This window comes from Muntiacus reevesi, unplaced genomic scaffold, assembly GCF_963930625.1.
Source record: "Muntiacus reevesi unplaced genomic scaffold, mMunRee1.1 SCAFFOLD_33, whole genome shotgun sequence".
Lineage (NCBI taxonomy): Eukaryota > Metazoa > Chordata > Mammalia > Artiodactyla > Cervidae > Muntiacus > Muntiacus reevesi.
In genome coordinates this window covers 1,706,536-1,778,624 of record NW_027078014.1, presented here as the reverse complement: position 1 = coordinate 1,778,624, position 72,089 = coordinate 1,706,536, and positions in this window count along the sequence as shown.

Below are 72,089 nucleotides of genomic sequence, written 5' to 3'. Positions count from 1 at the left end.
GAGATGAGAGCTGATTTCCTGGCTTCAAATCATGAGGAATGCCAACTGTCTACAAGCACCAAAAGAGGAGGCTTCTCGCAGCTGTACATCTGGGAGAGGGAGGTTGAATTTGCAGCCTCCAGTGGAATCCACGCCGAGATGCCCTGACTCGAAATCAGGCCGGAATTCCTGCAGTGAATTGAGTGCAAGCTGGATTTAATCTCACAAGATGAAGGGATGCCTGAAGCCCCTGGGGAGACACTAGAGAAAGCCCTAGCTCCCTGGCCATTCTCGGCTGGCGTCCTCCCATCAATTGGGCATCTCGACAGCAGCACGGAGTTCAATGATTCCAAAGGAAACGATGCCTGACTCCTCTGGAAAATAGACAGGAATCCCAGGATCCCAGAGTGGCAACAGGAAACGGACCCTGGGTCTGCCGCCTCACCTCGAGAGGTGTTCCTATGGCCCTTTCAAGCCGCGAGGAGACTACAGAGGTGTCCCTCGCAACTAGACAGGAGTCCTGACGTCGCTGAACACACCCGTGTTTGGAAGGGTCATCCGCGTCGTAATTTGAGAATATACCCCAGGTTCACGCCGCAACTCGAGAAAAACCATGAGACTACTCCCTCGCCACGAGATGAGGCCCGATTCCCCTGCACTGCATGCAGAGAAATTCCGTGCTCCCCATCAAACACGAAATGAGCCTTGATTTCCTTGATGGCACTTCAGAGAAACTCCAGGAACACTGTTTCAAGTTTAGAGGGATCCTGAGGTCACTGCAGGAAAACGAAAGAGCTCCGTGTACCCCCAATCATCTCGAGGTGAGAGCTGATTTCCTGGCTTCATATCAAGAGGAATGCCAACTGTCCAATAGCACCACAAGAGGAGGCTCCTTACAGCTGTACATCTGGGAGAGGGACATTGAATTTGCGGCATCCAGTGGAATTGACCCCGAGATGTCCTGACTGGAAATCAGGCCGGAATTCCTGCAGTCAGTTGAGTGCAAGCTGGATTTCATCTCACAAGATAAAGGGTTGTCTGATGCCCCTGGGGAGACACTAGAGAAAGTCCTAGCTCCCTGGCTATTCTCGACAGAGCTCCTCCCATCCATTGGGCAGCGCGAGAGGAACACGGAGTTCAATGATTCCAAAGAGATGATGCCTGACTCCTCTGAAAAGTGGAGAGAAATCCCAGGATCCCAGTGGCAACAGGAAAGGGACCCTGGGTCTCCCGTCTCACCTCCAGAGGTGTTCCTATGGCCCTTTCAAGTCGCAAGGAGACTCCCGAGGGGTCCCTCGCAACTAGACAGGAAGCCCGAAGTCGCTGAAAACACCCGTGTTTGGAAGGGCCATCCCCGTTTTAACTCGAGAATATACCCTAGGTTCCCGCCACAACTGGAGAAAAACAATGAGAATCCCGCCTCGGCGTGAGATGAGGCCCGATTCCCCTGCACTGCATCAGAGCAATTCCATGCTTCCCATCAAACCCGAAAGGAGCCTAGATTTCCTTGATGGCACTCCAGAGAAACCCCTGGAACACTGTCTCAAGTCAAGAGGGATCCTGATGTCACTGCAGCAAGCAGAAAGTGCTCCGTGCACCCCCAATCACCTCGAGGTGAGAGCTGATTTCCTGGCTTCAAATCAAGAGGAATGCCAACTGTCCAAAAGCACCACAAGAGGAGGCTTCTCGTAGTTCTATATCTGGGAGAGAGAGGTTGAATGTGCGGCCTCCAGTGGAATCGACCCCGAGATGCCCTGAATCGAAATCAGGCCAGAAATCCTGCAGTGACTTGAGTGCAAGCTGGATTTCATCTCACATAATGATGGGATGTCTGAAGACCCTGGGGAGACACTAGAGAAAGCCCTAGCTCCCTGCCCTTTCTCGACAGGCGGGCTCCCATCCATTGGAAACCTCGAGAGGAACACGGATTTCAATGATTCCAAAGGAGACGATGCCTGACTCATCTGGAAAATGGACAGGAATCCCAGGATCCAAAGGGCAACAGTAAAGGGACACTGGGTCTGCCGCCTCACCTCGACAGGTGTTCCTATGGCGCTTTCAAGCCGCGAGGAAACTCCCGAGTGGTCCCTCGCAACTAGACAGGAGTCCTGACGTCGCTGAACACACCCGTGTTTGGAAGGGCCATCCCCGCCGTAACTCGAGAATATACGCCAGGTTCCCGCCGCAACTCGAGAAAAACCATGAGACTCCCCCCTCGCCAGGAGATGAGGCCCAATTCCCCTGCACTGCATGCAGAGCAATTCCGTGCTCCCCATCAAACACGAAACGAGCCTTGATTTCCTTGATGGCACTCCAGAGAAACTCAAGGAACACTTATTCAAGTCTAGAGGGATCCTGAGGTCACTGCAGGAAAACGAAAGAGCTCCGTGTATCCCCAATCATCTCGAGGTGAGAGCTGATTTCTAGGCTTCAAATCAAGAGGAATGCCAACTGTCCAAAAGCACCACAAGAGGAGGCTTCTCGTAGTTCTATATCTGGGAGAGAGAGGTTGAATGTGCGGCCTCCAGTGGAATCGACCCCGAGATGCCCTGAATCGAAATCAGGCCAGAAATCCTGCAGTGACTTGAGTGCAAGCTGGATTTCATCTCACATAATGATGGGATGTCTGAAGACCCTGGGGAGACACTAGAGAAAGCCCTAGCTCCCTGCCCTTTCTCGACAGGCGGGCTCCCATCCATTGGAAACCTCGAGAGGAACACGGATTTCAATGATTCCAAAGGAGACGATGCCTGACTCATCTGGAAAATGGACAGGAATCCCAGGATCCAAAGGGCAACAGTAAAGGGACACTGGGTCTGCCGCCTCACCTCGACAGGTGTTCCTATGGCGCTTTCAAGCCGCGAGGAAACTCCCGAGTGGTCCCTCGCAACTAGACAGGAGTCCTGACGTCGCTGAACACACCCGTGTTTGGAAGGGCCATCCCCGCCGTAACTCGAGAATATACGCCAGGTTCCCGCCGCAACTCGAGAAAAACCATGAGACTCCCCCCTCGCCAGGAGATGAGGCCCAATTCCCCTGCACTGCATGCAGAGCAATTCCGTGCTCCCCATCAAACACGAAACGAGCCTTGATTTCCTTGATGGCACTCCAGAGAAACTCAAGGAACACTTATTCAAGTCTAGAGGGATCCTGAGGTCACTGCAGGAAAACGAAAGAGCTCCGTGTATCCCCAATCATCTCGAGGTGAGAGCTGATTTCTAGGCTTCAAATCAAGAGGAATGCCAACTGTCCAATAGCACCACAAGAGGAGGCTTCTCTCAGCTGTTCATCTGGGAGAGGGACGTTGAATTTGCGGCATCCAGTGGAACTGACCCCGAGATGCCCTGACTCGAAATCAGGCTGGAAATCCTGCAGTGACTTGAGTGCAAGCTGGATTTCATCTCACAAGATAAAGGGATATCTGATGCCCCTGGGGAGAGACTAGAGAAAGCCCTAGCTCCCTGGCCATTCTCGACAGATGTCCTCCCATCCATTGGGCAGCGCGAGAGTAACACAGAGTTCAATGATTCCAAAGGAGACGATGCCTGACTCTTCTGGAAAATGGACAGGAATCCCAGGATCCCAGTGGCAACAGGACAGGGACCCTGGGTCTGCCGCCTCACCTCGAGAGGTGTTCCTATGGCTCATTCAAGCTGGGAGGAGACTCCCGAGGAGTCCCTCGCAATTAGACAGGAGTCCTGACGTCGCTGAACACACCCGTGTTTGGAAGGGCCCTGCATGTCGTAACTCGAGAATATAACCCATGTTCCTACCGCAACTCGAGAAAAACAATGAGACTCCCCCTCACCAGGAGATGAGGCCCGATTCAGCCGCACTGCGAGCAGAACAATTCCGTGCTCCCCGTCAAACCCGAAGGACTCTTGATTTCATTGATGGCACTCCAGGGAAGACCCAGGAACACTGTCTCAAGTCTAGAGGGATCCTAAAGTCACTGCACCAACCAGAAACAGCTCAGTGTATCCCCAATCATCTCTAGGTGAGAGCTGATTTCCTGGCTTCAAATCAAGAGGAATGCCAACTGTCTACAAGCACAACAAGAGGAGGCTTCTTGCAACTGTACATCTGGGAGAGGGAGGTTGAATTTGCGGCCCCCATTGGAATTGACCCCGAGAGGCCCTGACTCGAAATCAGGCCGGAATTCCTGCAGTGACTTGAGTGCAAGCTGGATTTCATCTCACAAGATGAAGAGATGTCTGAAGCCCCTGGGGAGACATTACAGATAGCCCTAGCTGCCTGCCCTTTCTCGACAGACGGCCTCCCATCCATTGGACAGCTCGAGAGGAACACGGAGGTCAATGATTCTAAAGGAGACGATGCCTGACTCCTCTGGAAAAGGGCAGGAATCCCAGGATCCCAGTGGCAACACGAAAGGGAAACTGGGTCTGCGGCCTCACCTCGAGAGGTGTTCCTATGGCCCTTTCAAGCCGCGAGGAGACTCGTGAGGGATCCCTCGCAACTATACAGGAGTCCTGACGTCGCTGAACACACCCGTGTTTGGAAGGGCCATCCCCGCCGTAACTCGAGAATATACCCCAGGTTCCCGCCGCAACTCGAGAAAAACCGTGAGACTCCCCCCCTTGCCGCGAGATGAAGCCCAATTCCCCTGCACTGCGTGCAGAGCAATTCTGAGCTCCCCGTCAAACCCGAAAGGAGCCTTGATTTCCTTGATGGCAATCCACGGAAACCCCAGGAACACCGTCTCAAGTCAAGAGGGATCCTGAGGTCACTGAAGGAACCAGAAAGAGCTCCGTGTACCCCCAATCATCTCGAGGTGAGAGCTGATTTCCTGGATTCAAATCAAGAGGAATGCCAACTGTCTACAGCACCACAAGAGGAGGCTGTTAGCAGCTTTACGTCTGGGAGAGGGAGGTTGAATTTGCGGCTTTCACTGGAATCAACCCGGAGATGCCCTGACACGAAATCTGGCCGGTATCCCTTAAGTGACTTGAGAGCAAGTTGGATTTCATCTTACAAGATGAAGGGATGTCTGAAGCCCCTGGGGAGACATTAGAGCAAGCCCTAGCTCACTGCCTTTTCTCGACAGGTGGCCTCCCATCCATTGGACAGCTCGAGAGGAACACGGAGTTCAGTGATTCCAAAGGAGATGATGCCTGACTCCTGTGGAAAATGGACAGGAATCCCAGGATCCCAGTGGCAACAGGAAAAGGACACTGGGTCTGCCGCCTCACCTCGAAAGGTGTTCCTATGGCCCCTTCAAGTCGCGAGGAGAATCCGGCGGGGTCCCTCGCAACTAGACAGAAGTCCTGACGTCGCTGAACACACCCGTGTTTGGAGGGGCCATCCCCGTCGTAACTCGAGAATATACCCCAGGTTCCCACCGCAACTAGAGAAAAATCATGAGACTCCCGATCGCCGCGAGATGAGGCCCGATTCCCCTGCACTGCACGCAGAGCAATTCCGTGCTCCCCATCAAACCCGAAAGGAGACTTGATTTCCTTGATGGCACTCCAGAGAAACCCCAGGAACACTGTCTCAAGTCTAGAGGGATTCTGAGGTCACTGCAAGAACCAGAAAGTGCTCCGTGTACCCCCAATTATCTCGAGGTGAGAGCTGATTTCCTGGCTTCAAATCAAGAGGAATGCCAACTGTCCACAAGCACCACAAGACGGGGCTTCTCTCAGCTGTACATCTGGGAGAGGGACTTTGAATTTGCGGCCCCCATTGGAGTCGACCCCGAGATGCCCTGGTTCGAAATCAGGCCTGAATTCCTGAGGTGACTTGAGTACAAACTGGATTTCATCTCACAAGATGAAGGGATGTCTGAAGCCCCTGGGGAGAAACGAGAGATAGCTCTAGCTGGCTGCCCCTTCGCAGCAGGCAGCCTCCGATCCTTTGGACAGCTCGAGAGGAACACGGAGTTAAATGATTCCAAAGGAGACGATGTGTGACTCCTCTGAAAAATGGACAGGAATCCCACGAACCCAGTGGCAACAGGAAAGGGAACCTGGGTCTGCTGCCTCACATCGAGAGGTGTTCCTATGGCCCTTTCAAGTCACGAAGAGACTCCCGAGGGGTCCCTCGCAACTAGACAGGAGTCCTGCCGTCGCTGAACACACCCGTGTTTGGAAGGGCCATCCCCGTCCTAACTCGAGAATATACCCCAGGTTCCCACTGCATCTCGAGGAAAACCATGAGACTGCCCCCTCGCCGCAAGATGAGTCTGGATTCCACTGCACTGTGTGCAGAGCAATTCCGTGCTCCCGATCAAACCGGAAATGAGCCTTGATTTCCTTGATGGCACTCCAGAGAAACACGAGGAAAACTGTCTGAAGTCTAGAGGGATCCTAAAGTCACTGCACCAACCAGAAACAGATCCGTGTATCCCCAATCATCTCGAGGTGAGCGTTGACTGCCTGGCTTCAAATCAAGAAGAATGCCAACTGTCTGCCAGCACCACAATGGAGGCTTCTCGCAGCAGTACGTCTGGGAGAGGGAGGTTGAATTTGCGGCCTCCAGTGGAATTGACCCCAAGATGCCCTGACACGAAATCAGGCCGGAATTCTTGCAGTGACTTGAGTGCAAATGGATTTTATCTCACAAGATGAAGGGATGACTGAAGCCGCTGGCGTGAAAATAGAGAAAGCCCTAGCTGCCTGCCCTTTACAGACAGGCGGCCTTCCATACATTGGAGAGCTCGAGAGGACCACGGAGTTCAATGATTCCAAAGGAGACGATGCCTGACTCCTCTGGAAAATGGACAGGAATCCCAGGATCCCAGTGGCAACAGGAAAGGGACCCTGGGTCTGCCGCCTCCCCTCGAGAGGTATTCCTAGGGCCCTTTCAAGCCGCGAGGAGACTCTCGAAGGGTCCCTCACAACTAGACAGGAGTCCTGACGTCGCTGAACACACCCGTGTTTGGAAAGGCCATCCCCGTCGTAACTCGAGAATATACCCCAGGTTCCCGCCACAACACGAGAAAAATCATGAGACCCCCCCCATGCCTTAGATTAGGCCCGATTCCCATGCTCTGCATGCAGAGCAATTCCGGGCTCCCCATCAAGCCCGAAAGGAGCCTTGATTTCCTTGATGGCAATCCACGGAAACCCCAGGAACACCGTCTCAAGTCAAGAGGGATCCTGAGGTCACTGAAGGAACCAGAAAGAGCTCCGTGTACCCCCAATCATCTCGAGGTGAGAGCTGATTTCCTGGATTCAAATCAAGAGGAATGCCAACTGTCTACAGCACCACAAGAGGAGGCTGTTAGCAGCTTTACGTCTGGGAGAGGGAGGTTGAATTTGCGGCTTTCACTGGAATCAACCCGGAGATGCCCTGACACGAAATCTGGCCGGTATCCCTTAAGTGACTTGAGAGCAAGTTGGATTTCATCTTACAAGATGAAGGGATGTCTGAAGCCCCTGGGGAGACATTAGAGCAAGCCCTAGCTCACTGCCTTTTCTCGACAGGTGGCCTCCCATCCATTGGACAGCTCGAGAGGAACACGGAGTTCAGTGATTCCAAAGGAGATGATGCCTGACTCCTGTGGAAAATGGACAGGAATCCCAGGATCCCAGTGGCAACAGGAAAAGGACACTGGGTCTGCCGCCTCACCTCGAAAGGTGTTCCTATGGCCCCTTCAAGTCGCGAGGAGAATCCGGCGGGGTCCCTCGCAACTAGACAGAAGTCCTGACGTCGCTGAACACACCCGTGTTTGGAAGGGCCATCCCCGTCGTAACTCGAGAATATACCCCAGGTTCCCACCGCAACTAGAGAAAAATCATGAGACTCCCGATCGCCGCAAGATGAGGCCCGATTCCCCTGCACTGCACGCAGAGCAATTCCGTGCTCCCCATCAAACCCGAAAGGAGACTTGATTTCCTTGATGGCACTCCAGAGAAACCCCAGGAACACTGTCTCAAGTCTAGAGGGATTCTGAGGTCACTGCAAGAACCAGAAAGTGCTCCGTGTACCCCCAATTATCTCGAGGTGAGAGCTGATTTCCTGGCTTCAAATCAAGAGGAATGCCAACTGTCCACAAGCACCACAAGACGGGGCTTCTCTCAGCTGTACATCTGGGAGAGGGACTTTGAATTTGCGGCCCCCATTGGAGTCGACCCCGAGATGCCCTGATTCGAAATCAGGCCTGAATTCCTGAGGTGACTTGAGTACAAACTGGATTTCATCTCACAAGATAAAGGGATGTCTGAAGCCCCTGGGGAGACACTAGAGAATACCGTAGCTCGCTGCCGCTTCTCGACAGGCGGCCTCGCATCCTTTGGACAGCTCTAGAGGAACATGGAGTTCAGTGATTCCAAAGGAGACGATGTCTGATTCCTCTGGAAAATGGACAGGAATGCCACGAACCCAGTGGCAACAGGAAAGGGACAATGGGTCTGCTGCCTCACATCGAGAGGTGTTCCTGTGGCCCTTTCAAGTCACGAAGACACTCCCGAGGGGTCCCTCGCAACTAGACAGAAGTCCTGACGTCGCTGAACACACCCGTGTTTGGAAGGGCCATCCCCGTCCTAACTCGAGAATATACCCCAGGTTTCCGCCGCATCTCGAGAAAAACCATTAGACTCCCCCCTCGCCGCGAGATGAGTCACGATTCCGCTGACTGGGTGCAGAGCAATTCTGTGCTCCACATCAAACCCGAAATGAGCCTTGATTTCCTTGATGGCACCTCAGAGAAACCCCAGGAACACTGTCTCAAGTCTAGAGGGATCCTGAATTTACTGCACCAACCAAAAAGACCTCCATGTTTCCCCAATCATCTCGAGGTGAGAGCTGATTGCCTGGCTTCAAATCAAGAGGAATTCCAACTGTCTGCCAGCACCACCGAGGAGGCTTCTCACAGCAGTACGTCTGGGAGAGGTACATTGAATTTGCAGCCTCCAGTGCAATCGACCCAGAGATGCCCTGACTCGAAATCAGGCCGGAATTCTTGCAGTGACTTGAGTGCAAGATTGATTTCATCTCACAAGATGAAGGAATATCTGAAGCCCCTGTCGAGACACTAGAGAAAGCCCTAGCTGCCTGCCCTTTACAGACAGGCGGCCTTCCATACATTGGAGAGCTCGAGAGGAACACGGAGTTCAATCATTCCAAAGGAGACGATGCCTGACTCCTCTGGAAAATGGACAGGAATCCCAGGATCCCAGGGGCAACAGGAAAGGGACACTGGGTCTGCCGCCTCCCCTCCAGAGGTGCTCCTATGGCCCTTTAAAGCTGCGAGGAGACTCCCGAGGGGTTCCTCACAGCTAGACAGGAGTCCTGATGTCAGTGAACACACCCGTGTTTGGAAGGGCCATCCCCGGCTTAACTCGATAATATACCCCATGTTCCGGCCACAATTCGAGAAAAATCATGAGACTCCCCCCTTGCCTTAGATGAGGCCCGATTCCCCTGCACTGCATGCAGAGCAATTCAGGGCTCCCCATCAAGCCGAGAAGGAGCCTTGATTTCCTTGATGGCACTCCAGAGAAACCCCTGGAACACTGTCTCAAGTCAAGAGGGATCCTGAGATCACTGCAAGAAGAAGAAAGAGCTCCGTGCACCCCCAATCATGTTGAGGTGAGAGCTGATTTCCTGGCTTCAAATCAAGAGGAATGCCAACTGTCTACAAGCACAACAAGAGGAGGCTTCTCACAACTGTACGTCTGGGAGAGGGAGGTTGAATTTGCGGCCTCCACTGGAATCGACCCCGAGATGCCCTGACTCGAAATCTGGCCGGAATGCGTGCAGTGAATTGAGAGCAAGCTGGATTTAATCTCACAAGTGGAAGGGATGTCTGAAGCCACTGGAGAGACATTAGAGCAAGCCCTAGCTCACTGTCCTTTCTCGACAGGCGGCCTCCCATCCATTGGACAGCTCGAGAGCAACACGGAGTTCAGTGATTCCAAAGGAGACGATGCCTGACTCCCCTGGAAAATGGACAGGAATCCCAGGATCCCATTGGCAACAGGAAAGGGACACTGGGTCTGCCGCCTCACCACGAGAGGTGTTCCTATGGCCCTTTCAAACGGTGAGGAGACTGCTGAGAGGTCCCTCGCAACTAAACAGGAGTCCTGACGTCGCTGAACACACCCGTGTTTGGAAGGGCCATCCCCGTCGTAACTCGAGAATATACCCCAGTTTCCCGCCTCAACTCGAGAAAAATCATGAGACTCCACCCTCGCCACGAGATGAGGCCCAATTCCCCTGCACTGAATGCAGAGCAATTCCGTGCTCCCCATCAAACCCGAAAGGAGACTTGATTTCCTTGATGGCACTCCAGAGAAACCCCAGGAACACTGTCACAAGACAAGAGGGATCCTGAGGTCACTGCTGCAACCAGAAAGCGCTCCGTGTACCCCCAAACATCTAAAGGTGAGAGCTGATTTCCTGGCTTCAAATCAAGAGGAATGCCAACTGTCCACAAGCACCACAAGAGGGGGCTTCTCTCAGCTGTACGTCTGGGAGAGGGACGGTGAATCTGCGGCCTCCATTGGAATCGACCCCGAAATGCCCTGACTCGAAATCAGGCCAGAATTCCTGCAGTGACTTGAGTGCAAGCTGAATTTCACCTCACAAGATGAAGGGATGTCTGAAGCCCCTGGGAAGACACGAGTGAAAGGCCTAGCTCGCTGGCGATTCTTGACAGAAGTCCTCCCATTCATTGGGCAGCTCAACAGCAACACAGACTTCAAAGATTCCAAAGGAGACGATGCCTGACTCCTCTGGAAAATGGACAGGCGTCCCAGAATCACAGTGGCAACAGGAAAGGGACAGGGGGACTGCCGCATCACGTCGAGAGGTGGTCCTATGGCCCTTTCAAGTCTCAAGGAGACTCCCGAGGAGTCCCTCGCAACTAGACAGGAGTCTTGACGTCACTGAACACACCCGTGTTTGGAAGGGCCTTCACCGTCGTAATTCGAGAATATACCCCAGGTTCCCGCCCCAACTCGAGAAAAACCATGAGACTCCCCCCTCGCCGCGAGTTGAGGCCCGATTCTGCTGCACTGCATGCAGAGCAATTCCGTGCTCCCCATACAACCCGAAAGGAGCCTTGATATCCTTGATTGCACTCCACAGAAACCCCAGGAACAGTGTCTTAAGTCTAGAGTGATCCTAAAGTCACTGCACCAACCAGAGACAGCTCAGTGTATCCCCAATCATCTCGAGGTGAGAGCTGATTTCCTGGCTTGAAATCAAGAGTAATGCCATCTGTCCACAAGCACCACAAGAGGAGTCTTCTCTCAGCTGTACGTCTGGGAGAGGGACGTTGAATTTGCGGTCTAAAATTGAATCGACCCCGAGATGCCCTGATTCGAAATCAGGCCGGAATTCATGAAGTGACTTGAGTGCAAGCTGCATTTCATCTCACAAGGTGAAGGGATGTCTGAAGCCCCTGGGGAGACACGAGAGAAAGCACTAGCTCGCGGCCCCTTCTCGACAGGCGTCCTCCCATCCATTGGGCAGCTTGAGAGAATCATGGATATCAATGATTCAAAAGGAGACGATGCCTGACTCCTCTGGAAAATGAACAGGAATCCCAGGATCCCAGTGGCAACAGGAAAGGGAAACTTAGTCTGCGGCCTCACCTCGAGAGGTGTTCCTATGGCCCTTTCAAGCCGCGAGGAGACTCCCGAGGCGTCCCTCGCAACTAGACAGGAGCCCTGACGTCACTGAACACACCGGTGTTTGGAAGGGCCATACCCGCCGTAAATCGAGAATATACCCCAGGTTCCCTCCGTAACTCGAGAAGAACCATGAGACACCCCCCTCACCAATAGATGAGCCCCGATTCCCCTGCACTGCATGCAGAGCAATTCCGTGCTCCCGATCAAGCCCAAAATGAGCCTTGATTTCCTAGATGGCACTCCAGAGAATCTCCACGAACACTCTCTCTATTCTAGAGGGATCCTGACGTCACTGCAGGAACGACAAAGAGCTCCGTGTACCCCCAATTATCTCGCGGTGAGAGCTGATTTCCTGGCTTCAAATCAAGAGGAATGCCAACTGTCTACAAGCACCACAAGAGGAGGCTTCTCGCAGCTGTACGTCTGGGAGAGGGAGGTTGAATTTGCGGCCTCCAGTGGAATCGACCACGAGATGCCCTGACTCGAAATCAGGCCGGAATCCCTGCACTGACTTGAGTGCAAGCTGGATTTCATCTCACAAGATGAAGGGATGTCTGAAGCCCCTGGGGAGAAACGGGAGAAAGCCCTATCTCGCTGCCCTTCTCAACAGGTGGCCTCTCATCCATTGGACAGTTGGAGAGGAACACGGAGTTGAATGATTCCAAGTAGACGATGCCTGCTCCTCTGGAAAATGGACAGGAATCCCAGGATCCCAGTGGCAACAGGAAAGGTAAACTGTGTCTGCCGCCTCACCTCGAGAGGTGTTCCTATGGCCCTTTCAAGCCGCGAGGAGACTTCCGAGGGCTCTCTCCCAACTAGACAGGAGTTCTGACGTCGCTGAACACACCCGTGTTTGGAAGGGCCATCCCCGTCGTAACTTGAGAATGTAACCCAGGTTCCCGCCGAAACTCCAGAAAAGCAATGAGACTCCCCCCTCGCCACGAGTTGAGGCCCGATTCCCCTGCACTGCATGCAGAGCAATTCCGTGCTCCCCATCAAACACGAAATGAGCCTTGATTTCCTTGATGGCACTTCAGAGAAACTCCAGGAACACTGTTTCAAGTTTAGAGGGATCCTGAGGTCACTGCAGGAAAACGAAAGAGCTCCGTGTACCCCCAATCATCTCGAGGTGAGAGCTGATTTCCTGGCTTCATATCAAGAGGAATGCCAACTGTCCAATAGCACCACAAGAGGAGGCTCCTTACAGCTGTACATCTGGGAGAGGGACATTGAATTTGCGGCATCCAGTGGAATTGACCCCGAGATGTCCTGACTGGAAATCAGGCCGGAATTCCTGCAGTCAGTTGAGTGCAAGCTGGATTTCATCTCACAAGATAAAGGGTTGTCTGATGCCCCTGGGGAGACACTAGAGAAAGTCCTAGCTCCCTGGCTATTCTCGACAGAGCTCCTCCCATCCATTGGGCAGCGCGAGAGGAACACGGAGTTCAATGATTCCAAAGAGATGATGCCTGACTCCTCTGAAAAGTGGAGAGAAATCCCAGGATCCCAGTGGCAACAGGAAAGGGACCCTGGGTCTCCCGTCTCACCTCCAGAGGTGTTCCTATGGCCCTTTCAAGTCGCAAGGAGACTCCCGAGGGGTCCCTCGCAACTAGACAGGAAGCCCGAAGTCGCTGAAAACACCCGTGTTTGGAAGGGCCATCCCCATTTTAACTCGAGAATATACCCTAGGTTCCCGCCACAACTGGAGAAAAACAATGAGAATCCCGCCTCGGCGTGAGATGAGGCCCGATTCCCCTGCACTGCATCAGAGCAATTCCATGCTTCCCATCAAACCCGAAAGGAGCCTAGATTTCCTTGATGGCACTCCAGAGAAACCCCTGGAACACTGTCTCAAGTCAAGAGGGATCCTGATGTCACTGCAGCAAGCAGAAAGTGCTCCGTGCACCCCCAATCACCTCGAGGTGAGAGCTGATTTCCTGGCTTCAAATCAAGAGGAATGCCAACTGTCCAAAAGCACCACAAGAGGAGGCTTCTCGTAGTTCTATATCTGGGAGAGAGAGGTTGAATGTGCGGCCTCCAGTGGAATCGACCCCGAGATGCCCTGAATCGAAATCAGGCCAGAAATCCTGCAGTGACTTGAGTGCAAGCTGGATTTCATCTCACATAATGATGGGATGTCTGAAGACCCTGGGGAGACACTAGAGAAAGCCCTAGCTCCCTGCCCTTTCTCGACAGGCGGGCTCCCATCCATTGGAAATCTCCAGAGGAACACGGACTTCAATGATTCCAAAGGAGACGATGCCTGACTCATCTGGAAAATGGACAGGAATCCCAGGATCCAAAGGGCAACAGTAAAGGGACACTGGGTCTGCCGCCTCACCTCGACAGGTGTTCCTATGGCGCTTTCAAGCCGCGAGGAAACTCCCGAGTGGTCCCTCGCAACTAGACAGGAGTCCTGACGTCGCTGAACACACCCGTGTTTGGAAGGGCCATCCCCGCCGTAACTCGAGAATATACGCCAGGTTCCCGCCGCAACTCGAGAAAAACCATGAGACTCCCCCCTCGCCAGGAGATGAGGCCCAATTCCCCTGCACTGCATGCAGAGCAATTCCGTGCTCCCCATCAAACACGAAACGAGCCTTGATTTCCTTGATGGCACTCCAGAGAAACTCAAGGAACACTTATTCAAGTCTAGAGGGATCCTGAGGTCACTGCAGGAAAACGAAAGAGCTCCGTGTATCCCCAATCATCTCGAGGTGAGAGCTGATTTCTAGGCTTCAAATCAAGAGGAATGCCAACTGTCCAATAGCACCACAAGAGGAGGCTTCTCTCAGCTGTTCATCTGGGAGAGGGACGTTGAATTTGCGGCATCCAGTGGAACTGACCCCGAGATGCCCTGACTCGAAATCAGGCTGGAAATCCTGCAGTGACTTGAGTGCAAGCTGGATTTCATCTCACAAGATAAAGGGATATCTGATGCCCCTGGGGAGAGACTAGAGAAAGCCCTAGCTCCCTGGCCATTCTCGACAGATGTCCTCCCATCCATTGGGCAGCGCGAGAGTAACACAGAGTTCAATGATTCCAAAGGAGACGATGCCTGACTCTTCTGGAAAATGGACAGGAATCCCAGGATCCCAGTGGCAACAGGACAGGGACCCTGGGTCTGCCGCCTCACCTCGAGAGGTGTTCCTATGGCTCATTCAAGCTGGGAGGAGACTCCCGAGGAGTCCCTCGCAATTAGACAGGAGTCCTGACGTCGCTGAACACACCCGTGTTTGGAAGGGCCCTGCATGTCGTAACTCGAGAATATAACCCATGTTCCTACCGCAACTCGAGAAAAACAATGAGACTCCCCCTCACCAGGAGATGAGGCCCGATTCAGCCGCACTGCGAGCAGAACAATTCCGTGCTCCCCGTCAAACCCGAAGGACTCTTGATTTCATTGATGGCACTCCAGGGAAGACCCAGGAACACTGTCTCAAGTCTAGAGGGATCCTAAAGTCACTGCACCAACCAGAAACAGCTCAGTGTATCCCCAATCATCTCTAGGTGAGAGCTGATTTCCTGGCTTCAAATCAAGAGGAATGCCAACTGTCTACAAGCACAACAAGAGGAGGCTTCTTGCAACTGTACATCTGGGAGAGGGAGGTTGAATTTGCGGCCCCCATTGGAATTGACCCCGAGAGGCCCTGACTCGAAATCAGGCCGGAATTCCTGCAGTGACTTGAGTGCAAGCTGGATTTCATCTCACAAGATGAAGAGATGTCTGAAGCCCCTGGGGAGACATTACAGATAGCCCTAGCTGCCTGCCCTTTCTCGACAGACGGCCTCCCATCCATTGGACAGCTCGAGAGGAACACGGAGGTCAATGATTCTAAAGGAGACGATGCCTGACTCCTCTGGAAAAGGGCAGGAATCCCAGGATCCCAGTGGCAACACGAAAGGGAAACTGGGTCTGCGGCCTCACCTCGAGAGGTGTTCCTATGGCCCTTTCAAGCCGCGAGGAGACTCGTGAGGGATCCCTCGCAACTATACAGGAGTCCTGACGTCGCTGAACACACCCGTGTTTGGAAGGGCCATCCCCGCCGTAACTCGAGAATATACCCCAGGTTCCCGCCGCAACTCGAGAAAAACCGTGAGACTCCCCCCCTTGCCGCGAGATGAAGCCCAATTCCCCTGCACTGCGTGCAGAGCAATTCTGAGCTCCCCGTCAAACCCGAAAGGAGCCTTGATTTCCTTGATGGCAATCCACGGAAACCCCAGGAACACCGTCTCAAGTCAAGAGGGATCCTGAGGTCACTGAAGGAACCAGAAAGAGCTCCGTGTACCCCCAATCATCTCGAGGTGAGAGCTGATTTCCTGGATTCAAATCAAGAGGAATGCCAACTGTCTACAGCACCACAAGAGGAGGCTGTTAGCAGCTTTACGTCTGGGAGAGGGAGGTTGAATTTGCGGCTTTCACTGGAATCAACCCGGAGATGCCCTGACACGAAATCTGGCCGGTATCCCTTAAGTGACTTGAGAGCAAGTTGGATTTCATCTTACAAGATGAAGGGATGTCTGAAGCCCCTGGGGAGACATTAGAGCAAGCCCTAGCTCACTGCCTTTTCTCGACAGGTGGCCTCCCATCCATTGGACAGCTCGAGAGGAACACGGAGTTCAGTGATTCCAAAGGAGATGATGCCTGACTCCTGTGGAAAATGGACAGGAATCCCAGGATCCCAGTGGCAACAGGAAAAGGACACTGGGTCTGCCGCCTCACCTCGAAAGGTGTTCCTATGGCCCCTTCAAGTCGCGAGGAGAATCCGGCGGGGTCCCTCGCAACTAGACAGAAGTCCTGACGTCGCTGAACACACCCGTGTTTGGAGGGGCCATCCCCGTCGTAACTCGAGAATATACCCCAGGTTCCCACCGCAACTAGAGAAAAATCATGAGACTCCCGATCGCCGCGAGATGAGGCCCGATTCCCCTGCACTGCACGCAGAGCAATTCCGTGCTCCCCATCAAACCCGAAAGGAGACTTGATTTCCTTGATGGCACTCCAGAGAAACCCCAGGAACACTGTCTCAAGTCTAGAGGGATTCTGAGGTCACTGCAAGAACCAGAAAGTGCTCCGTGTACCCCCAATTATCTCGAGGTGAGAGCTGATTTCCTGGCTTCAAATCAAGAGGAATGCCAACTGTCCACAAGCACCACAAGACGGGGCTTCTCTCAGCTGTACATCTGGGAGAGGGACTTTGAATTTGCGGCCCCCATTGGAGTCGACCCCGAGATGCCCTGGTTCGAAATCAGGCCTGAATTCCTGAGGTGACTTGAGTACAAACTGGATTTCATCTCACAAGATGAAGGGATGTCTGAAGCCCCTGGGGAGAAACGAGAGATAGCTCTAGCTGGCTGCCCCTTCGCAGCAGGCAGCCTCCGATCCTTTGGACAGCTCGAGAGGAACACGGAGTTAAATGATTCCAAAGGAGACGATGTGTGACTCCTCTGAAAAATGGACAGGAATCCCACGAACCCAGTGGCAACAGGAAAGGGAACCTGGGTCTGCTGCCTCACATCGAGAGGTGTTCCTATGGCCCTTTCAAGTCACGAAGAGACTCCCGAGGGGTCCCTCGCAACTAGACAGGAGTCCTGCCGTCGCTGAACACACCCGTGTTTGGAAGGGCCATCCCCGTCCTAACTCGAGAATATACCCCAGGTTCCCACTGCATCTCGAGGAAAACCATGAGACTGCCCCCTCGCCGCAAGATGAGTCTGGATTCCACTGCACTGTGTGCAGAGCAATTCCGTGCTCCCGATCAAACCGGAAATGAGCCTTGATTTCCTTGATGGCACTCCAGAGAAACACGAGGAAAACTGTCTGAAGTCTAGAGGGATCCTAAAGTCACTGCACCAACCAGAAACAGATCCGTGTATCCCCAATCATCTCGAGGTGAGCGTTGACTGCCTGGCTTCAAATCAAGAAGAATGCCAACTGTCTGCCAGCACCACAATGGAGGCTTCTCGCAGCAGTACGTCTGGGAGAGGGAGGTTGAATTTGCGGCCTCCAGTGGAATTGACCCCAAGATGCCCTGACACGAAATCAGGCCGGAATTCTTGCAGTGACTTGAGTGCAAATGGATTTTATCTCACAAGATGAAGGGATGACTGAAGCCGCTGGCGTGAAAATAGAGAAAGCCCTAGCTGCCTGCCCTTTACAGACAGGCGGCCTTCCATACATTGGAGAGCTCGAGAGGACCACGGAGTTCAATGATTCCAAAGGAGACGATGCCTGACTCCTCTGGAAAATGGACAGGAATCCCAGGATCCCAGTGGCAACAGGAAAGGGACCCTGGGTCTGCCGCCTCCCCTCGAGAGGTATTCCTAGGGCCCTTTCAAGCCGCGAGGAGACTCTCGAAGGGTCCCTCACAACTAGACAGGAGTCCTGACGTCGCTGAACACACCCGTGTTTGGAAAGGCCATCCCCGTCGTAACTCGAGAATATACCCCAGGTTCCCGCCACAACACGAGAAAAATCATGAGACCCCCCCCATGCCTTAGATTAGGCCCGATTCCCATGCTCTGCATGCAGAGCAATTCCGGGCTCCCCATCAAGCCCGAAAGGAGCCTTGATTTCCTTGATGGCAATCCACGGAAACCCCAGGAACACCGTCTCAAGTCAAGAGGGATCCTGAGGTCACTGAAGGAACCAGAAAGAGCTCCGTGTACCCCCAATCATCTCGAGGTGAGAGCTGATTTCCTGGATTCAAATCAAGAGGAATGCCAACTGTCTACAGCACCACAAGAGGAGGCTGTTAGCAGCTTTACGTCTGGGAGAGGGAGGTTGAATTTGCGGCTTTCACTGGAATCAACCCGGAGATGCCCTGACACGAAATCTGGCCGGTATCCCTTAAGTGACTTGAGAGCAAGTTGGATTTCATCTTACAAGATGAAGGGATGTCTGAAGCCCCTGGGGAGACATTAGAGCAAGCCCTAGCTCACTGCCTTTTCTCGACAGGTGGCCTCCCATCCATTGGACAGCTCGAGAGGAACACGGAGTTCAGTGATTCCAAAGGAGATGATGCCTGACTCCTGTGGAAAATGGACAGGAATCCCAGGATCCCAGTGGCAACAGGAAAAGGACACTGGGTCTGCCGCCTCACCTCGAAAGGTGTTCCTATGGCCCCTTCAAGTCGCGAGGAGAATCCGGCGGGGTCCCTCGCAACTAGACAGAAGTCCTGACGTCGCTGAACACACCCGTGTTTGGAAGGGCCATCCCCGTCGTAACTCGAGAATATACCCCAGGTTCCCACCGCAACTAGAGAAAAATCATGAGACTCCCGATCGCCGCAAGATGAGGCCCGATTCCCCTGCACTGCACGCAGAGCAATTCCGTGCTCCCCATCAAACCCGAAAGGAGACTTGATTTCCTTGATGGCACTCCAGAGAAACCCCAGGAACACTGTCTCAAGTCTAGAGGGATTCTGAGGTCACTGCAAGAACCAGAAAGTGCTCCGTGTACCCCCAATTATCTCGAGGTGAGAGCTGATTTCCTGGCTTCAAATCAAGAGGAATGCCAACTGTCCACAAGCACCACAAGACGGGGCTTCTCTCAGCTGTACATCTGGGAGAGGGACTTTGAATTTGCGGCCCCCATTGGAGTCGACCCCGAGATGCCCTGATTCGAAATCAGGCCTGAATTCCTGAGGTGACTTGAGTACAAACTGGATTTCATCTCACAAGATAAAGGGATGTCTGAAGCCCCTGGGGAGACACTAGAGAATACCGTAGCTCGCTGCCGCTTCTCGACAGGCGGCCTCGCATCCTTTGGACAGCTCTAGAGGAACATGGAGTTCAGTGATTCCAAAGGAGACGATGTCTGATTCCTCTGGAAAATGGACAGGAATGCCACGAACCCAGTGGCAACAGGAAAGGGACAATGGGTCTGCTGCCTCACATCGAGAGGTGTTCCTGTGGCCCTTTCAAGTCACGAAGACACTCCCGAGGGGTCCCTCGCAACTAGACAGAAGTCCTGACGTCGCTGAACACACCCGTGTTTGGAAGGGCCATCCCCGTCCTAACTCGAGAATATACCCCAGGTTTCCGCCGCATCTCGAGAAAAACCATTAGACTCCCCCCTCGCCGCGAGATGAGTCACGATTCCGCTGACTGGGTGCAGAGCAATTCTGTGCTCCACATCAAACCCGAAATGAGCCTTGATTTCCTTGATGGCACCTCAGAGAAACCCCAGGAACACTGTCTCAAGTCTAGAGGGATCCTGAATTTACTGCACCAACCAAAAAGACCTCCATGTTTCCCCAATCATCTCGAGGTGAGAGCTGATTGCCTGGCTTCAAATCAAGAGGAATTCCAACTGTCTGCCAGCACCACCGAGGAGGCTTCTCACAGCAGTACGTCTGGGAGAGGTACATTGAATTTGCAGCCTCCAGTGCAATCGACCCAGAGATGCCCTGACTCGAAATCAGGCCGGAATTCTTGCAGTGACTTGAGTGCAAGATTGATTTCATCTCACAAGATGAAGGAATATCTGAAGCCCCTGTCGAGACACTAGAGAAAGCCCTAGCTGCCTGCCCTTTACAGACAGGCGGCCTTCCATACATTGGAGAGCTCGAGAGGAACACGGAGTTCAATCATTCCAAAGGAGACGATGCCTGACTCCTCTGGAAAATGGACAGGAATCCCAGGATCCCAGGGGCAACAGGAAAGGGACACTGGGTCTGCCGCCTCCCCTCCAGAGGTGCTCCTATGGCCCTTTAAAGCTGCGAGGAGACTCCCGAGGGGTTCCTCACAGCTAGACAGGAGTCCTGATGTCAGTGAACACACCCGTGTTTGGAAGGGCCATCCCCGGCTTAACTCGATAATATACCCCATGTTCCGGCCACAATTCGAGAAAAATCATGAGACTCCCCCCTTGCCTTAGATGAGGCCCGATTCCCCTGCACTGCATGCAGAGCAATTCAGGGCTCCCCATCAAGCCGAGAAGGAGCCTTGATTTCCTTGATGGCACTCCAGAGAAACCCCTGGAACACTGTCTCAAGTCAAGAGGGATCCTGAGATCACTGCAAGAAGAAGAAAGAGCTCCGTGCACCCCCAATCATGTTGAGGTGAGAGCTGATTTCCTGGCTTCAAATCAAGAGGAATGCCAACTGTCTACAAGCACAACAAGAGGAGGCTTCTCACAACTGTACGTCTGGGAGAGGGAGGTTGAATTTGCGGCCTCCACTGGAATCGACCCCGAGATGCCCTGACTCGAAATCTGGCCGGAATGCGTGCAGTGAATTGAGAGCAAGCTGGATTTAATCTCACAAGTGGAAGGGATGTCTGAAGCCACTGGAGAGACATTAGAGCAAGCCCTAGCTCACTGTCCTTTCTCGACAGGCGGCCTCCCATCCATTGGACAGCTCGAGAGCAACACGGAGTTCAGTGATTCCAAAGGAGACGATGCCTGACTCCCCTGGAAAATGGACAGGAATCCCAGGATCCCATTGGCAACAGGAAAGGGACACTGGGTCTGCCGCCTCACCACGAGAGGTGTTCCTATGGCCCTTTCAAACGGTGAGGAGACTGCTGAGAGGTCCCTCGCAACTAAACAGGAGTCCTGACGTCGCTGAACACACCCGTGTTTGGAAGGGCCATCCCCGTCGTAACTCGAGAATATACCCCAGTTTCCCGCCTCAACTCGAGAAAAATCATGAGACTCCACCCTCGCCACGAGATGAGGCCCAATTCCCCTGCACTGAATGCAGAGCAATTCCGTGCTCCCCATCAAACCCGAAAGGAGACTTGATTTCCTTGATGGCACTCCAGAGAAACCCCAGGAACACTGTCACAAGACAAGAGGGATCCTGAGGTCACTGCTGCAACCAGAAAGCGCTCCGTGTACCCCCAAACATCTAAAGGTGAGAGCTGATTTCCTGGCTTCAAATCAAGAGGAATGCCAACTGTCCACAAGCACCACAAGAGGGGGCTTCTCTCAGCTGTACGTCTGGGAGAGGGACGGTGAATCTGCGGCCTCCATTGGAATCGACCCCGAAATGCCCTGACTCGAAATCAGGCCGGAATTCCTGCAGTGACTTGAGTGCAAGCTGAATTTCACCTCACAAGATGAAGGGATGTCTGAAGCCCCTGGGAAGACACGAGTGAAAGGCCTAGCTCGCTGGCGATTCTTGACAGAAGTCCTCCCATTCATTGGGCAGCTCAACAGCAACACAGACTTCAAAGATTCCAAAGGAGACGATGCCTGACTCCTCTGGAAAATGGACAGGCGTCCCAGAATCACAGTGGCAACAGGAAAGGGACAGGGGGACTGCCGCATCACGTCGAGAGGTGGTCCTATGGCCCTTTCAAGTCTCAAGGAGACTCCCGAGGAGTCCCTCGCAACTAGACAGGAGTCTTGACGTCACTGAACACACCCGTGTTTGGAAGGGCCTTCACCGTCGTAATTCGAGAATATACCCCAGGTTCCCGCCCCAACTCGAGAAAAACCATGAGACTCCCCCCTCGCCGCGAGTTGAGGCCCGATTCTGCTGCACTGCATGCAGAGCAATTCCGTGCTCCCCATACAACTCGAAAGGAGCCTTGATATCCTTGATTGCACTCCACAGAAACCCCAGGAACAGTGTCTTAAGTCTAGAGTGATCCTAAAGTCACTGCACCAACCAGAGACAGCTCAGTGTATCCCCAATCATCTCGAGGTGAGAGCTGATTTCCTGGCTTGAAATCAAGAGTAATGCCATCTGTCCACAAGCACCACAAGAGGAGTCTTCTCTCAGCTGTACGTCTGGGAGAGGGACGTTGAATTTGCGGTCTAAAATTGAATCGACCCCGAGATGCCCTGATTCGAAATCAGGCCGGAATTCATGAAGTGACTTGAGTGCAAGCTGCATTTCATCTCACAAGGTGAAGGGATGTCTGAAGCCCCTGGGGAGACACGAGAGAAAGCACTAGCTCGCGGCCCCTTCTCGACAGGCGTCCTCCCATCCATTGGGCAGCTTGAGAGAATCATGGATATCAATGATTCAAAAGGAGACGATGCCTGACTCCTCTGGAAAATGAACAGGAATCCCAGGATCCCAGTGGCAACAGGAAAGGGAAACTTAGTCTGCGGCCTCACCTCGAGAGGTGTTCCTATGGCCCTTTCAAGCCGCGAGGAGACTCCCGAGGCGTCCCTCGCAACTAGACAGGAGCCCTGACGTCACTGAACACACCGGTGTTTGGAAGGGCCATACCCGCCGTAAATCGAGAATATACCCCAGGTTCCCTCCGTAACTCGAGAAGAACCATGAGACACCCCCCTCACCAATAGATGAGCCCCGATTCCCCTGCACTGCATGCAGAGCAATTCCGTGCTCCCGATCAAGCCCAAAATGAGCCTTGATTTCCTAGATGGCACTCCAGAGAATCTCCACGAACACTCTCTCTATTCTAGAGGGATCCTGACGTCACTGCAGGAACGACAAAGAGCTCCGTGTACCCCCAATTATCTCGCGGTGAGAGCTGATTTCCTGGCTTCAAATCAAGAGGAATGCCAACTGTCTACAAGCACCACAAGAGGAGGCTTCTCGCAGCTGTACGTCTGGGAGAGGGAGGTTGAATTTGCGGCCTCCAGTGGAATCGACCACGAGATGCCCTGACTCGAAATCAGGCCGGAATCCCTGCACTGACTTGAGTGCAAGCTGGATTTCATCTCACAAGATGAAGGGATGTCTGAAGCCCCTGGGGAGAAACGGGAGAAAGCCCTATCTCGCTGCCCTTCTCAACAGGTGGCCTCTCATCCATTGGACAGTTGGAGAGGAACACGGAGTTGAATGATTCCAAGTAGACGATGCCTGCTCCTCTGGAAAATGGACAGGAATCCCAGGATCCCAGTGGCAACAGGAAAGGTAAACTGTGTCTGCCGCCTCACCTCGAGAGGTGTTCCTATGGCCCTTTCAAGCCGCGAGGAGACTTCCGAGGGCTCTCTCCCAACTAGACAGGAGTTCTGACGTCGCTGAACACACCCGTGTTTGGAAGGGCCATCCCCGTCGTAACTTGAGAATGTAACCCAGGTTCCCGCCGAAACTCCAGAAAAGCAATGAGACTCCCCCCTCGCCACGAGTTGAGGCCCGATTCCCCTGCACTGCATGCAGAGCAATTCCGTGCTCCCCATCAAACACGAAATGAGCCTTGATTTCCTTGATGGCACTTCAGAGAAACTCCAGGAACACTGTTTCAAGTTTAGAGGGATCCTGAGGTCACTGCAGGAAAACGAAAGAGCTCCGTGTACCCCCAATCATCTCGAGGTGAGAGCTGATTTCCTGGCTTCATATCAAGAGGAATGCCAACTGTCCAATAGCACCACAAGAGGAGGCTCCTTACAGCTGTACATCTGGGAGAGGGACATTGAATTTGCGGCATCCAGTGGAATTGACCCCGAGATGTCCTGACTGGAAATCAGGCCGGAATTCCTGCAGTCAGTTGAGTGCAAGCTGGATTTCATCTCACAAGATAAAGGGTTGTCTGATGCCCCTGGGGAGACACTAGAGAAAGTCCTAGCTCCCTGGCTATTCTCGACAGAGCTCCTCCCATCCATTGGGCAGCGCGAGAGGAACACGGAGTTCAATGATTCCAAAGAGATGATGCCTGACTCCTCTGAAAAGTGGAGAGAAATCCCAGGATCCCAGTGGCAACAGGAAAGGGACCCTGGGTCTCCCGTCTCACCTCCAGAGGTGTTCCTATGGCCCTTTCAAGTCGCAAGGAGACTCCCGAGGGGTCCCTCGCAACTAGACAGGAAGCCCGAAGTCGCTGAAAACACCCGTGTTTGGAAGGGCCATCCCCATTTTAACTCGAGAATATACCCTAGGTTCCCGCCACAACTGGAGAAAAACAATGAGAATCCCGCCTCGGCGTGAGATGAGGCCCGATTCCCCTGCACTGCATCAGAGCAATTCCATGCTTCCCATCAAACCCGAAAGGAGCCTAGATTTCCTTGATGGCACTCCAGAGAAACCCCTGGAACACTGTCTCAAGTCAAGAGGGATCCTGATGTCACTGCAGCAAGCAGAAAGTGCTCCGTGCACCCCCAATCACCTCGAGGTGAGAGCTGATTTCCTGGCTTCAAATCAAGAGGAATGCCAACTGTCCAAAAGCACCACAAGAGGAGGCTTCTCGTAGTTCTATATCTGGGAGAGAGAGGTTGAATGTGCGGCCTCCAGTGGAATCGACCCCGAGATGCCCTGAATCGAAATCAGGCCAGAAATCCTGCAGTGACTTGAGTGCAAGCTGGATTTCATCTCACATAATGATGGGATGTCTGAAGACCCTGGGGAGACACTAGAGAAAGCCCTAGCTCCCTGCCCTTTCTCGACAGGCGGGCTCCCATCCATTGGAAATCTCCAGAGGAACACGGACTTCAATGATTCCAAAGGAGACGATGCCTGACTCATCTGGAAAATGGACAGGAATCCCAGGATCCAAAGGGCAACAGTAAAGGGACACTGGGTCTGCCGCCTCACCTCGACAGGTGTTCCTATGGCGCTTTCAAGCCGCGAGGAAACTCCCGAGTGGTCCCTCGCAACTAGACAGGAGTCCTGACGTCGCTGAACACACCCGTGTTTGGAAGGGCCATCCCCGCCGTAACTCGAGAATATACGCCAGGTTCCCGCCGCAACTCGAGAAAAACCATGAGACTCCCCCCTCGCCAGGAGATGAGGCCCAATTCCCCTGCACTGCATGCAGAGCAATTCCGTGCTCCCCATCAAACACGAAACGAGCCTTGATTTCCTTGATGGCACTCCAGAGAAACTCAAGGAACACTTATTCAAGTCTAGAGGGATCCTGAGGTCACTGCAGGAAAACGAAAGAGCTCCGTGTATCCCCAATCATCTCGAGGTGAGAGCTGATTTCTAGGCTTCAAATCAAGAGGAATGCCAACTGTCCAATAGCACCACAAGAGGAGGCTTCTCTCAGCTGTTCATCTGGGAGAGGGACGTTGAATTTGCGGCATCCAGTGGAACTGACCCCGAGATGCCCTGACTCGAAATCAGGCTGGAAATCCTGCAGTGACTTGAGTGCAAGCTGGATTTCATCTCACAAGATAAAGGGATATCTGATGCCCCTGGGGAGAGACTAGAGAAAGCCCTAGCTCCCTGGCCATTCTCGACAGATGTCCTCCCATCCATTGGGCAGCGCGAGAGTAACACAGAGTTCAATGATTCCAAAGGAGACGATGCCTGACTCTTCTGGAAAATGGACAGGAATCCCAGGATCCCAGTGGCAACAGGACAGGGACCCTGGGTCTGCCGCCTCACCTCGAGAGGTGTTCCTATGGCTCATTCAAGCTGGGAGGAGACTCCCGAGGAGTCCCTCGCAATTAGACAGGAGTCCTGACGTCGCTGAACACACCCGTGTTTGGAAGGGCCCTGCATGTCGTAACTCGAGAATATAACCCATGTTCCTACCGCAACTCGAGAAAAACAATGAGACTCCCCCTCACCAGGAGATGAGGCCCGATTCAGCCGCACTGCGAGCAGAACAATTCCGTGCTCCCCGTCAAACCCGAAGGACTCTTGATTTCATTGATGGCACTCCAGGGAAGACCCAGGAACACTGTCTCAAGTCTAGAGGGATCCTAAAGTCACTGCACCAACCAGAAACAGCTCAGTGTATCCCCAATCATCTCTAGGTGAGAGCTGATTTCCTGGCTTCAAATCAAGAGGAATGCCAACTGTCTACAAGCACAACAAGAGGAGGCTTCTTGCAACTGTACATCTGGGAGAGGGAGGTTGAATTTGCGGCCCCCATTGGAATTGACCCCGAGAGGCCCTGACTCGAAATCAGGCCGGAATTCCTGCAGTGACTTGAGTGCAAGCTGGATTTCATCTCACAAGATGAAGAGATGTCTGAAGCCCCTGGGGAGACATTACAGATAGCCCTAGCTGCCTGCCCTTTCTCGACAGACGGCCTCCCATCCATTGGACAGCTCGAGAGGAACACGGAGGTCAATGATTCCAAAGGAGACGATGCCTGACTCCTCTGGAAAAGGGCAGGAATCCCAGGATCCCAGTGGCAACACGAAAGGGAAACTGGGTCTGCGGCCTCACCTCGAGAGGTGTTCCTATGGCCCTTTCAAGCCGCGAGGAGACTCGTGAGGGATCCCTCGCAACTATACAGGAGTCCTGACGTCGCTGAACACACCCGTGTTTGGAAGGGCCATCCCCGCCGTAACTCGAGAATATACCCCAGGTTCCCGCCGCAACTCGAGAAAAACCGTGAGACTCCCCCCCTTGCCGCGAGATGAAGCCCAATTCCCCTGCACTGCGTGCAGAGCAATTCTGAGCTCCCCGTCAAACCCGAAAGGAGCCTTGATTTCCTTGATGGCAATCCACGGAAACCCCAGGAACACCGTCTCAAGTCAAGAGGGATCCTGAGGTCACTGAAGGAACCAGAAAGAGCTCCGTGTACCCCCAATCATCTCGAGGTGAGAGCTGATTTCCTGGATTCAAATCAAGAGGAATGCCAACTGTCTACAGCACCACAAGAGGAGGCTGTTAGCAGCTTTACGTCTGGGAGAGGGAGGTTGAATTTGCGGCTTTCACTGGAATCAACCCGGAGATGCCCTGACACGAAATCTGGCCGGTATCCCTTAAGTGACTTGAGAGCAAGTTGGATTTCATCTTACAAGATGAAGGGATGTCTGAAGCCCCTGGGGAGACATTAGAGCAAGCCCTAGCTCACTGCCTTTTCTCGACAGGTGGCCTCCCATCCATTGGACAGCTCGAGAGGAACACGGAGTTCAGTGATTCCAAAGGAGATGATGCCTGACTCCTGTGGAAAATGGACAGGAATCCCAGGATCCCAGTGGCAACAGGAAAAGGACACTGGGTCTGCCGCCTCACCTCGAAAGGTGTTCCTATGGCCCCTTCAAGTCGCGAGGAGAATCCGGCGGGGTCCCTCGCAACTAGACAGAAGTCCTGACGTCGCTGAACACACCCGTGTTTGGAGGGGCCATCCCCGTCGTAACTCGAGAATATACCCCAGGTTCCCACCGCAACTAGAGAAAAATCATGAGACTCCCGATCGCCGCGAGATGAGGCCCGATTCCCCTGCACTGCACGCAGAGCAATTCCGTGCTCCCCATCAAACCCGAAAGGAGACTTGATTTCCTTGATGGCACTCCAGAGAAACCCCAGGAACACTGTCTCAAGTCTAGAGGGATTCTGAGGTCACTGCAAGAACCAGAAAGTGCTCCGTGTACCCCCAATTATCTCGAGGTGAGAGCTGATTTCCTGGCTTCAAATCAAGAGGAATGCCAACTGTCCACAAGCACCACAAGACGGGGCTTCTCTCAGCTGTACATCTGGGAGAGGGACTTTGAATTTGCGGCCCCCATTGGAGTCGACCCCGAGATGCCCTGGTTCGAAATCAGGCCTGAATTCCTGAGGTGACTTGAGTACAAACTGGATTTCATCTCACAAGATGAAGGGATGTCTGAAGCCCCTGGGGAGAAACGAGAGATAGCTCTAGCTGGCTGCCCCTTCGCAGCAGGCAGCCTCCGATCCTTTGGACAGCTCGAGAGGAACACGGAGTTAAATGATTCCAAAGGAGACGATGTGTGACTCCTCTGAAAAATGGACAGGAATCCCACGAACCCAGTGGCAACAGGAAAGGGAACCTGGGTCTGCTGCCTCACATCGAGAGGTGTTCCTATGGCCCTTTCAAGTCACGAAGAGACTCCCGAGGGGTCCCTCGCAACTAGACAGGAGTCCTGCCGTCGCTGAACACACCCGTGTTTGGAAGGGCCATCCCCGTCCTAACTCGAGAATATACCCCAGGTTCCCACTGCATCTCGAGGAAAACCATGAGACTGCCCCCTCGCCGCAAGATGAGTCTGGATTCCACTGCACTGTGTGCAGAGCAATTCCGTGCTCCCGATCAAACCGGAAATGAGCCTTGATTTCCTTGATGGCACTCCAGAGAAACACGAGGAAAACTGTCTGAAGTCTAGAGGGATCCTAAAGTCACTGCACCAACCAGAAACAGATCCGTGTATCCCCAATCATCTCGAGGTGAGCGTTGACTGCCTGGCTTCAAATCAAGAAGAATGCCAACTGTCTGCCAGCACCACAATGGAGGCTTCTCGCAGCAGTACGTCTGGGAGAGGGAGGTTGAATTTGCGGCCTCCAGTGGAATTGACCCCAAGATGCCCTGACACGAAATCAGGCCGGAATTCTTGCAGTGACTTGAGTGCAAATGGATTTTATCTCACAAGATGAAGGGATGACTGAAGCCGCTGGCGTGAAAATAGAGAAAGCCCTAGCTGCCTGCCCTTTACAGACAGGCGGCCTTCCATACATTGGAGAGCTCGAGAGGACCACGGAGTTCAATGATTCCAAAGGAGACGATGCCTGACTCCTCTAGAAAATGGACAGGAATCCCAGGATCCCAGTGGCAACAGGAAAGGGACCCTGGGTCTGCCGCCTCCCCTCGAGAGGTATTCCTAGGGCCCTTTCAAGCCGCGAGGAGACTCTCGAAGGGTCCCTCACAACTAGACAGGAGTCCTGACGTCGCTGAACACACCCGTGTTTGGAAAGGCCATCCCCGTCGTAACTCGAGAATATACCCCAGGTTCCCGCCACAACACGAGAAAAATCATGAGACCCCCCCCATGCCTTAGATTAGGCCCGATTCCCATGCTCTGCATGCAGAGCAATTCCGGGCTCCCCATCAAGCCCGAAAGGAGCCTTGATTTCCTTGATGGCAATCCACGGAAACCCCAGGAACACCGTCTCAAGTCAAGAGGGATCCTGAGGTCACTGAAGGAACCAGAAAGAGCTCCGTGTACCCCCAATCATCTCGAGGTGAGAGCTGATTTCCTGGATTCAAATCAAGAGGAATGCCAACTGTCTACAGCACCACAAGAGGAGGCTGTTAGCAGCTTTACGTCTGGGAGAGGGAGGTTGAATTTGCGGCTTTCACTGGAATCAACCCGGAGATGCCCTGACACGAAATCTGGCCGGTATCCCTTAAGTGACTTGAGAGCAAGTTGGATTTCATCTTACAAGATGAAGGGATGTCTGAAGCCCCTGGGGAGACATTAGAGCAAGCCCTAGCTCACTGCCTTTTCTCGACAGGTGGCCTCCCATCCATTGGACAGCTCGAGAGGAACACGGAGTTCAGTGATTCCAAAGGAGATGATGCCTGACTCCTGTGGAAAATGGACAGGAATCCCAGGATCCCAGTGGCAACAGGAAAAGGACACTGGGTCTGCCGCCTCACCTCGAAAGGTGTTCCTATGGCCCCTTCAAGTCGCGAGGAGAATCCGGCGGGGTCCCTCGCAACTAGACAGAAGTCCTGACGTCGCTGAACACACCCGTGTTTGGAAGGGCCATCCCCGTCGTAACTCGAGAATATACCCCAGGTTCCCACCGCAACTAGAGAAAAATCATGAGACTCCCGATCGCCGCAAGATGAGGCCCGATTCCCCTGCACTGCACGCAGAGCAATTCCGTGCTCCCCATCAAACCCGAAAGGAGACTTGATTTCCTTGATGGCACTCCAGAGAAACCCCAGGAACACTGTCTCAAGTCTAGAGGGATTCTGAGGTCACTGCAAGAACCAGAAAGTGCTCCGTGTACCCCCAATTATCTCGAGGTGAGAGCTGATTTCCTGGCTTCAAATCAAGAGGAATGCCAACTGTCCACAAGCACCACAAGACGGGGCTTCTCTCAGCTGTACATCTGGGAGAGGGACTTTGAATTTGCGGCCCCCATTGGAGTCGACCCCGAGATGCCCTGATTCGAAATCAGGCCTGAATTCCTGAGGTGACTTGAGTACAAACTGGATTTCATCTCACAAGATAAAGGGATGTCTGAAGCCCCTGGGGAGACACTAGAGAATACCGTAGCTCGCTGCCGCTTCTCGACAGGCGGCCTCGCATCCTTTGGACAGCTCTAGAGGAACATGGAGTTCAGTGATTCCAAAGGAGACGATGTCTGATTCCTCTGGAAAATGGACAGGAATGCCACGAACCCAGTGGCAACAGGAAAGGGACAATGGGTCTGCTGCCTCACATCGAGAGGTGTTCCTGTGGCCCTTTCAAGTCACGAAGACACTCCCGAGGGGTCCCTCGCAACTAGACAGAAGTCCTGACGTCGCTGAACACACCCGTGTTTGGAAGGGCCATCCCCGTCCTAACTCGAGAATATACCCCAGGTTTCCGCCGCATCTCGAGAAAAACCATTAGACTCCCCCCTCGCCGCGAGATGAGTCACGATTCCGCTGACTGGGTGCAGAGCAATTCTGTGCTCCACATCAAACCCGAAATGAGCCTTGATTTCCTTGATGGCACCTCAGAGAAACCCCAGGAACACTGTCTCAAGTCTAGAGGGATCCTGAATTTACTGCACCAACCAAAAAGACCTCCATGTTTCCCCAATCATCTCGAGGTGAGAGCTGATTGCCTGGCTTCAAATCAAGAGGAATTCCAACTGTCTGCCAGCACCACCGAGGAGGCTTCTCACAGCAGTACGTCTGGGAGAGGTACATTGAATTTGCAGCCTCCAGTGCAATCGACCCAGAGATGCCCTGACTCGAAATCAGGCCGGAATTCTTGCAGTGACTTGAGTGCAAGATTGATTTCATCTCACAAGATGAAGGAATATCTGAAGCCCCTGTCGAGACACTAGAGAAAGCCCTAGCTGCCTGCCCTTTACAGACAGGCGGCCTTCCATACATTGGAGAGCTCGAGAGGAACACGGAGTTCAATCATTCCAAAGGAGACGATGCCTGACTCCTCTGGAAAATGGACAGGAATCCCAGGATCCCAGGGGCAACAGGAAAGGGACACTGGGTCTGCCGCCTCCCCTCCAGAGGTGCTCCTATGGCCCTTTAAAGCTGCGAGGAGACTCCCGAGGGGTTCCTCACAGCTAGACAGGAGTCCTGATGTCAGTGAACACACCCGTGTTTGGAAGGGCCATCCCCGGCTTAACTCGATAATATACCCCATGTTCCGGCCACAATTCGAGAAAAATCATGAGACTCCCCCCTTGCCTTAGATGAGGCCCGATTCCCCTGCACTGCATGCAGAGCAATTCAGGGCTCCCCATCAAGCCGAGAAGGAGCCTTGATTTCCTTGATGGCACTCCAGAGAAACCCCTGGAACACTGTCTCAAGTCAAGAGGGATCCTGAGATCACTGCAAGAAGAAGAAAGAGCTCCGTGCACCCCCAATCATGTTGAGGTGAGAGCTGATTTCCTGGCTTCAAATCAAGAGGAATGCCAACTGTCTACAAGCACAACAAGAGGAGGCTTCTCACAACTGTACGTCTGGGAGAGGGAGGTTGAATTTGCGGCCTCCACTGGAATCGACCCCGAGATGCCCTGACTCGAAATCTGGCCGGAATGCGTGCAGTGAATTGAGAGCAAGCTGGATTTAATCTCACAAGTGGAAGGGATGTCTGAAGCCACTGGAGAGACATTAGAGCAAGCCCTAGCTCACTGTCCTTTCTCGACAGGCGGCCTCCCATCCATTGGACAGCTCGAGAGCAACACGGAGTTCAGTGATTCCAAAGGAGACGATGCCTGACTCCCCTGGAAAATGGACAGGAATCCCAGGATCCCATTGGCAACAGGAAAGGGACACTGGGTCTGCCGCCTCACCACGAGAGGTGTTCCTATGGCCCTTTCAAACGGTGAGGAGACTGCTGAGAGGTCCCTCGCAACTAAACAGGAGTCCTGACGTCGCTGAACACACCCGTGTTTGGAAGGGCCATCCCCGTCGTAACTCGAGAATATACCCCAGTTTCCCGCCTCAACTCGAGAAAAATCATGAGACTCCACCCTCGCCACGAGATGAGGCCCAATTCCCCTGCACTGAATGCAGAGCAATTCCGTGCTCCCCATCAAACCCGAAAGGAGACTTGATTTCCTTGATGGCACTCCAGAGAAACCCCAGGAACACTGTCACAAGACAAGAGGGATCCTGAGGTCACTGCTGCAACCAGAAAGCGCTCCGTGTACCCCCAAACATCTAAAGGTGAGAGCTGATTTCCTGGCTTCAAATCAAGAGGAATGCCAACTGTCCACAAGCACCACAAGAGGGGGCTTCTCTCAGCTGTACGTCTGGGAGAGGGACGGTGAATCTGCGGCCTCCATTGGAATCGACCCCGAAATGCCCTGACTCGAAATCAGGCCGGAATTCCTGCAGTGACTTGAGTGCAAGCTGAATTTCACCTCACAAGATGAAGGGATGTCTGAAGCCCCTGGGAAGACACGAGTGAAAGGCCTAGCTCGCTGGCGATTCTTGACAGAAGTCCTCCCATTCATTGGGCAGCTCAACAGCAACACAGACTTCAAAGATTCCAAAGGAGACGATGCCTGACTCCTCTGGAAAATGGACAGGCGTCCCAGAATCACAGTGGCAACAGGAAAGGGACAGGGGGACTGCCGCATCACGTCGAGAGGTGGTCCTATGGCCCTTTCAAGTCTCAAGGAGACTCCCGAGGAGTCCCTCGCAACTAGACAGGAGTCTTGACGTCACTGAACACACCCGTGTTTGGAAGGGCCTTCACCGTCGTAATTCGAGAATATACCCCAGGTTCCCGCCCCAACTCGAGAAAAACCATGAGACTCCCCCCTCGCCGCGAGTTGAGGCCCGATTCTGCTGCACTGCATGCAGAGCAATTCCGTGCTCCCCATACAACCCGAAAGGAGCCTTGATATCCTTGATTGCACTCCACAGAAACCCCAGGAACAGTGTCTTAAGTCTAGAGTGATCCTAAAGTCACTGCACCAACCAGAGACAGCTCAGTGTATCCCCAATCATCTCGAGGTGAGAGCTGATTTCCTGGCTTGAAATCAAGAGTAATGCCATCTGTCCACAAGCACCACAAGAGGAGTCTTCTCTCAGCTGTACGTCTGGGAGAGGGACGTTGAATTTGCGGTCTAAAATTGAATCGACCCCGAGATGCCCTGATTCGAAATCAGGCCGGAATTCATGAAGTGACTTGAGTGCAAGCTGCATTTCATCTCACAAGGTGAAGGGATGTCTGAAGCCCCTGGGGAGACACGAGAGAAAGCACTAGCTCGCGGCCCCTTCTCGACAGGCGTCCTCCCATCCATTGGGCAGCTTGAGAGAATCATGGATATCAATGATTCAAAAGGAGACGATGCCTGACTCCTCTGGAAAATGAACAGGAATCCCAGGATCCCAGTGGCAACAGGAAAGGGAAACTTAGTCTGCGGCCTCACCTCGAGAGGTGTTCCTATGGCCCTTTCAAGCCGCGAGGAGACTCCCGAGGCGTCCCTCGCAACTAGACAGGAGCCCTGACGTCACTGAACACACCGGTGTTTGGAAGGGCCATACCCGCCGTAAATCGAGAATATACCCCAGGTTCCCTCCGTAACTCGAGAAGAACCATGAGACACCCCCCTCACCAATAGATGAGCCCCGATTCCCCTGCACTGCATGCAGAGCAATTCCGTGCTCCCGATCAAGCCCAAAATGAGCCTTGATTTCCTAGATGGCACTCCAGAGAATCTCCACGAACACTCTCTCTATTCTAGAGGGATCCTGACGTCACTGCAGGAACGACAAAGAGCTCCGTGTACCCCCAATTATCTCGCGGTGAGAGCTGATTTCCTGGCTTCAAATCAAGAGGAATGCCAACTGTCTACAAGCACCACAAGAGGAGGCTTCTCGCAGCTGTACGTCTGGGAGAGGGAGGTTGAATTTGCGGCCTCCAGTGGAATCGACCACGAGATGCCCTGACTCGAAATCAGGCCGGAATCCCTGCACTGACTTGAGTGCAAGCTGGATTTCATCTCACAAGATGAAGGGATGTCTGAAGCCCCTGGGGAGAAACGGGAGAAAGCCCTATCTCGCTGCCCTTCTCAACAGGTGGCCTCTCATCCATTGGACAGTTGGAGAGGAACACGGAGTTGAATGATTCCAAGTAGACGATGCCTGCTCCTCTGGAAAATGGACAGGAATCCCAGGATCCCAGTGGCAACAGGAAAGGTAAACTGTGTCTGCCGCCTCACCTCGAGAGGTGTTCCTATGGCCCTTTCAAGCCGCGAGGAGACTTCCGAGGGCTCTCTCCCAACTAGACAGGAGTTCTGACGTCGCTGAACACACCCGTGTTTGGAAGGGCCATCCCCGTCGTAACTTGAGAATGTAACCCAGGTTCCCGCCGAAACTCCAGAAAAGCAATGAGACTCCCCCCTCGCCACGAGTTGAGGCCCGATTCCCCTGCACTGCATGCAGAGCAATTCCGTGCTCCCCATCAAACACGAAATGAGCCTTGATTTCCTTGATGGCACTTCAGAGAAACTCCAGGAACACTGTTTCAAGTTTAGAGGGATCCTGAGGTCACTGCAGGAAAACGAAAGAGCTCCGTGTACCCCCAATCATCTCGAGGTGAGAGCTGATTTCCTGGCTTCATATCAAGAGGAATGCCAACTGTCCAATAGCACCACAAGAGGAGGCTCCTTACAGCTGTACATCTGGGAGAGGGACATTGAATTTGCGGCATCCAGTGGAATTGACCCCGAGATGTCCTGACTGGAAATCAGGCCGGAATTCCTGCAGTCAGTTGAGTGCAAGCTGGATTTCATCTCACAAGATAAAGGGTTGTCTGATGCCCCTGGGGAGACACTAGAGAAAGTCCTAGCTCCCTGGCTATTCTCGACAGAGCTCCTCCCATCCATTGGGCAGCGCGAGAGGAACACGGAGTTCAATGATTCCAAAGAGATGATGCCTGACTCCTCTGAAAAGTGGAGAGAAATCCCAGGATCCCAGTGGCAACAGGAAAGGGACCCTGGGTCTCCCGTCTCACCTCCAGAGGTGTTCCTATGGCCCTTTCAAGTCGCAAGGAGACTCCCGAGGGGTCCCTCGCAACTAGACAGGAAGCCCGAAGTCGCTGAAAACACCCGTGTTTGGAAGGGCCATCCCCGTTTTAACTCGAGAATATACCCTAGGTTCCCGCCACAACTGGAGAAAAACAATGAGAATCCCGCCTCGGCGTGAGATGAGGCCCGATTCCCCTGCACTGCATCAGAGCAATTCCATGCTTCCCATCAAACCCGAAAGGAGCCTAGATTTCCTTGATGGCACTCCAGAGAAACCCCTGGAACACTGTCTCAAGTCAAGAGGGATCCTGATGTCACTGCAGCAAGCAGAAAGTGCTCCGTGCACCCCCAATCACCTCGAGGTGAGAGCTGATTTCCTGGCTTCAAATCAAGAGGAATGCCAACTGTCCAAAAGCACCACAAGAGGAGGCTTCTCGTAGTTCTATATCTGGGAGAGAGAGGTTGAATGTGCGGCCTCCAGTGGAATCGACCCCGAGATGCCCTGAATCGAAATCAGGCCAGAAATCCTGCAGTGACTTGAGTGCAAGCTGGATTTCATCTCACATAATGATGGGATGTCTGAAGACCCTGGGGAGACACTAGAGAAAGCCCTAGCTCCCTGCCCTTTCTCGACAGGCGGGCTCCCATCCATTGGAAATCTCCAGAGGAACACGGACTTCAATGATTCCAAAGGAGACGATGCCTGACTCATCTGGAAAATGGACAGGAATCCCAGGATCCAAAGGGCAACAGTAAAGGGACACTGGGTCTGCCGCCTCACCTCGACAGGTGTTCCTATGGCGCTTTCAAGCCGCGAGGAAACTCCCGAGTGGTCCCTCGCAACTAGACAGGAGTCCTGACGTCGCTGAACACACCCGTGTTTGGAAGGGCCATCCCCGCCGTAACTCGAGAATATACGCCAGGTTCCCGCCGCAACTCGAGAAAAACCATGAGACTCCCCCCTCGCCAGGAGATGAGGCCCAATTCCCCTGCACTGCATGCAGAGCAATTCCGTGCTCCCCATCAAACACGAAACGAGCCTTGATTTCCTTGATGGCACTCCAGAGAAACTCAAGGAACACTTATTCAAGTCTAGAGGGATCCTGAGGTCACTGCAGGAAAACGAAAGAGCTCCGTGTATCCCCAATCATCTCGAGGTGAGAGCTGATTTCTAGGCTTCAAATCAAGAGGAATGCCAACTGTCCAATAGCACCACAAGAGGAGGCTTCTCTCAGCTGTTCATCTGGGAGAGGGACGTTGAATTTGCGGCATCCAGTGGAACTGACCCCGAGATGCCCTGACTCGAAATCAGGCTGGAAATCCTGCAGTGACTTGAGTGCAAGCTGGATTTCATCTCACAAGATAAAGGGATATCTGATGCCCCTGGGGAGAGACTAGAGAAAGCCCTAGCTCCCTGGCCATTCTCGACAGATGTCCTCCCATCCATTGGGCAGCGCGAGAGTAACACAGAGTTCAATGATTCCAAAGGAGACGATGCCTGACTCTTCTGGAAAATGGACAGGAATCCCAGGATCCCAGTGGCAACAGGACAGGGACCCTGGGTCTGCCGCCTCACCTCGAGAGGTGTTCCTATGGCTCATTCAAGCTGGGAGGAGACTCCCGAGGAGTCCCTCGCAATTAGACAGGAGTCCTGACGTCGCTGAACACACCCGTGTTTGGAAGGGCCCTGCATGTCGTAACTCGAGAATATAACCCATGTTCCTACCGCAACTCGAGAAAAACAATGAGACTCCCCCTCACCAGGAGATGAGGCCCGATTCAGCCGCACTGCGAGCAGAACAATTCCGTGCTCCCCGTCAAACCCGAAGGACTCTTGATTTCATTGATGGCACTCCAGGGAAGACCCAGGAACACTGTCTCAAGTCTAGAGGGATCCTAAAGTCACTGCACCAACCAGAAACAGCTCAGTGTATCCCCAATCATCTCTAGGTGAGAGCTGATTTCCTGGCTTCAAATCAAGAGGAATGCCAACTGTCTACAAGCACAACAAGAGGAGGCTTCTTGCAACTGTACATCTGGGAGAGGGAGGTTGAATTTGCGGCCCCCATTGGAATTGACCCCGAGAGGCCCTGACTCGAAATCAGGCCGGAATTCCTGCAGTGACTTGAGTGCAAGCTGGATTTCATCTCACAAGATGAAGAGATGTCTGAAGCCCCTGGGGAGACATTACAGATAGCCCTAGCTGCCTGCCCTTTCTCGACAGACGGCTTCCCATCCATTGGACAGCTCGAGAGGAACACGGAGGTCAATGATTCTAAAGGAGACGATGCCTGACTCCTCTGGAAAAGGGCAGGAATCCCAGGATCCCAGGGGCAACAGGAAAGGGTCACTGGGTCTGCCGCCTCACCTGGAGAGGTGTTCCTATGGCCCTTTCAAGGTGCGAGGAGATGGCCGAGGGATCCCTCGCAACTAGACTGGAGTCCTCACATCGCTGGACAAACCCGAGCTTGGAAGGGTCATCCCCGTCGTAACTCGTGAATATACCCCAGGTTCCCGCCACAACTCGATAAAAACCATGCGTCTCCCCCCTCATCGCGAGATGAGGCTTGATTCTCCTGCACTGCATGCAGTGCAATTCCGTGCTCCCCATCAAACCCTAAAGGAGCCTTGATTTCCTTGATGGCACTCCAGAGAAAACCCAGGAACTCTGTCTCAAGTCAAGAGCGATCCTGAGGTCACTGCAGCAACCAGAAAGAGCTCCGTGTACCCCCAATCATCTCGAGATGAGAGCTGATTTCCTGGCTTCAAATCAAGAGGAATGCCAACTGTCCACAAGCACCACAGGAGGAGGCTTCTCTCAGCTGTATGTTTGGGAGAGGGACGTTGAATTTTCGGTCTCCAGTGGAATCGACCCCGAGATGCCCTCACTGGAATTCAGGCCGGAATTCCTGCAGTGACTTGAGTGGAAGCTCGATTTCATCTCACAAGATCACGGGATGTCTAAAGCCCCTGGGGAGACACGAGAGAAAACCTTAGCTCGCTTACCCTTCTCAACAGGCGGCCTCCCATCCTTTCGACAGCTCGAGAGGAACACGGAGTTCAGTGATTCCAAAGGAGGTGATGTCTGACTCCGCTGGAAAATGGACAGGAATACCAAAATCCCAGTGGCAACAGGAAAGGGAACCTGGGTCTACTGCCTCACCTCGAGAGGTGGTCCTATGGCACTTTCAAGCCCCGAGGAGACTCCCGAGGGGTCCCTGCAACTAGACAGGAATCCTGATGTCGCTGAACACACCCGTGTTTGGAAGGGCCATCCCCGTCGTAACTCCAGAATATACCACAGGTTCCCACCGCAACTCGAGAAAAACCATGAGACTACCCCCGCACCGCGAGATGAGTCCTGATTCCGCTGCACTGCATCAGAGCAATGCCATGCTTCCCATCAAACCCGAAAGGAGCCTAGATTTCCTTGATGGCACTCCAGAGAAACCCCTGGAACACTGTCTCAAGACAAGAGGGATCCTGAGGTCACTGCAGCAAGCAGAAAGTGTTCCGTGTACCCCCAAACACCTCGAGGTGAGAGCTGATTTCCTGGCTTCAAATCATGAGGAATGCCAACTGTCCACAAGCACCACAAGAGGAGGCTTCTCGTAGTTCTACATCTGGGAGAGAGAGGTTGAATTTGCGGCCTCCAGTGGAATCGAACCCGAGATGCCCTGACTGGAAATCAGGCCAGAAATCCTGCAGTGACTTGAGTGCAAGCTGGATTTCATCTCACATAATGATGGGATGTCTGAAGACCCTGGGGAGACACTAGAGAAAGCCCTAGCTCCCTGCCCTTTCTCGACAGGCGGGCTCCCATCCATTGGAAATCTCCAGAGGAACACGGACTTCAATGATTCCAAAGGAGACGATGTCTGACTCCTCTGGAAAATGGACAGGAATCCCAGGATCCAAAGGGCAACAGTAAAGGGACACTGGGTCTGCCGCCTCACCTCGACAGGTGATCCTATGGCGCTTTCAAGCCGCGAGGAAACTCCCGAGTGGTCCCTCGCAACTAGACAGGAGTCCTGATGTCGCTGAACACACCCGTGTTTGGAAGGTCCATCCCCGTCCTAACTCGAGAATATACGCCAGGTTCCCGCCGCAACTCGTGAAAAACCATGAGACTCCACCCTCGCCAGGAGATGAGGCCCAATTCCCCTGCACTGCATGCAGAGCAATTCCGTGCTCCCCATCAAACACGAAATGAGCCTTGATTTCCTTGATGGCACTCCAGTGAAACTCAAGGAACACTTATTCAAGTCTAGAGGGATCCTGAGGTCACTGCAGGAAAACGAAAGAGCTCCGTGTATCCCCAATCATCTCGAGGTGAGAGCTGATTTCTTGGCTTCAAATCAAGAGGAATGCCATCTGTCCAATAGCACCACAAGAGGAGGCTTCACTCAGCTGTTCATCTGGGAGAGGGACGTTGAATTTGCGGCATCCAGTGGAACTGACCCCGAGATGCCCTGACTCGAAATCAGGCCGGAATTCCTGCAGTGACTTGAGTGCAAGCTGGACTTCATCTCACAAGATAAAGGGATATCTGATGCCCCTGGGGAGAGACTTGAGAAAGCCCTAGCTCCCTGGCCATTCTCGACAGACGTCCTCCCATCCATTGGGCAGCGCGAGAGTAACACAGAGTTCAATGATTCCAAAGGAGACGATGCCTGACTCTTCTGGAAAATGGACAGGAATCCCAGGATCCCAGTGGCAACAGGAAAGGGACCCTGAGTCTGCCGACTAACCTCGAGAGGTGTTCCTATGGCCCATTCAAGCTGGGAGGAGACTCCCGAGGAGTCCCTCGCAACTAGACAGAAGTCCTGACGTCGCTGAACACACCCGTGTTTGGAAGGGCCATCCCCGTCGTACCTCGAGAATATACCCCTGGTTCCCGCCACAACTCGAGAAAAACCATGAGACTCCCCCCTCACCGCGAGATGAGGCCCGATTCCCCTGCACTGTGTGCAGCGCAATTCCGTGCTCCCCATCAAACCCGAAAGGAGCCTTGATTTCCTTGATGTCACTCCAGAGAAACTCCAGGAACACTGTGTCAAGGCTAGAGGGATCCTAAATTCACTGCAGCAACCAGAAACAGCTCGATGTATCCCCAATCATCTCGAGGTGAGAGCTGTATTCCTGGCTTCAAATCAAGAGGATTTCCAACTGTCTACAAGCACAAGAGGAGGCTTCTCGCAGCTGTACGTCTCGGACAGGGAGGTTAAATTGCGGCCTCCAGTGGAATCGACCCAGAGATGCCCTGACTCGAAATCAGGCCGGAATTCCTGCAGTGACTTGAGTCCAAGCTGGATTTAATCTCACAAGATGAAGGGATGTCTGGAGCCCCTGGGGAGACACTAGAGAATGCCCTAGCACCCTGCCCTTTCTCGACAGGCGGCCTCCCATCCATTGGACAGCTCGAGAAGAACATGGAGTTCAAAGATTCCAAAAGAGACGATGCCTGACTCTTCTGGAAAATGGACAGGAATCCCAGTATCCCAGTGGCAACAGGAAAGGGACCCTGGGTCTGCCGCCTTTCGTCGAGACGTGTTCCTATGGCCCTTTCAAGCCACGTGGAGACTCCCGAGGGATCCCTCGCAACCAGACAGGAGTCCTGATGTCACTGAACACACCCGTGTTTGGAAGTGCCATCCCCGTCGTAACTCAAGAATACACCCCAGGTTCCCGCTGCAACTCGAGAAAAAACATGAGACCCCACCCTCGCCCCGAGATGAGACCGGATTCCACCGCACTGCGTGCAGACCAATTCCGTGCTCCCCATCAAACCAGAAATGACCCTTGATTTCCTTGACGGCACTCCAGAGAAACACCAGGAACACTGTCTCACGTCAAGAGTGATCCTGAGGTCACTGAAGGAACCAGAAAGAGCTGCATGTAGCCCCACTCATCTCGAGGTGAGAGCTGATTTCCTGGCTTCAAATCAAGAGGAATGCCAACTGTACACAAGCACCACAAGAGGAGGCTTCTCGCAGCTGTACGTCTGGGAGAGGAACATTGAAATTGTGGCCTCCACTGGAATCGACCCCGAGATGCCCTGACATGAATTCAGGCCGAAATTGTTGCACTGACTTGACTGCAAGCTGGATTTCTTCTCACAAGATGAAGGGATATCTGAAACCCCTGGGGAGAGACGAGAGAAAGCTCTAGCTCGCTGCCCCTTCTCAACAGTCGGCCTCCCATCCATTGGACACCTCGAGAGGAAAACGGAGTTCAATGATTACAAAGGAGATGATGTCTCACTCCTCTGGAAAATGGACAGGTATCCCAGGATCCCAGTGGCAACAGGAAAGGAAACCTGGGTCTGCCTCCTCACCTCGAGAGGTTTTCCTACGGCGCTTTCAAGTCACAAGGAGACTCCTGATGGGTCCGCCGCAAATAGACAGGACTCCTGACGTCGCTGAACACACCCGTGTTTGGAAGGACCATCCCCGTCGTAACTCGAGAATATACCCCAGGATCCCTCCGCAACTCGGGAAAAAACCATGAGACACCTCCCTCGTCGCGAGATGAGTCCTGATTCCGCTGCACTGCATGCAGAGCAACTCCGTGCTCCCCATCAAAAACAAAAGGAGCCTTGATTTCCTTGGGGACACTCCAGACAAACCCCAGGAACACTCTCACAGGTCTAGAGGGATCCTAAAGTCACTGCACCAACCAGAAACAGCTCCGTGTATCCCCAATCATCCAATGGTGAGAGCTGATTTCCTTGCTTCAAACCAAGACGAATGCCAACTGTCCACAAGCACCACAAGAGGAGGTTTCTCGCAGTTGTACGTCTGGGAGAGGGAGGTTGAATTTGCGGCCTCCAGTGGAATCGACCCCTAGATTCCCTGACTCGAAATCAGGCCGGAATTCCGGCACTGACTTGAGTGCAAGCTGGATTTCATCTCACAAGATGATGGGATGTCCGAAGCCCCTGGGGAGACACTAGAAAACGCCATAGCTTCCAATTCTATGCTCCCCATTAAACCCGAAAGGAGCCTTGATTTCCTTGATGGCACTCCAGAGAAACCCCAGGAATTCTGTCTCAAGTCAAGAGGGATCCTGAGGTCACTGCAGCAACCAGAATGTGCTCCGTGTACCCCCAATCATCTCTAGGTGAGTGCTGATTTCCTGACTTCAAATCAAGAGGAATGACAACTGTCCACAAGCACCACAAAAGGAGGCTTCACTCAGCTGTACGTCTGGGAGATGGACGTTGAATTTGCGGCCTCCAGTGGAATCGACCCCGAGATGCCCTGACTCGAAATCAGGCCGAAATTCCTGCAGTGACTTGAGTGCAAGCTGGATTTCATCTCAGAAGATGAAGGGATGTCTGAAGCCCCTGGGCAGACACTAGAGAAAGCCCTAGCTCCCTGGCCATTCTCGACAGGTGTCCTCCCATCCATTGGGCAGCTCGACAGCAATACGGAGTTCAATGATTCCAAAGGAGACGATGCCTGACTCCTCTGGAAAATGGACAGGAATCCCAGGATCCCAGTGGCAACAGGAAAGGGACACTAGGTCTGCCGCCTCACATCGAGAGGTGTTCCTATGGCCCTGTCAAGCCGCGAGGAGACTCCCGAGGGGTCCCTCGCAACTAGAAAGGAGTCCTGACGTCGCTGAACACACCCGTGTTTGGAAGGGCCATCCCCGAAGTAACTCGTGAATATACCCCAATTCCCGCCGCAACTCGAGAAAAAGCATGACACACCACCCCTCGCCGCGAGATGAGTCCCGATTAAACTGCACTGCATGAAGAGCAATTCCTGTGTTCCCCATCAAACCCGAAATGAGCCTTGATTTCCTTGATGGCACTCCAGAGAAACCCCAGAAACACTGTCTCAAGTCTAGAGGGATCATAAAGTCATTTCACCAAGCAGAAACAGCTCCGTGTATTCCTAATCATCTCTAGCTGAGAGCTGATCTCCTGGCTTCAAATCAAGAGGAATTCCAACTGTCTACAAGCACCACAAGAGGAGGCTTCACGCAGCTGTTCGTGTGGGAGATGGAGGTTGAATTTGCGGACTCCAGTGTAATCGACTCCGAGATGCCTGATTCGAAATCAGGCCCGAATTCCTGCAGTGACTTGAGTGCAAGCTGAATTTCATTTGACAAGATGAAGGGATTTCTGAAGCCTCTGGCGAGACACGAGAGAAAGCCCTAGCTCGCTAGTGCTTCTCAACAGGCGGCCTCCCATCCATTGGACAGCTGGAGAGGAACACGGAGTTCAATGATTCCAAAGGAGACGATGCCTGACTCCTCTGGAAAATGGACAGGAATCCCAGGATCCCAGTGGCAACAGGAAAGGGAACCTGGGCCTGCTGCCTCACATCGAGAGGTGTTCCTATGGCCCTTTCAAGTCGCGAGGAAACTCCCTAGGGGTCCCTCACAACTAGACAGGTGTCCTGACTTCGCTGAACACACCCGTGTTTGGAAGGGCCATCCCTGTCCTAACTCGAGAATATACCCCAGGTTCCGGCCCCAATTTGAGAAAACCATGAGACACCCCCCTCACCGTGAGGTGAGGCCCGATAGCCCTGCACTGCAGGCAGAGCAATTCCGTGCTCCCCGTCAAACCCGAAAGGAGCCTTGATTTCCTTCATGGCACTCCAGAGAAATCCCAGGAACACTGTCTCAAGTCAAGAGGGATCCTGAGGTCAGTGCAGCAATCAGAAAGAGCTCCGTGTACGCCCATTCATCTCGAGGTGAGAGTTGATTTCCTGGCGTCAAATCAAGATTAATCCGAAATGTCTACAAGCACCACAAGAGGAGGATTCTCACAGCTATACATCTGGGAGAGGGAGGTTGAATTTGCGGCCTCCAGTGGAATCGACCCGAGATGCCCTGACTCGAAATCAGGTCGAAATTCCTGCAGTGATTGAGTGCAAGCTGGGTTTCATCTCACAAGATGAAGGGATGTCTGAAGCCCCTGGGGAGACACTAGAAAGCCCTAGCTCGCTGTCCTTTCTCGACAGGCGGCCTCCCATCCATTTGACAGCTCAAGAGGAACACGGAGTTCAATGATTCCAAAGGAGACGATGCCTGACTCCTCTGGAAAATTGACAGGAATCCCAGGATCCCAGTGGCAACAGGAAAGGGACCCTGGGTCTGCCGCCTCACATCGAGAGGTGTTCCTATGGTCCTTTCAAGCTGCGAGGAGACTCCCGAGGGGTCCCTCGCAACTAGACAGGAGTCCTGACGTCGCTGAACACACCCGTGTTTGGAAGGGCCATCCCCGTCGTAAGTCGAGAATATACCCCAGGTTACCGTCGCAACTCGAGAAAAACCATGAGACTCCCCCCTCGCCGTGAGATGAGGCCCGATTCCACTGCACTGCGTGCAGAGCAATTCCGTGCTCCCCATCAAACCCGAAAGGAGCCTTGATTTCCTTGATGGCACTCCAGAGAAACCACAGGAACACTGTCTCAAGTCAAGAGCGATCCTGATCAATGCAGCAACCAGAAAGTGCTCCGTGTACTCCCAATCATCTCGAGGTGAGAGCTCATTTCCTGGCTTCAGAATAAGAGCAATGCCAACTGTCTACACGCAACACAATAGGAGGCTTCTCTCAGCTGTACTTCTGGGAGAGAGGGGTTGAATTTGCGGCCTCCAGTGGAATCGACCCCGAGATGCCCTGACTAGAAATCAGGCCGGAATTCCTGCAGTGACATGAGTGCAAGCTGGATTTCATCTCACACGATGAAGGGATGTCTGAAGACCCTGGGGAGACACTAGAGAAAGCCCTAGCTCCCTGCCCTTTCTCTACAGTCAGCCTCCAATCCACTGGACAGCTCGAGAGGAACACGGAGTTCAATGATTCCAATGGAGACGATGCCTGACTCCTCTGGAAAATGGACAGGAAACCCAGGATCCCAGTGGCAACAGGAAAGGGACCCTGGTCTGCCGCCTCATTTCGAGAGGTGTTCCTATGGCCCTTTCAAGCCGCAAGGAGACTCCAGAGGGGTCCCAAGCAACTAGACAGGAGGCCTGACGTCGCTGAACACAGCCGTGTTTAGAACGGCCATCCCCGTCGTAACTCGAAATTATACCCCAGGTTCACGCGTCAACTCGAGAAAAACCATGAGACTCCCCCCTCGCCGCGAGATGAGGCCCGATTCCCCTGCACTGCATGCAGAGCAATTCCGTGCTCCCCATCAAACCCGAACGGACCCTGATTTCCTTGATGGCACTCCAGAGAAACCCTAGCAACACTTTCTCAAGTCAAGCGGGATCCTGAGGTCACTGCAGGAACCAGAAAGAGCTCCGTGTACCCCCAATCATCTCGAGGTGAGAGCTGATTTCCTGGCTTCAAATCAAGAGAAATGCCAACTCTCCACAAGAACCACAAGAGGAGGCGTCTCTCACGTGTACGTCAGGGAGAGGGATGTTGAATTTGCGGCCTCCACTGGAATCGACCCCGAGATGCCCTGACTCGAAATCAGGCCGGAATGGCTGCAGTGACTTGAGTGCAAGCTGGATTTCATCTCACAAGATGAAGGGATGTAAGAAGACCCTGTGGAGACACTAGATAAAGCCCTAACCACTGGCCATTCTCGACAGGCGTACGCCCATCCATTGGGCAGCTTGACAGTAACACGGAGTTCAATGATTCCAAAGGAGACGGTGCCTGACTCCTCTGGAAAATGGACAGGAATCCCAGGATTCCATTGGCAACAGGAAACTGACCTTGGGTCTGCAGCCTCACCTCGAGAGTTGTTCCTATGGCCCTTTCAATCCGCGAGGAGACGCACGATCGGTCCCTCACAACTAGACGGGAGTCCTGACGTCGCTGAACACACCCATGTTTGGAAGGGCCATCCCCGTCGTACTCGAGAATATACCCCAGGTTCCCGTCGCAACTCGAGAAAAACCATGAGACTCCCCCCTCACCCCGAGATGAGGCCCGATTCCGCTGCTCTTCGTGCAGAGCAATTCCGTGTTCCCCATCAAACCCAAAAGGAGCCTTGATTTCCTTCATGGCACTCCAGAGAAACCCCAGGAACACTGTCTCAATGCTAGAGGGAACCTAAAGTCACCTCACGAACAGGAAACGGCTCCGTGTATCCCCAATCATCTCGAGGTGAGAGCTGATCTCCTGGCTTCAAATCAAGAGGAATGCCAACTGTCTACAAGCACGACAAGAGGAGGCTTCTCACAGCTGTACCTCTGGGAGAGGGAGGTTGAATTTGCGGCCTAAATGGAATCGACCCTGAGATGCCCTGACTCGAAATCAGGCCAGAATTCCTGCAGTGACTTGAGTGCAAGCTGGATTTCAACTCACAAGATGAAGGGATGTCTGAATACCCTGCGGAGACACTAGAGAAAGCCCGAGGTCCCTGGCCATTCTCGACAGGGGTCCTTCCATCCATTCGGCAGCTCGACAGCAACACGCAGTTCAATGATTCCACAGGGGAGGATGCCTGACTCCTCTGGAAAATGGACAGGAATCCCAGGATCCCAGTGGCAACAGGAGAGGGACACTGGGGCTGCCGCCTCACCTCGAGAGCTGTTCCTATGGCCCTTTCAAGCCGCGAGGAGACTAACAAGTAGTCCCTCGCAACTAGACAGGAGTTTTGATGTCAGTGAATTCACCCGTGTTTGGAAGGGCCATCCCCGTCGTAACTCGAGAATATACACCAGGTTCCCGCCGCAAGTCGAGAAAAACCGTGATACTCCCCCCTCGCCACGAGAGGAGGCCCGATTCCCCTGCACTGCCTGCAGATCAATTCCGTGCTCCCCATCAAACCTGAAATGAACCTTGATTTCCTTGATGGCACTCCAGAAAAACTCCAGGAACACTGTCTCAAGTCTAGAGGGATCCTAAGGTCACTGCAGGAACCAGAAAGAGCAACGTGTACCCCTAATCATCACGAAGTGAGAGCTGATTTCCTGGCTTCAAATCAAGAGGAATGCCAACTGTCCACAAGCACCAAAAAAGGAGGCTTCGTGCAGCTGTACGTCTGGCAGAGGGAGGTTGAATTTGCGGCCTCCTGTGGAACAGACCCCGAGATGCCCTGACTCGAAATCAGGCCGGAATTCTTCCACTGACTTGAGTGCAAGCTGGATTTCATCTCACAGGATTAAGGGATGTCTGAAGCCCCTGCGGAGACACGAGAGAAAGCCCTAGATCGCGGCCCCTTCTCAACAGCCAGCATCCCATCTATTGGACAGCTCGAGAGGAACACGGAGTTCAATGATTCCAAAGGAGACCATGTCTGACTCCTCTGGAAAATGGACAGGAATCCCAGGATCCCAGTGGCAACAGGAAAGGGAACCTGGGTTTGCTGCCTCACCTCGAGAGGTGGTCCTATGGCCCTTTCTAGTCGCAAGGAGACTCCCGAGGGGTCCCTCCCAAATAAACAGGAGTCCTGATGTTGCTGAACACACCCATGTTTGGAAGGGCCATCCCCATCGTAACTCGAGAATATAACCCAGGTTCCCGCCGCAACTCGAGAAAAACCATGAAGCTCCGCCCTCGCCGCTAGATGAGTCCCGATTCCCCTGCACTGCGTGCAGAGCAATTCCATGCTCCCCATCAAACCCGAAAGGAGCCTTGATTTCCTTGATGGCACTCCAGAGAATCCCCAGGAACACTGTCTCAAGTCTAGAGGGATCCTAGTGTCACTGCACCAGCCAGAAAGAGCTCCGTGTACCCCCAATCATCTCGAGCTGAGAGCTGATTTCCTGGCTTCAAATCAAGAGGAATGCCAACTGTCCACAAGCACCACAAGAGGAGGCTTCTCTCAGCTGTACATCTGGGAGAGGGAGGTTGAACTTACGGCCTCCAGTGGAATCCACCCCGAGATGCCCTGACTCAAAATCAGGCCAGAATTTATTCAGTGACTTGAATGCAAGCTGGATTTCATCTCACAAGTTGAAGGGATGTCTGAAACCCCTGAGGAGACACGAGAGAAGCCCTAGCTCCCTGCCCTTTCTCGACAGGCTGCCTCCCATCCATTGGACAGCTCAAGAGGAACACGGAGTTCAATGATTCCAAAGGAAACTATGCCTGACTCCACTGGATAATGGGCAGGAATCCCAGGATCCCATTGGCAACAGGAAAGGGACCCTGGGTCTGCCGCCTCAACACGAGGGGTGTTCCTATGGCCCTTTCAAACGGTGAGGAGACTGCTGAGAGGTCCCTCGCAACTAAACACGAGTCCTGACGTCGCTGAACACACCCGTGTTTGGAAGGGCCATCCCTGTCGTAACTCGAGAATATACCCCAGTTTCCCGCCGCAACTCGAGAAAAACCATGAGACTCCCCCCTCCCCGAGAGATGAGGCCCGATTCGCCTGCACAGCATGCAGAGCAATTGCCTTCTCCCTATCTAACCCGAAAGGAGCCTTGATTTCCTTGATGGCACTCCAGAGAAACCCCAGGAACACTGTCTCAAGTCTAGAGGGATCCTAAAGTCACTTCACCAACCAGAAACAGGCCCGTGTATTCCGAATCATCTCGAGCTGAGAGCTGATTTCCTGGCTTCAAATCAAGAGGAATGCCATCTGTCCACAAGCACCACAAGAGGAGGCTCTCGCAGCTGTACGTCTGGTTGAGGGAGGTTGAAATTGCCGCCTCCAGTGGAATCGACCCCGAGATGCCCTGACTCTAAATCAAGCCGGAATTCATGCAGTGACTTGAGTGCAAGCTGGGTTTCATCTCACAAGATAAAAGGATGTCTGAAGCCCCTGGCGAGACAATAGAGAAAGCCCTACCTTCCTGCCTTTTCGAGAGAGGCGGCCTACCAACATTTTGACAGCTTGAGAGGAACACGGAGTTCAATGATTCCAAAGGAGACGATGCCTTACTCCTCTGGAAAATGGACAGGAATCCAAGGATACCAGTGGCACAGGAAAGGGACAATGGGTCTGCCGCCTCACCTCGAGAGGCTTTCCTATAGCTCTATCAAGCCGAGAGGAGACTCCCGAGGGGTCCCTCGCAACTAGACAGGAGTCCTGACGTCGCTGAACACACCCGTGTTTGGAAGGCCCATCCCCGTCGTAACTCGTGAATATACTCCAAGTTCCCGCCCCAACTCGAGAGAAACCATGAGACTCCCCCCTCGCCACGAGATGAGGCCCGATTCCACTGCACCGCATGCAGAGCAATTGCATGCTCCCCATCAAACCCGAAAAGAGCCTTGATTTCTTTGATGGCTCTCCAGAGATACCCCAGGAACAATCTCAAGTCTAGGGGGATCCTAAAGTCACTTCACCAACCAGAAACAGCTCCGTGTATTCCGAAACATCTCGAGCTGAGAGCTGATTTCCTGGCTTCAAATCAAGAGGAATGCCAACTGTCCACAAGCACCACAAAGGGAGGCTTTTCGCAGCTGTACGTCTGGTTGAGGGAGGTTGAATTTGCGGCCTCCAGTGGAATCGACCCCGAGATGCCCTGACTCTAAATCAGGCCGGAATTCTTGGAGTGACTTGAGTGCAAGCCCGATTTCATCTCACAAGATAAAGGGATGTCTGAAGCCCCTGGGGAGACACTAGAGAAAGCCCTAGCTCCCTGCCTTTTCTTGAGTGGTGGCCTCCCATCCATTGGACAGCTCGAGAGGAACACGGAGTTCAACGATTCCAAAGGAGACGATGCCTGACTCCTCTGGAAAATGGACAGGAATCCCAGGATCCCAGTGGCAACGGGAAAGGGACAAGGGGTCTGCCACCTAACCTCGAGAGGTTTTCCTATGGCCCTTTCAAGCCGCGAGGAGACTCCCGAGGGGTCCCTCGCAACTAGAAGGGAGTCCTGACGTCGCTGAACACACCCGTGTTTGGAAGGGCCATGCCGCCGTAACTCGAGAATATACCCCAGGTTCCCGGCACAACTCGAGAAAAACCATGAGACTCCCCCCTCGCCGCGCGATGAGGCCCGATTCCCCTGCACAGCATGCAGAGCAATTGCGTGCTCCCCATCAAACCCGAAAGGAGCCTTCATTTCCCTGATGGCACTCCAGAGAAGCCCCAGGAACACTGTCACAAGTCTAGAGGGATCCTAAAGTCACTTCACCAACCAGAATCAGCTCCGTGTATTCCGAATCACCTCAAGCTGAGAGCTGATTTCCTGGCTTCAAATCAAGAGGATTGCCAACTGTCCACAAGCACCACAAGAGGAGGCTTCTCCCAGCGGTATGTCTGGTTGAGCAAGGTTGAATTTACGGCCTCCAGTGGAATCGACCCCGAGATGCCCTGACTCGAAATCAGGCCGGGATTCCTGCAGTGACTTGAGTGCAAGCTGGATTTCATCTGACAATATCAAGGGATGTCTGAAGGCCCTGGGGAGACACTAGAGAATGCCCTAGCACCTTGTCCTTTCTCGACAGGCGGCCTCACATCCATTGGACAGCTCGAGAGGAACACGGAGTTCAATGATTCCAAAGGAGACGATGCCTGACTCCTCTGGAAAAAGGACAGGAATCCCAGGATCCCAGTGGCAACAGTAAAGGGAACCTGGGTCTGCGGCCTCACCTCGAGAGGTGTTCCTTTGGCCCTTTCAAGCCGCGAGGAGACTCCCGAGGGGTCCCTCGCAAGTAGACAGGCGTCCTGCCGTCGCTGAACACACCCGTGTTTGGAAGGGCCATCCCCGTCGTAACTCGAGAATATACCCCAGGTTCCTGCCGCAACTCGATAAAAACAATGAGACTCCCCCCTCGCCGCGAGATGAAGCCCGATTCCCCTGCACTGCGTGCACAGCAATTCCGTGCTCCCCGTGAAACCCGAAAGTAGCCTTGATTTCCTTGGTGGCACTCCAGAGAAACTCAAGGAGCAATCTCTCAAGACTACAGGGATTCTGAGTTCACTGCAGGAACCAGAAAGAGCTCCGTGTACAACCAATCATCTCGAGGTGAGAGCGAATTTCCTGGCTTCAAATCAAGAGGAATGCCAACTGTCCACATGCACCACAAGAGGAGGCTTCTCCCAGCTGTACGTCTGGGAGAGGGACGTTGAATTTATGGCCTCCACAGGAATTGACCCCGAGATGCCCTGACTCTAAATCAGGCCGGAATTATTGCAGTGACTTGAGTGCAAGCTGGATTTAATCTCACAAGTTAAAGGGACGTCTGAAGCCCCTGGGGAGACACTAGCGAAAGCCCTAGCACCCTGACTTTTCTAGAGAGGCGGTCTCCCATCAATTGGAGAGCTGAAGAGGAACACGGAGGTCAATGATTCCAAAGGAGAAAATGCCTGACTCCTATGGAAAATGGACAGGAATCCCAGGATGCCAGTGTCAACAGGAAACGGACAATGGGTCTGCCGCCTCACATCGAGAGGTTTTCCTATGGCACTTTCAAGCCATGAGGAGACAACCGAGGGGTCCTCGCAACTAGACAGTGTCCTGACGTCTCTGAAGACACCCCTGTTTGGAAGGGCCATCCCCACCGTAACTGGAGAATATACCCCAGGTTCCCGCCGCAACTCGAGAAAAACCATGAGTCTCTCCCCTCGCCGCGAGATGAAGCCCGATTCCCCGGCACTGGGTGCAGAGCAATTCCGTGCTCCCCGTGAAACGCGAAAGGAGCCTTGATTTCCTTGATGGCACTCCAGAGAAACTCAAGGAACACTCTCTCAAGTCTAGAGGGATCCTGAGCTTACTGCAGGAACCAGACAGAGCCCCATGTACCCCCAATCATCTCGAGGTGAGAGCGAATTTCCTGGCTTCAAATCAAGAGGAATGCCAACTGTCCACAAGCACCACAAGAGGAGGCTTTTCGCAGCTGTACGTCTGGGAGAGGGACGTTGAATTTATGGCCTCCACAGGAATCGACCCCAAGATGCCCTGACCATAAATCAGGCCGGAATTCTTGCAGTGACTTGAGTGCAAGCCCGATTTCATCTCACAAGATAAAGGGATGACTGAAGCCCCTGGGGAGACACTAGAGAAAGCCCTAGCTCCCTGCCTTTTCTAGAGTGGCGGCCTCCCATCCATTGGACAGCTCGACAGGAACATGGAGTTCAATGATTCCAAAGGCGACGATGCCTGACTCCTCTGGAAAATGGACAGGAATCCCAGGATCCCAGTGGCAACGGGAAAGGGACAAGGGGTCTGCCGCCTAACCTCGAGAGGTGTTCCTATGGCCCTTTCAAGCCGCGAGGAGACTCCCGAGGGGTCCCTTGCAAGTAGACAGGCGTCCTGCCGTCGCTGAACACACCCGTGTTTGGAAGGGCCATCCCCGTCGTAACTCAAGAATATACCCCTGGTTCCCGCCACAATTCAATAAAAATCATGAGACTCCCCCCTCGCCGCGAGATGAAGCCCGATTCCCCTGCACTGCGTGCACAGCAGTTCCGTGCTCCCCGTGAAACCCGAAAGGAGCCTTGTTTTCCTTGATGGCACTCCAGAGAAACTCAAGGAACTACCTCTCAAGTCTACAGGGATACTGAGGTCACTGCAGGAACCAGAAAGAGCTCCGTGTACAACCAATCATCTCGAGGTGAGAGGGAATTTCCTGGCTTCAAATCAAGAGGAATGCCAACTGTCCACATGAACCACAAGAGGAGGCTTCTCGCACCTGTACGTCTGGGAGAGGGACGTTGAATTTATGGCCTCCACAGGAATTGACCCCGAGATGCCCTGACTCTAAATCAGGCAGGAATTATTGCAGTGACTTGAGTGCAAGCTGGATTTAATCTCACAAGTTAAAGGGACGTCTGAAGCCTCTGGGGAGACACTATAGAAAGCCCTAGCACCCTGCCTTTTCTCGAGAGGCGGTCTCCCATCAATTGGAGAGCTCGAGAGGAACACGGAGTTCAATGATACCAAAGGAGAAAATGGCTGACTCCTCTGGAAAATGGACAGGAATCCCAGGATCCCAGTGGCACCAGGAAACGGAAAATGGGTCTGCCGCCTAACATCGAGAGGTTTTCCTATGGCTCTTTCAAGCCATGAGGAGACAACCGAGGGGTCCTTCGCAACTAGACAGGTGTCCTGACGTCGCTGAAGACACCCGTGTTTGGAAGGGCCATCCCCATTGTAACTCGAGATTTTACCCCAGGTTCCCGCCGCAACTCGAGAAAAACCATGAGACTCCCCCCTCGCCACGAGATGAAGCCCGATTCCCCTGCACTGCGTGCAGAGCATTTCCGTGCTCCCCGGCAAACCCGAAAGGAGCCTTGATTTCCTTGATGGCACTCCAGAGAAACTCAAGGAACACTCTCTCAAGTCTAGAGGGATCCTGAGGTCACTGCAGGAGCCAGAAAGAGCTCCGTGTACCCCCAATCATCTCGAGGTCAAGGCGAATTTCCTGGCTTCAAATCAAGAGGAATGCCAACTGTCCACAAGCACCACAAGAGGAGGCTTCTCGCAGCTGTACGTCTGGGAGAGGGACGTTGAGTTTATGGCCTCCACTGGAATCGACCCCGAGATGCCCTGACTCGCAATCAGGCCGGAATTCTTGCAGTGACTTGAGTGCAAGCTGAATTTCTTCTCAGAAGATAAAGGGATGTCTGAATCCCCAGGGGAGACACTAGAGAAAGCCCTAGCTCCCTGCCTTTTCTAGAGAGGCAGCCTACCTTCCATTTGACAGCTCGAGAGGAACACGGAGTTCAATGATTCCAAAGGCGACGATGCCTATCTCCTCTGGAATGTGGACAGGAATCCCAGGATCCCAGTGGCAACAGGAAAGGGAACCTGGGTCTGCGGCCTCACCTGGAGAGGTGTTCCTATGACATTTCAATCCGCGACGTGACTTCCGAGGGGTCCCTCGCAACTAGAAAGGAGTCCTGACGTCGCTGAACACACCCGTGTTTGGAAGGGCCATCCCCGCCGTAACTCGAGAATATACCCCAGGTTCCCGCCGCAACTCGAGAAAAACCATGAGACTCCCCCCTTGCCGCGAGATGAGGCCCGATTCCCTCGCACAGCATGCAGAGCAATTGCGTGCTCCCCATCAAACCCGAAAGGAGCCTTGATATCCTTGATGGCACTCCAGAGAAACCCCAGGAATACTGTCTCAAGTCTAGAGGGATCCTAAAGTCACTTCACCAACCAGAATCAGCTCCGTGTATTCCGAATCACCTCAAGCTGAGAGCTGATTTCCTGGCTTCAAATCAAGAGGATTGCCAACTGTCCACAAGCACCACAAGAGGAGGCTTCTCACAGCGGTACGTCTGGTTGAGCAAGGTTGAATTTGCAGCCTCCAGTGGAATCGACCCCGAGATGCCCTGACCCGCAATCAGGCCGGGATTCCTGCAGTGACTTGAGTGCAAGCTGGATTTCATCTCACAAGATGAAGGGATGTCTGAAGGCCCTGGGGAAACACTAGAGAATGCCCTAGCACCTTGTCCTTTCTCGACAGGCCGCCTCACATCCATTGGACAGCTTGAGAGGAACACGGAGTTCAATGATTCCAAAGGAGACGATGCCTGACTCCTCTGGAAAAAGGACAGGAATCCCAGGATCCCAGGGGCAACAGTAAAGGCAACCTGGGTCTCCGGCCTCACCTCGAGAGGTGTTCCTATGGCCCTTTCAAGCCGCGAGGAGACTCCCGAGGGGTCCCTCGCAAGTAGACAGGCGTCCTGCCGTCGCTGAACACACCCGTGTTTGGAAGGGCCATCCCCGCCGTAACTCGAGAATATACCCCAGGTTCCCGCCGCAACTCGATAAAAACCATGAGACTCCCCCCTCGCCGCGAGATGAAGCCCGATTCCCCTGCACTGCGTGCACAGCAATTCCGTGCTCCCCGTGAAACCCGAAAGGAGCCTTGATTTCCTTGATGGCACTCCAGAGAAACTCAAGGAACAATCTCTCATGTCTACAGCGATACTGAGGTCAATGCAGGAACCAGAAAGAGCTCCGTGTACAACCAATCATCTCGAGGTGAGAGCGAATTTCCTGGCTTCAAATCAAGAGGAATGCCAACTGTCCACATGTGCCACAAGAGGAGGCTTCTCGCACCTGTACGTCTGGGAGAGGGACGTTGAATTTATGGCCTCCACAGGAATCGACCCCAAGATGCCCTGACTCTAAATCAGGCCGGAATTATTGCAGTGACTTGAGTGCAAGCTGGATTTAATCTCACAAGTTAAAGGGACGTCTGAAGCCTCTGGGGAAACACTAGAGAAACCCCTAACACCCTGCCTTTTCTCGAGAGGCGGTCTCCCATCAATTGGAGAGCTCGAGAGGAACACGGAGTTCAATGATACCAAAGGAGAAAATGCCTGACTCCTCTGGAAAATGGACAGGAATCCCAGGATCCCAGTGGCACCAGGAAACGGACAATGGGTGTGCCGCCTCACATCGAGAGGTTTTCCTATGGCCCTTTCAAGGCATCGGGAGACAACCGAGGGGTCCTTCGCAACTAGACACGTGTCCTGACGTCGTTGAAGACACCCGTGTTTGGAAGGGCCATCCCCGTTGTAACTCGAGATTTTACCCCAGGTTCCCGCCGCAACTCGAGAAAAACCATGAGACTCCCCCCTCGCCGCGAGATGAAGCCCGATTCCCCTGCACTGCGTGCAGAGCAATTCCGTGCTCCCCGGCAAACCCAAAAGGAGCCTTGATTTCCTTGATGGCACTCCAGAGAAACTCAAGGAACACTCTCTCAAGTCTAGAGGGATCCTGAGGTCACTGCAGGAACCAGAAAGAGCTCCGTGTACCCCCAATCATCTCGAGGTCAAGGCGAATTTCTTGGCTTCATATCAAGAGGAATGCCAACTGTCCACAAGCACCACAAGAGGAGGCTTCTCGCAGCTGTACATCTGGGAGAGGGACGTTGAGTTTATGGCCTCCACTGGAATCGACCCCGAGATGCCCTGACTCACAATCAGGCCGGAATTCTTGCAGTGACATGAGTGAAAGCTGAATTTCATCTCAGAAGATAAAGGGATGTCTGAATCCCCAGGGGAGACACTAGAGAAAGCCCTAGCTCCCTGCCTTTTCAAGAGAGGCAGCCTCCCTGCCATTTGACAGCTCGAGAGGAACACGGAGTTCAATGATTCCAAAGGCGACGATGCCTGTCTCCTCTGGAATGTGGACAGGAATCCCAGGATCCCAGTGGCAACAGGAAAGGGAAACTGGGTCTGCGGCCTCCCCTCGAGAGGTGTTCCTATGGCCCTTTCAAGCCGCGAGGAGACTACCGAGGGGTCCCTCGCAACTAGACAGGGGTCCTGACGTCGCTGAACACACCCATGTTTGGAAGGGTCATCCCCACCGTAACTCGAGAATTTAACCCAGGTTCCCGCCGCAACTCGAGAAAACCCATGAGACAACCCCCTCGCCGCGAGTTGAAGCCCGATTCACATGCACTGCGTGCAGAGCAATTCCGTGCTCCCCGTCAACCCCGAAAAGAGCCTTGATTTCCTTCAGGTCACTCCAGAGAAACTCAAGGAACACTCTCTCAAGTCTAGAGGGATCCTGAGGTCACTGCAAGAACAAGAAAGAGCTCCGTGTACCCCCAATCATCTCGAGGTGAGAGCGAATTTCCTGGCTTCAAATCAAGAGGAATGCCAACTGTCCACAAGCACCACAAGAGGAGGCTTCTCACATCTGTACGTCTGGGCGAGGGACGTTGACTTTACGGCCTCCTCTGGAATCGACCCCGAGATGCCCTGACTCTAAATCAGGCCGGAATTCTTGCAGTGACTTGAGTGCAAGCTCGATTTCATCTCACAAGATAAAGGGATGTCTGAAGCCACTAGGGAGACACTAGAGAAAGCCCTAGCTCCCTGCCTTTTCTAGAGAGGCGGCCTCCCATCAATTGGACAGCTCGAGAGGAACACGGAGTTCAATGATTCCAAAAGAGACAATGCCTGACTCCTCTGGAAAATGGACAGGAATCCCAGGATCCCAGTGGCAACAGGAAAGGGACAATGGTTCTTCCGCCTCACACCGAGAGGTTTCCTATGGCCCTTTCAAGCTGCGAGGAGACTCACGAGGGGTCCCTCGCAAAGAGACAGGAGTCCTGACGTCGCTGAACACACCCCTGTTTGGAAGGGCCATCCCCGCCGTACCTGGAGAATATACCCCAGGTTCCCGCCGCAACTCGAGAAATACCATGAGTCTCTCCCCTCGCCGCGAGATGAAGCCCAATTCCCCGGCACTGGGTGCAGAGCAATTCCGTGCTCCCCGTCAAACCCGAAAGGAGCCTTGATTTCCTTGATGGCACTCCAGAGAAACTCAAGGAACACTCTCTCAAGTCTAGAGGGACCCTGAGGTCACTGCAGGAACCAGAAAGAGCCCCGTGTACCCCCAATCATCTCGAGGTGAGAGCGAATTTCCTGGCTTCAAATCAAGAGGAATGCCAACTGTCCACAAGCACCACAAGAGGAGGCTTTTCGCAGCTGTACGTCTGGGAGAGGGACCTTGAATTTATGGCCTCCACAGGAATCGACCCCGAGATGCCCTGACCCTAAATCAGGCCGGAATTCTTGCAGTGACTTGAGTGCAAGCCCGATTTCATCTCACAAGATAAAGGGATGTCTGAAGCCCCTGGGGAGACACTAGAGAAAGCCCTAGCTCCCTGCCTTTTCTAGAGTGGCGGCCTCCCATCCATTGGACAGCTCGAGAGGAACACAGAGTTCAATGATACCAAAGAAGACGATGCCTGACTCCTCTGGAAAATGGACAGGAATCCCAGGATCCCAGTGGCAACAGGAAAGGGACAAGGGGTCTGCCGCCTAAACTCGAGAGGTTTTCCTATGGCCCTTTCAAGCCGCGAGGAGACTCCCGAGGGGTCCCTCGCAACTACAAAGGAGTCCTGACGTCGCTGAGCCCACCCGTGTTTGGAAGGGCCATCCCCGTCGTAACTCGAGAATATACACCAGGTTCCCGCCGCAACTCGAGAAAAATCATGAGACTCCCCCCTCGCCGCAAGATGAGGCCCGATTCCCCCGCACAGCATGCAGAGCAATTGCGTGCTCACCATCAAACCCGAAAGGAGCCTTGATTTCCTTGATGGCACTCCAGAGAATACCCAGGAACACTGTCTCAAGTCTAGAGGGATCCTAAAGTCACTTCACCAACCAGAATCAGCTCCGTGTATTCCGAATCACCTGAAGCTGAGAGGTGATATCCTGGCTTCAAATCAAGAGGATTGCCAACTGTCCAAAAGCACCACAAGAGGAGGCTTCTCACAGCGGTACGTCTGGTTGAGCAAGGCTGAATTTGAGACCTCCATTGGAATCGACCCCGAGATGCCCTGACTCGCAATCAGGCCGGAATTCCTGCAGTGACTTGAGTGCAAGCTGAATTTCATCTCACAAGATGAAGGGATGTCTGAAGCCCCTGGGGAGACACTAGAGAATGCCCTAGCACCTTGTCCTTTCTCGACAGGCTGCCTCACATCCGTTGGACAGGTTGAGAGTAACACGGAGTTCAATGATTCCAAAGGAGACGATGCCTGACTCCTCTGGAAAAAGGACAGGCATCCCAGGATCCCAGGGGCAACAGTAAAGGGAACCTGGGTCTTCGGCCTCACCTCGAGAGGTGTTCCTATGGCCCTTTCAAGCCGCGAGGAGACTCCCGAGGGGTCCCTCGCAAGTAGACAGGCGTCCTGCCGTCGCTGAACACACCCGTGTTTGGAAGGGCCATCCCCGCCGTAACTCGAGAATATACCCCAGGTTCCCGCCGCAACTCGATAAAAACCATGAGACTCCCCCCTCGCCGCGAGATGAAGCCCGATTCCCCTGCACTGCTTGCACAGCAATTCCGTGCTCCCCGTGAAACCCGAAAGGAGCCTTGATTTCCTTGATGGCACTCCAGAGAAACTCAAGGAACAATCTCTCATGTCTACAGGGAACCTGAGGTCACTGCAGGAACCAGAAAGAGCTCCGTGTACAACCAATCATATCGAGGTGAGAGCGAATTTCCTGGCTTCAAATCAAGAGGAATGCCAACTGTCCACATGTGCCACAAGAGGAGGCTTCTCGCACCTGTACGTCTGGGAGAGGGACGTTGAATTTATGGCCTCCACAGGAATCGACCCCGAGATGCCCTGAGTCTAAATCAGGCCGGAGTTATTGCAGTGACTTGAGTGCAAGCTGGATTTAATCTCACAAGTTAAAGGGACGTCTGAAGCCTCTGGGGAGGCACTAGAGAAAGCCCTAGCACCCTGTCTTTTCTCGAGAGGCGGTCTCCCATCAATTGGAGAGCTCGAGAGGAACACGGAGTTCAATGATATCAAAGGAGAAAATGCCTGACTCCTCTGGAAAATGGACAGGAATCCCAGGATCCCAGTGGCACCAGGAAACGGACAATGGGTCTGCCGCCTCACATCGAGCGGTTTTCCTATGGCCCTTTCAAGCCATGAGGAGACAACTGAGGGGTCCTTCGCAACTAGACAGGTGTCCTGACGTCGCAGAAGACACCCGTGTTTGGAAGGGCCATCCCCGTTGTAACTCGAGATTTTACCCCAGGTTCCCGCCGCAACTCGAGAAAAACCATGAGACTCCCCCCTCGCCGCGAGATGAAGCCCGATTCCCCTGCACTGCGTGCAGAGCATTTCCGTGCTCCCCGGCAAACCCGAAAGGAGCCTTGATTTCCTTGATGGCACTCCAGAGAAACTCAAGGAACACTCTCTCAAGTCTAGAGGGATCCTGAGGTCACTGCAGGAACCAGAAAGTGCTCCGTGTACCCCCAATCATCTCGAGGTGAGAGCGAATGTCCTGGCTTCAAATCAAGAGGAATGCCAACTGTCCACAAGCACCACAAGAGGAGGCTTCTCGCAGCTGTACGTCTGGGAGAGGGACGTTGAGTTTATGGCCTCCACTGGAATCGACCCCGAGATGCCCTGACTCTAAATCAGGCCGGAATTCTTGCAGTGAATTGAGTGCAAGCTGAATTTCATCTCAGAAGATAAAGGGATGTCTGAATCCCCACAGGAGACACTAGAGAAAGCCCTAGCTCCCTGCCTTTTCTAGAGAGGCAGCCTCCCTTCCATTTGACAGCTCGAGAGGAACATGGAGTTCAATGATTCCAAAGGCGACGATGCCTGTCTCCTCTGGAATATGGACAGGAATCCCAGGATCCCAGTGGCAACAGGAAAGGGAACCTGGGTCTGCGGCCTCCCCTCGAGAGGTGTTCCTATGACCCTTTCAAGCTGCGAGGAGACTACCGAGGGGTCGCTCGCAATTAGACAGAAGTCCTGACGTCGCTGAACACACCCGTGTTTGGAAGGGTCATCCCCGCCGTAACTCGAGAATATACCCCAGGTTCCCGCCGCAACTCGATGAAAACCATGAGACTCCCCCCTCGCCGCGAGATCAAGCCCGATTCCCCTGTATTGCGTGCACAGCAATTCCATGCTCCCCGTGAAACCCGAAAGGAGCCTTGATTTCCTTGATGGCACTCCAGAGAATATCAAGGAACCATCTTTCATGTCTACAAGGATCCTGAGATCACTGCAGGAACCAGAAAGAGCTCCATGTACAACCAATCATCTCGAGGTGAGAACGAATTTCCTGGCTTCAAATCAAGAGGAATGCCAACTGTCCACATGCACCACAAGAGGAGGCTTCTCGCACCTGTACGTCTGGGAGAGGGACGTTGAATTTATGGCCTCCACAGGAATCGACCCCGAGATGCCCTGACTCTAAATCAGGCCGGAAATATTGAAGTGACTTGAGTGCAAGCTGGATTTAATCTCACAAGTTAAAGGGACGTCTGAAGCCTCTGGGGAGATACTAGAGAAAGCCCTAGCACCCTGCCTTTTCTCGAGAGGCGGTCTCCCATCAATTGGAGAGCTCGAGAGGAACACGGAGTTCAATGATACCAAAGGAAAAAATGCCTGACTCCTCTGGAGAATGGACAGGAATCCCAGGATCCCAGTGGCACCAGGAAAGAGACAATGGGTCTGCCGCCTCACATCGAGGGGTTTTCCTATGGCCCTTTCAAGCCATGAGGAGACAACCGAGGGGTCCTTCGCAACTAGACAGGTGTCCTGACGTCGCAGAAGACACCCGTGTTTGGAAGGGCCATCCCCGTTGTAACTCGAGATTTTACCCCAGGATCCCGCCGCAACTCGAGAAAAACCATGAGACTCCTCCCTCGCCGCAAGATGAAGCCCGATTCCCCTGCACTGCGTGCACAGCAATTCCGTGCTCTCCGGCACACCTGAAAGGAGCCTTGATTTCCTTGATGGCACTCCAGAGAAACTCAAGGAACACTCTCTCAAGTCTAGAGGGATCCTGAGGTCACTGCAGGAACCAGAAAGAGCCCCGTGTACCCACAATCATCTCGAGGTGAGAGTGTAATTCCTGGCTTCAAATCAAGAGGAATGCCAACTGTCCACAAGCACCAAAAGAGGAGGTTTTTTGCAGCTGTACGTCTGGGAGAGGGACATTGAATTTATGGCCTCCACAGGAATCGACCCCGAGATGCCCTGACTCTAAATCAGGCCGGAATTCTTGCAGTGAATTGAGTGCAAGCCCGATTTCATCTCACAAGATAAAGGGATGTCTGAAGCCCCTGGGGAGACACTAGAGAAGCCCTAGCTCCCTTCCTTTTCTAGAGTGGCGGCCTCCCATCCATTGGACAGCTCGAGAGGAACACGGAGTTCAATGATTCCAAAGGAGACGATGACTGACTCCTCTGGAAAATGGACAGGAATCCCAGGATCTCAGTGGCAACAGGAAAGGGACAAGGGGTCTGCCGCCTAAACTCGAGAGGTTTTCATATGGCCCTTTCAAGCCGAGAGGAGACTCCCGAGGGGTCCCTCGCAACGAGAAAGGAGTCCTGACGTCGCTGAACACACTCGTGTTTGGAAGGGCCATCCACGTCGTAACTCGAGAATATACCCCCGGTTCCCACCGTACCTCGAGCAAAACCATGAGACTCCCCCCTCGCCACGAGAAGAGGCCCGATTCCCCTGCACAGCATGCAGAGCAATTGTGTGCTCCCCATCAAACCCGAAAGGAGCCTTCATTTCCTTGATGGCTCTCCAGAGAATCCCCAGGAACACTGTCTCAAGTCTAGAGGGATCCTAAAGTCATTTCACCAACCAGAATCAGCTCCGTGTATTCTGAATCACCTCAAGCTGAGAGGTGAATTCCTGGCTTCAAATCAAGCGGATTGCCAACTGTCCACAAGCACCACAAGAGGAGGCTTCTCGCAGTGGTACATCTGGTTGAGCAAGGTTGAATTTGCGGCCTCCAGTGGAATCGACCCCGAGATGCCCTGACTCGCAATCAGGCCGGAATTCCTGCAGTGACTTGAGTGCAAGCTGGATTTCATCTTACAAGATGAAGGGATGTCTGTAGCCCCTGGGGAGACACTAGAGAATGCCCTAGCACCCTGCCCTTTCTCGACAGCCGGCCTCCCATCCATTGGACTGCTCGAGAGGAACACGGAGTTCAATGATTCCAAAGGAGGCGATGCCTGACTCCTCTGGAAAATGGACAGGAATCCCATGATCCCAGTGGCAACAGGAAAGGGAACCTGGGTCTGCAGCCTCACCTCGAGAGGTGTTCCTATGCCCCTTTCAAGCCGCGAGGAGACTCCCGAGGGGTCCCTCGAAACTAGACAGGAGTCCTGACGTCGCTGAACACACCCGTGTTTGGAACGGCCATCCCCGCCGTAACTCGAGAATATACCCCAGGTTCCCGCTGCAACTTTAGAAAAACCATGAGACTTCCCCCTCGCCGCGAGATGAGGCCCGATTCCCCTGCACAGAATGCAGAGCAGTTGCGTGCTCCCGATCAAACCCGAAAGGAGCCTTGATTTCCTTGATGGCACTCCAGAGAAACTCAAGGAACACTGTCTCAAGTCTAGAGGGATCCTAAAGTCACTGCAGGAACCAGAAAATGCTCGGTGTACCCCCATTCATCTCGAGGTGAGAGCTGATTTCCTGGCTTCACATCAAGAGGAATGCCAACTGTCTACAAGCACCACAAGAGGAGGCTTCTCCCAGCTGTACGTCTGGGAGAGGGACGTTAAATTTGCCAGCTCCCGTGGAATTGACCCCGAGATGCCCTGACTCGAAATCAGGCGGGAATTTCTGCAGTGACTTGAGTGAAAGCTAGATTTCATCTCACAAGATGACGGGATGACTGAAGCCCCTAGGGAGACACGAGAGAATGCCCTAGCTCCCTGCCCTTTCTCGACAGGCGGCCTCCAATCTTTTGGACAGCTCGAGAGGAACATGGAGTTCAATGATTACAAAGGAGACGATGCCTGACTCCTCTGGAAAATGGACAGGAATCCCATGATCCCAGTGGCAACAGGAAAGGGACCCTGGGTCTGCCGCCTCACCTCAAGAGGTGTTCCTTTGGCCATTTCATGCCGCGAGGAGACCCCCGAAGGGTCCCTGGCAACTAGACAGGAGTCCTGACTTCGCTCAACACACCCGTCTTTGGAAGGGCCATCCCTTTCGTAACTCGAGAATATACCACATTTTCCCGCCGCAACTCGTGAAAAACCGCGAGACTCCCCTCTCACCGCAAGATGAGGACCGATTCCCCTGCAATGCATGCAGAGCAATTCCGTGCTCCCCGTCAAACCCGAAAGGAGACTTGATTTCCTTGATGGCACACCAGAGAAAATCAAGGAACACTCTCTCAAGTCTAGACAGATCCTGAGGTCAATGCAGGAACAAGAAAGTGCTCGGTGTACCCCCAATCATCTAAGGTGAGAGCTGATTTCCTGGCTTCAAATCAAGAGGAAAGCCAAGTGTCCACAAGCACCACAAGAGGAGGCTTCTCGCAGCTGTACTTCTGGGAGTGGGACATTGAATTTGCGGCCTCCACTGGAATCGACCCCGAGATGCCCTGACTTGAAATCAGGCCGGAATTCTTGCAGTGACCTGAGTGCAAGCTGGATTTCATCTCACAAGATGAAGGGATGTCTGAAGCCCCTGAGGAGACAGGAGAGAAAGCCCTAGCTCACTGCCCCTTCTCAACTGGCGGCATCCCATCCATTGGACAGATCGAGAGTAACACGGAATTCAATGATTCCAAAGGAGATGATGTCTGACTGCTCTGGAAAATGGACAGGAATCCCAGGATCCCAGTGGCAACAGGAAAGGGAAACTGGGTCTGCTGCCTCACATCGAGAGGGGTTCCTATGGCCATTTCAAGCCTCGAGGCGACTCCCGAGGGGTCCCACGAATATTAGACAGGACACCTAATGTCGCTGAACACACCCCTGTATGGAAGGGCCATCCCCGTCGTAACTCGTGAATATAACCCAGGTTACCGTCGCAACTCGAGAAAAACCATGAGACTCCCCCGTCGCCCCAAAATGAAGCCCGATTCCGCTGCACTGCATGCAGAGCAATTCCGTACTCCCCATCAAACCCGAATGGAGCCTTGATTTCCTTGATGGCACTCCAGAGAATCCCCAGGAACACTGTCTCAAGTCTAGAGGGATCCTAAAGTTACTGCACTAACCAGAAACAGCTCCGTCTATCCACAATCATCTCGAGGTGAGAGCTGATATCCTGGCTTCAAATCAAGAGGAATGCCAACTGTCTACAAGCACCACAAGAGGAGGCTTCTCCCAGCTGTACGTCTGGGAGAGGGAGGTTGAATTTGTGAGCTACAGTGGAATCGACCCCGAGATGCCCTGACTCTAAATCAGGTCGGAATTCCTGCAGTGACATGAGTCAAAGCTGGATTTCATCTCACAAGATGAAGGAATGTCTGAAGCCCCTAGGCAGACACTAGAGAAAGCCCTAGCTCCCTGGCCAGTCTCGATAGGCGTCCTCCCATCCATTGGGCAGCTCGACAGCAACACGGAGTTCAATGATTCCAAAGGAGACGATGTCTGACTCCTCTGGAAAATGAACAGGAATCCCAGGATCCCAGTGGCAACAGGAAAGGGAAACTGGGTCTGCGATCTCACCTCGAGAGGTGTTCCTATGGCAATTTCAATCCGAGAGGAGACTACAGAGGGGTCCCTCACAACTAGACAGGAGTCCTGACGTCACTGACACACCCGTGTTTGAAAGGACCATCCCCGTCGTAACTCGAGAATATACCCCAGGTTCCCACCCCAACTCGAGAAAAACCATGAGACTCCCCTCGCACCGCGAGATGAGGCCCGATTCCCTGCACTGCGTGCAGAGCAATTCCGTGCTCTCCAGCAAAACCGAAATGAGCCTTGATTTCCTAGATGGCACTTCAGAGAAACTCCAGGATCTCTGTTTCAAGTCTAGTGGGATGCTTAAGTCACTGCAGGAACCAGAACGAGCTCTGTGTACCCCCAATCACCTCGAGGTGAGAGCAAATTTCCTGGCTTCAAATCAAGAGGAATGCCAAGTGTCCACAAGCACCACAAGAGGAGGCTTCTCGCAGCGGTTCGTCTGGTTGAGGGAGGTTGAATTTGTGGCCTCCAGTGGAATCGACCCCGAGATGCCCTGACTCGAAATTAGGCCGGAATTCTTGCTGTGACCTGAGTGCAAGCTGAATTTCATCTAATAAGATGAAGGGATGTCAAAAGCCCCTGGGGAGACACGAGAGAAAGCCCCAGCTCGCTGCCCCTTCTCAACAGTCGGCCTCCCATCCATTGGACAGCTCGAGAGGAACACGGAGTTCAATGATTCCAAAGGAGAGGATGCCTGACTCCTCTGGTAAATGGACAGGAATCCCAGGATCCCAGGGGCAACAGGAAAGGGACAATGGGTCTGCCGCCTCACCTCGAGAGGTTTTCCTATGGCCCTTTCAAGCCGCGAGGAGACTCCCGAGGGGTCCCTCGCAAGTAGACAGGCGTCCTGCCGTCGCTGAACACACCCGTGTTTGGAAGGGCCATCCCCGCCGTAACTCGAGAATATACCCCACGTTCCCGCCGCAACTCGAGAAAAACCATGAGACTCCCCCCTCGCCGCGAGATGAAGCCCGATTCCCCTGCACTGTGTGCACAGCATTTCCGTGCTCCCCGTGAAACCCGAAAGAAGCTTTGATTTCCTTGATGGCACTCGAGAGAAACTCAAGGAACACTCTCTCAAGTCTACAGGGATCCTGAGGTCACTGCAGGAACCAGAAAGAGCTCCATGTATGCCTAAACATCCCGAGGTGAGAGTGAATTTCCTGGCTTCAAATCAAGAGGAATGCCAACTCTCCACAAGCACCACAAGAGGAGATTTTTCACAGCTGTACGTCTGGTAGAGGGACGTGAATTTATGGCCTCCACAGGAATCGACCCGGAGATGCCCTGACTCTAAATCAGGCCGGAATTCTTGCAGTGACTTGAGTACAAGCTCGATTTCATCTCATAAGATAAAGGGATGTCTGAAGCCCCTGGGGAGACACTAGAGAAAGCCCTAGCTCCCTGCCTTTTCTAGAGTGGCGGCCTCCCATCCATTTGATAGCTCGGGAAGAACACGGATTTCAATGATTCCAAAGGAGTCGATGCCTGACTCCTCTGGAAAATGGACAGGAATCCCGGGATCCCAGTGGCAACAGGAAAGGGACAAGGGGTCTGCCGCCTAAACTCGAGAGGTTTTCCTATGGCCCTTTCAAGCCGAGAGGAGACTCCCGAGGGGTCCCTCGCAACGAGAAAGGAGTCCTGACGTCGCTGAGCACACCCGTGTTTGGAAGGGCCATCCCGTCGTAACTCGAGAATATACCCCAGGTTCCCACCGCAACTCGAGAAAAACCATGAGACTCCCCCCTCGCCACGAGAAGAGGCCAGATTCCCCTGCACAGCATGCAGAGCAATTGTGTGCTCCCCATCAAACCCGAAAGGAGCCTTCATTTCATTGATGGCACTCCAGAGAAACCCCAGGAACACTGTCTCAAGTCTAGAGGGATCCTAAAGTCACTTCACCAACCAGAATCAGCTCCGTGTATTCCGAATCACCTCAAGCTGAGAGCTGAATTCCTGGCTTCAAATCAAGAGGATTGCCAACTGTCCACAAGCACCACAAGAGGAGGCTTCTCCCAGCTGTACGTCTGGGAGAGGGACGTTAAATTTGCCAGCTCCCGTGGAATTGACCCCGAGATGCCCTGACTCGAAATCAGGCGGGAATTTCTGCAGTGACTTGAGTGAAAGCTGGATTTCATCTCACAAGATGACGGGATGACTGAAGCCCCTAGGGAGACACGAGAGAATGCCCTAGCTCCCTGCCCTTTCTCGACAGGCGGCCTCCAATCTTTTGGACAGCTCGAGAGGAACATGGAGTTCAATGATTACAAAGGAGACGATGCCTGACTCCTCTGGAAAATGGACAGGAATCCCATGATCCCAGTGGCAACAGGAAAGGGACCCTGGGTCTGCCGCCTCACCTCAAGAGGTGTTCCTTTGGCCATTTCATGCCGCGAGGAGACCCCCGAAGGGTCCCTGGCAACTAGACAGGAGTCCTGACTTCGCTCAACACACCTGTCTTTGGAAGGGCCATCCCTTTCGTAACTCGAGAATATACCTCATGTTTCCCACCGCAACTCGGGAAAAACCATGAGACTCCCCTCTCACCGCAAGATGAGGACCGATTCCCCTGCAATGCATGCAGAGCAATTCCGTGCTCCCCGTCAAACCCGAAAGGAGACTTGATTTCCTTGATGGCACACCAGAGAAAATCAAGGAACACTCTCTCAAGTCTAGACAGATCCTGAGGTCAATGCAGGAACAAGAAAGTGCTCGGTGTACCCCCAATCATCTAAGGTGAGAGCTGATTTCCTGGCTTCAAATCAAGAGGAAAGCCAAGTGTCCACAAGCACCACAAGAGGAGGCTTCTCGCAGCTGTACTTCTGGGAGTGGGACATTGAATTTGCGGCCTCCACTGGAATCGACCCCGAGATGCCCTGACTTGAAATCAGGCCGGAATTCTTGCAGTGACCTGAGTGCAAGCTGGATTTCATCTCACAAGATGAAGGGATGTCTGAAGCCCCTGAGGAGACAGGAGAGAAAGCCCTAGCTCACTGCCCCTTCTCAACTGGCGGCATCCCATCCATTGGACAGATCGAGAGTAACACGGAATTCAATGATTCCAAAGGAGATGATGTCTGACTGCTCTGGAAAATGGACAGGAATCCCAGGATCCCAGTGGCAACAGGAAAGGGAAACTGGGTCTGCTGCCTCACATCGAGAGGGGTTCCTATGGCCATTTCAAGCCTCGAGGCGACTCCCGAGGGGTCCCACGAATATTAGGCAGGACACCTAACGTCGCTGAACACACCCCTGTATGGAAGGGCCATCCCCGTCGTAACTCGTGAATATAACCCAGGTTACCGTCGCAACTCGAGAAAAACCATGAGACTCCCCCGTCGCCCCAAAATGAAGCCCGATTCCACTGCACTGCATGCAGAGCAATTCCGTACTCCCCATCAAACCCGAATGGAGCCTTGATTTCCTTGATGGCACTCCAGAGAATCCCCAGGAACACTGTCTCAAGTCTAGAGGGATCCTAAAGTTACTGCACTAACCAGAAACAGCTCCGTCTATCCACAATCATCTCGAGGTGAGAGCTGATATCCTGGCTTCAAATCAAGAGGAATGCCAACTGTCTACAAGCACCACAAGAGGAGGCTTCTCCCAGCTGTACGTCTGGGAGAGGGAGGTTGAATTTGTGAGCTACAGTGGAATCGACCCCGAGATGCCCTGACTCTAAATCAGGTCGGAATTCCTGCAGTGACATGAGTCAAAGCTGGATTTCATCTCACAAGATGAAGGGATGTCTGAAGCCCCTAGGCAGACACTAGAGAAAGCCCTAGCTCCCTGGCCAGTCTCGATAGGCGTCCTCCCATCCATTGGGCAGCTCGACAGCAACACGGAGTTCAATGATTCCAAAGGAGACGATGTCTGACTCCTCTGGAAAATGAACAGGAATCCCAGGATCCCAGTGGCAACAGGAAAGGGAAACTGGGTCTGCGATCTCACCTCGAGAGGTGTTCCTATGGCAATTTCAATCCGAGAGGAGACTACAGAGGGGTCCCTCACAACTAGACAGGAGTCCTGACGTCACTGACACACCCGTGTTTGAAAGGACCATCCCCGTCGTAACTCGAGAATATACCCCAGGTTCCCACCCCAACTCGAGAAAAACCATGAGACTCCCCTCGCACCGCGAGATGAGGCCCGATTCCCTGCACTGCGTGCAGAGCAATTCCGTGCTCTCCAGCAAAACCGAAATGAGCCTTGATTTCCTAGATGGCACTTCAGAGAAACTCCAGGATCTCTGTTTCAAGTCTAGTGGGATGCTTAAGTCACTGCAGGAACCAGAACGAGCTCTGTGTACCCCCAATCACCTCGAGGTGAGAGCAAATTTCCTGGCTTCAAATCAAGAGGAATGCCAAGTGTCCACAAGCACCACAAGAGGAGGCTTCTCGCAGCGGTTCGTCTGGTTGAGGGAGGTTGAATTTGTGGCCTCCAGTGGAATCGACCCCGAGATGCCCTGACTCGAAATTAGGCCGGAATTCTTGCTGTGACCTGAGTGCAAGCTGAATTTCATCTAATAAGATGAAGGGATGTCAAAAGCCCCTGGGGAGACACGAGAGAAAGCCCCAGCTCGCTGCCCCTTCTCAACAGTCGGCCTCCCATCCATTGGACAGCTAGAGGAACACAGAGTTCAATGATTCCAAAGGAGAGGATGCCTGACTCCTCTGGAAAATGGACAGGAATCCCAGGATCCCAGTGGCAACAGGAAAGGGACAGTGGGTCTGCCGCCTCACCTCGAGAGGTTTTCCTATGGCGCTTTCAAGCCGCGAGGAGACTCCCGAGGTATCCCTTGCAACTAGACAGGAGTCCTGACGTCGCTGAACACACCCGTGTTTGGAAGGGCCATCTGCGCCGCAACTCGAGAATATACCCCTGGTTCCCGCCGCAACTCGAGAAAAACCATGAGACTACCCCGTCGCCGCGAGATGAAACCCGATTCCCCTGCACTGCGTGCAGAGACATTCCGAGCTCCCCGTCAAACCAGAAAGGAGCCTTGATTTCCTTGATGGCACTCCAGAGAATCTCAATGATCACTCTCTCAAGTCCAGAGGGATCCTGAGGTCACTGCAGTAACCAGAAAGTGCTCCGTATACGCCCAGTCTTTTCGAGGTGAGAGTGAATTTCCTGGCTTCAAATCAAGAGGAATGCCAACTGTCCACAAGCACCAGAAGAGGAGGCTTCTAACAGCTGTACGTCTGGTTGAGGGAGGTTGAATTTGTGCATCCAGTGGAATCGACCCCGAGATGCCCTGACTCGAAATCTGGCCGGAAATCATGCAGTGACTTGAGTGCAAGCTGGATTTCATCTCACAAGATGAAGGGATGTCTGAAGCCCCTGGGGAGACACTAGAGATCGCCCTAGCACCATGCCCTTTCTCGACAGGGTGCCTCCCATCCATTGGACAGCTCGAGAGGAACAGGGAGTTCAATGATTCCAAAGGAGACGATGCCTGACTCCTCTGGAAAATGGACAGGAATCCCAGGATCCCAGTGGCAACAGGAAAGGGATCCTGGGTCTGCGGCCTCACCTGGAGAGGTGTTCCTATGGCATTTCAATCCGCGACATGACTTCCGCGGGGTCCCTCGCAACTAGACAGGAGTCCTGACGTTGCTGAACACACCCGTGTTTGGAAGGGCCATCCCCGTCGTAACTTGAGAATATACCCCAGGTTCCCGCCGCAACTCGAGAAAAATCATGAGACTCCCCCGTCGCCGCCAGATGAGGCCCGATTCCCCCGCACAGCATGCAGAGCAGTTGCGAGTTCCCCATAAAACCCGAAAGGAGCCTTGATTTCCTTGATGGCACTCTCGAGAAACCCCAGGAACACTGTCTCAAGTCTAGAGGGATCCTAAAGTCACTTCACCAACCAGAAACAGCTCGGTGTATTCTGAATCATCTCGAGCTGAGAGCTGATTTCCTGGCTTCAAATCAAGAGGAATGCCAACTGTCCAAAAGCACCACAAGAGGAGGCTTCTGGCAGCTGTATGTCTGGTTGAGGGAGGTTGAATTTGCGGCCTCCAGGGGAATCCACCCCGAGATGCCCTCACTCGAAATCAGGCCGGAATTCCTGCAGTGACTTGAGTGCAAGCTGGATTTCGTCTCACAAGATAAAAGGATGCCTGAAGCCCCTGGGGAGACACTAGAGAATGCCCTAGCACCCTGCCCTTACTCGACCAGGGGCCTCCCATCCATTGGACAGCTCGAGGGGAACACGGAGTTCAATGATTCCTAAGGAGACGATGCCTGACTCCTCTGGAAAATGTACAGGAATCCCAGGATCACAGTGGCAACAGGAAAGGGAACATGCGTCTGCGGCCTCACCTCGAGAGGTGTTCCTATGGCCCTTACAACCCGCGACGAGGCTCCCGAGGGGTACCTCGCAACTAGACAGGAGTCCTGACGTTGCTGAACACACCCGTGTTTGGAAGGGCCATCTGCGCCGCAACTCAAGAAAAACCATGAAACTCCCCGCTCGCCACGAGATGAAGCCCGATTTCCCTGCACTGCATGTAGAGCAATTCCGTTCACCCCATTAAACCCGAAAGGATCCTTGATTTCCTTGATGGCACTCCAGAGAAACCCCAGGAACACTGTCTCAAGTCTAGAGGGATTCTGAGGTCACTGCAAGAACCAGAAAGTGCTCCGTGTACCCCCAATTATCTCGAGGTGAGAGCTGATTTCCTGGCTTCAAATCAAGAGGAATGCCAACTGTCCACAAGCACCACAAGACGGGGCTTCTCTCAGCTGTACATCTGGGAGAGGGACTTTGAATTTGCGGCCCCCATTGGAGTCGACCCCGAGATGCCCTGATTCGAAATCAGGCCTGAATTCCTGAGGTGACTTGAGTACAAACTGGATTTCATCTCACAAGATAAAGGGATGTCTGAAGCCCCTGGGGAGACACTAGAGAATACCG